Here is a 72,089-nt window from a genome sequence, read left to right as displayed (position 1 = left end):
TATTTGTCCATGGTGTTTTTGTTGTAGGGTGACTTACAAGGTTTTCATTTTTGTTAGCAGTGATTATGTCCACATCACAATTCCTCTATTGGTCCAGGGTATATGTAGTGGGCTAAATCATAGATTTTATGGCCAAATTTAGGTGTATCCCAACTTTAATCCTAACCCAAATCCTAATCCTACCCTAACCCTAACTCTAATCCTATTAGCATGATAAGTGTTTCGTGTTCTCTTACACTAAGTAAGGATAAACCCAAATTTATACATGTTATAGGATGAGTTCAATTTTACCACATGTAGACACTACCCACTATTATTCTCAAAGGGTTGTTGATGGTGAGGTTCACCCTGCATCACCCTTCACCCAATCTGTTTCTGCTGGGCTGTTACCAGGTATTCCTTGCATCCCATTACCTCACCATTTGCTCACTAGAAACACACTGATAGAGCTTCGCTCACTAAAAACGCCTCAAATGCTGCACTTCTTTCAGAATACTAGTACCTACATTTTAATAGGGTTATGATTTTTGGGTAATTTTGTGCCCAGGTACCCGGCACATTTTTCGGGTGGGTAACCGGGTACCCGAAATGGCAAAAAAATAAAAATAAAATAAATTAAATAAGTTATTAATTAATTTTTTCCGGTTTTGTAGTGTCCCTGGACCTAAATGCTAGAATCATTCATGGTTGACTTATAAAAATATATTTTTGTATTCATGTCATACTCTATTAATGATTTCAAAATGGATTAAAATCATGCAATTTTAGGTCAACCATGAATGATCCTAGCATTTAGGTCTAGGTCCAGGGACACTACAAAATAAAAAAAAAAAACCAAACTTTACAGGCGGGACTCAAATTCCTGGGACTCACTCACACCCTTACCTCACGTTATTCCTGGGCATTATTCAACCCAGTGTGTTTCTATTGAACCCATCACCCCTTGTTATCCTGTGCATCCAGCGCTACTGGGTATGGTAGAAACTAAAAATGCACTGACAAAAACCTGTACTGGATGGAATCACATTGCTTTCTGGAATCACATTGCTTTCTGGTTGTAGGATTCAAGTGGAAAGGGCTTGTCTCTCAACAGTGCCACTAAAAGAATGGCAATAATTGATTTGTACTGTTTAATTTCTCTGCATAATGTTTGTTTTCATAGTTGTCAACTGATGTGTCTCTGTAATATATTGCATTGTGTAACTTACATTAGGCATGTTCAGACTGTCATAGATCCCCGGTGTCCTCAAGAATTGTAATTCCTATCATATCAATCCCCCACTGCATGTCCACATGACTCTATTGAAAGCATGCCTGATTATGTCAGCTATGGTATTATATCAGTGGCATGTGATAATGAACCATTTATTTTAAATAGGCCTATAATTAAGGCTGTACTATACCCCTGATAAATTTTGTGAGTAATTTTGCATTTTTCTCAAAAAATAACTACACATTGCCAACTTGAAAAAAAAATTGTGTAGGCTATACTTATAGGGCACGGAATCCAGTTACTTCACTGAAATATCAGTGATTCAAGACAAGTGGTTCATTAGAAATGCCCCATCACGGCCAGTGTGTTGCGTCCTTGAGCAAGATAGCTTAATTCCCAATTGCTCTTCACTCCACCCAGGTGTAAAATGGGGAGCTGCTGAGGGTAATCACAATTGAAAACAAACTACAAACTTAGAATTCAGCTCAAGTTGTTGTAAAATTGATCCAGTCCTGGTATGTTTTTAACATTATGCTCATAATTGAGAAAATGTTGTGTGGGGGTGTGGGGGGGGGTGTATAGGGAGGTTACACCAAAATTGTATTGAAATTCAAAAACAGTTCAAAAACGTTCCCATTTTCTCAGTATATGTTCACCTTTTCTTCAGAGTTATTTGATTGCACTTGTGACATGAACTTTCTGAACAATAACTCTTACCTCAAAAATAAAAATAAAAATCAACTGGCACCACATAGTTGCACTTTTTGTGATAGCAGGGTTGCCAAGTCACCTTACCTGCCTGCGCAATTGGGCTATTGTCAATGATCTGCCATGCCATGACTTTTATGAAAAGTGTTTGTGGTCACTTTACCGATTGATAATCAGGACAGGTAGAAGAATATATTCAATCAAGTGATTGTTTCTCCACAGGTGAAATTGTACAAATCTAAGGACTCTTGTTTGTTTTTTGTTTGTGCGACTGTTTATTCATCCATTGGTTTGGTACTCGCTGGCCTAAAATATTTTGGCAACTGAAATTGTAGAGTGGTGAAAGAATTGTTCATCTTAGTTTGGCAAACTACATGATAATCATCCAGGAAACATTAACAAACACTCAACCTCTTTCATGGGCTTTTGTCATAGAAATGCATTCACATAGATGCTGAATGTGTCACAGGTTTGTAGTGATATCAGGTTTCTAGACCTGCCTGAGAAGAAATATTTGAAGTGAAACTGGTTTAATGTAGGGGCATACAGTATTTGGATACTAGGTAGGCCAATGTTGAAAATATTTGGAGTAAATGCACTCTTCATTAAAAAAGAAGCAAGTCCTATGGTTTTAACTTTTCAAAGGTCTCACTTCTTAATGTCAGGGAATTATTGAATTTTTCTTGATTTTCGTTAATATCATGATTGTGATTGATGTACAAGTTCAAAATAATGTGGTCCCAAATTAAGTGATTCAATATCTAAGCTTAGGACCTTGTTTATTAATTGTTTGGTTGCAGATTTGCTAGACAGGGCCTTGTTATTTGGTTGCAGACTTGCTAGGCAGGGCCTTGTTAAATTGTTTGGTTGCAGACTTGCTAGGCAGGGCCTTGTTAAATTGTTTGGTTGCAGACTTGCTAGGCAGGGCCTTGTTAAATTGTTTGGTTGCAGACTTGCTAGACAGGGCCTTGTTATTAATTGTTTGGTTGCAGACTTGCTAGGCAGGGCCTTGTTATTAATTGTTTGGTTGCAGACTTGCTAGGCAGGACCTTGTTATTAATTGTTTGGTTGCAGACTTGCTAGGCAGTGCCTTGTTGTTAATTGTTTGGTTGCAGACTTGCTAGGCAGGGCCTTGTTATTAATTGTTTGGTTGCAGACTTGCTAGGCAGTGCCTTGTTGTTAATTGTTTGGTTGCAGACTTGCTAGGCAGGACCTTGTTATTAATTGTTTGGTTGCAGACTTGCTAGACAGGGCCTTGTTGTTAATTGTTTGGTTGCAGACTTGCTAGGCAGGGCCTTGTTGTTAATTGTTTGGTTGCAGACTTGCTAGGCAGGGCCTTGTTATTAATTGTTTGGTTGCAGACTTGCTAGGCAGGGAATTGTTATTAATTGTTTGGTTGCAGACTTGCTAGGCAGGGCCTTGTTATTAATTGTTTGGTTGCAGACTTGCTAGGCAGGGCCTTGTTATTAATTGTTTGGTTGTAGACTTGCTAGACAGGGCCTTGTTAAATTGTTTGGTTGCAGACTTGCTAGGCAGTGCCTTGTTGTTTGTTCGCAGACTTGCTAGGCAGGGCCTTGTTAAATTGTTGCAGACTTGCTAGAAATGTTGCAGACTTGCTAGGCAGGGTATTGTTTATTAATTGTTTTGTTGCAGACTTGCTAAGTAGGGCATTGTTATTAATTGTTTTGTTGCAGACTTGCTAGGCAGGGCCTTGTTATTGTTTGGTTGCAGATTTGCTAGACAGGGCCTTGTTATTTGGTTGCAGACTTGCTAGGCAGGGCCTTGTTAAATTATTTGGTTGCAGACTTGCTAGGCAGGGCCTTGTTAAATTGTTTGGTTGCAGACTTGCTAGGCAGGGCCTTGTTAAATTGTTTGGGTGCAGACTTGCTCGACAGGGCCTTGTTATTAATTGTTTGGTTGCAGACTTGCTAGGCAGGGCCTTGTTATTAATTGTTTGGTTGCAGACTTGCTAGGCAGGGCCTTGTTATTAATTGTTTGGTTGCAGACTTGCTAGTCAGGGCCTTGTTATTAATTGTTTGGTTGCAGACTTGCTAGGCAGGGCCTTGTTGTTAATTGTTTGGTTGCAGACTTGCTAGGCAGGGCCTTGTTATTAATTGTTTGGTTGCAGACTTGCTAGACAGGGCCTTGTTAAATTGTTTGGTTGCAGACTTGCTAGGCAGGGAATTGTTATTAATTGTTTGGTTGCAGACTTGCTAGGCAGGGCCTTGTTTATTAATTGTTTGGTTGTAGACTTGCTAGGCAGGGCCTTCTTATTAATTGTTTGGTTGCCGACTTGCTAGGCAGGGCCTTGTTAAATTGTTTGGTTGCAGACTTGCTAGGCAGTGCCTTCTTATTAATTGTTTGGTTGCAGGCTGAGGCAGGGTCTTGTTAATAATTGTTTGGTTGCAGACTGAGGCAGGGTCTTGTTAATAATTGTTTGGTTGCAGACTGAGGCAGGGTCTTGTTATTAATTGTTTGGTTGCAGACTTGCTAGGCAGGACCTTGTTATTAATTGTTTGGTTGCAGACTTGCTAGGCAGGGTCTTGTTATTAATTGTTTGGTTACAGACTTGCTAGGGAGTGCCTTGTTATTAATTGTTTGGTTGCAGACTTGCTAGGCAGGGTCTTGTTATTAATTGTTTGGTTGCAGACTTGCTAGGCAGTGCCTTGTTATTAATTGTTTGGTTGCAGACTTTGCTAGGCAGTGCCTTCTTATTAATTGTTTGGTGGTTACATACTTGTTAACAGGGTCTTTGATCAATCCAGTAAGCATAAAGCAGCAGTGCATTTCTTTGTAGGGTCTGTGATTCCAGAAGTAAACAGATACATCATTTAAATAGTCCCTGTGTATGGCAGAGACCAAAATGACATGGCACTAGTTGCCCTGTCCCCTAAAGGCTCAATCATATATGTAGCAGTGTCACCCCCTGTATATGCTCAGATCAGATGACACTGCAAATCATGATAATGAAATGATATTAAACGAGTGTTTCAGAATGATAGGAAACTTCAAAGGGGCTAAAATTTGGAGCTGACCAGATTGATATTTCTTTTTACAGAATCGTAATTAAGGTGTGTTAAAAAAAGACTATTTAAGTCCCTGTACATTTGACAATTTGATTTGATTTCAATGTTGATGGATTGAAAACCTAAGTTGTATTAAAAAACATAGAAAAGTGCTATTAATTCACTTTCCTGTCAAGAGCATTGACAATTTGTTGATTTCAATATGTCTCCAATGTTGATAATTGAAAACAGTGAAACTAACAAGTCAATGTTGGCAATACATGATATTTGTCAATAGATTGAAACATCACTGTAATAAGGCCAAAAAAAAAAAAAATTGTTGTGTTGCCCTCAACCGTCCTACCCTAAATCCTGAAAAATCAGGGTCGCAATTTTTTTTTTTGTTTTGAATGATTTTTACAGATTTGTTCAAAAACTCAATGTTTTTCACTTAAAATTAATATTTTATTGTAAGACTAGTCTTTAATTGTTATCTAACAGGTATCCAGAAGTCAAAATTGACAAATGTCCCCTAATTGAACAAGCATTATTTAATATTTGAGGGGATTTTTAAAAACTGAAGGTTTAAAAAAAAAAAAAAAAAAAAAAAATCCGACCGTCCTACCCAAATTTCCCATTTTCCCACTTGAGGGCAACACAACAATATTTTTTTTTTGGCCTAAGTTATGTAGAGATAGGCCTACTTGAGATTAAATTTTGTGGCTCAAGCTTTGAATGCATTTTGACCATGTTTACCAAAATGACTTCCAGCTCAGCAGAAAGCATCACTAGAGACAGATCTGGAGTAGTTGTCAAGATATAACCTAGAAGAATGCCCATTCCACTCAATGTAGAGTAACAGGCTTCTAGAAAAAATGTAATTTTCTGTCAAACTGGATGTTAACATAGCCTATGATGTAAATCACTAATACCAAGTTGGGAAGGATGGAAAAAGTTGGTTGGTGTTTTAGATATGAAAATAGTCAGGCCTGAAAAAAATGGGGAATTCAGGAATCTGATTCCTGTGGAGGGAAATTATGTTGGAAATGGTAGGAAATCCTGATATGTTGGAGGGAAATGTATCTACATTCCTGGGAAATGAACATTTTTCCAGGCCTGTTGCACCACTGTCTATGGTTGCACTGAAAACATACATCTTAAGATTCTTATCAACACTTCAGAATTTCAGATGTTGACAACAATGGTGATGTTGACAACACTGGTGAATGAAACCATAGATTTTGAAAAACATTGTACATTGTACATTTCATGTTGGTTACAATTGTTGCTCATGAGGCAACCTTGGGGATCTCCCTATGCAGCAGGCAGCTGCTATACCATCACCAAGCTTGACCTGCCTCTTATTAAACTCACTACACCTGGTTATGTTGTTAATTGCCTAATGGGGTCACCATTAGGTCATGTTAAGGTCAAACTAGGTAGGGGTATTCTGTATTGCATTTTGATTTTGTGGTAATTTTCTTTTGAGACAATCATCCTGCAAATGGAAGGTAGGCCTAATTGTCATGATTGTTATTTTCATGTAAAATGAACAAGAGCTGAAAAAATTCTTAGTGATTTTGATTCATCTGGTATTTTATAAAATACTTTTGTGAATAACTTTTGTGATTAATCTGACTCTTGCATGTGAAATTTTAAAATTGTGAACTATTGTATGGGATGGGGTATTGACATTTCAGAGAGAAAATATTTTTGTATGATTGATTGACATGGGAATGACATTGGGAGAAATGGTGTGTGTGTTACAGTGTTGATTTGACTAATTGATTGTATTTTTATATTTTGCCATTTTGGCAAACTGGCTCAGTTTTAAAATGAATCTTCATTTTGTTGCCTTGTTGACTTGCATGCACATTTACAGCCCTCAAGTTGCAATTTAGCTGTGGATCCTACATGTAGTCTGTAAAAATGACAATGAATTATTTATTGCATACAAGTAAGCCAATGTAAGTCTGCTCAGATATGATTGGCTGAGTGGGGTAGCCTACCTGGTACAAATTACCATACAATGCCGCAAATCATTTTCGGCCTTTTGGTATATCAATGACTCCCTTTTTTAGGCCAATTTTGGTATATGGATGGGTCCTTTTTTAATTTTCTCAATTTTTTCTTCAAAAAATAGCCCAATTTTGCCTCAATCTAGCCAAAATTTGTAAAATTTCACTTAAATACTTGGGGAAAATTTGTAACAACTAAGACTTGGATAAAATTCTGCTGCAAATTTGATTTTTGGTATACATATCAATGGGTCCAAATTTCTTGAAAAATTGTTGTATTGATGGGTCCAATTTCAATCCACAGCAGCACACCCCTACAACCTTGATGAATGATGATACTTCAAATCGTCATTAGGCCTCCATCGCTAGGCATATACTATTACTATCATTTTTACCATGTCCGAATTCTGATTTCTGTATCTCGTGAATGGATAGGCGGATTGACTTCAGATTTTCAGGATTGGTTTAATAGTCAGGGTCAAAAACTCTGGTGTTTTTTAATTGGTGTTCAAGGTCAAATACTTAAGGTCAAAAGTCATTTGAGGTCAACTTGTTAATTAAAATTTGGAGGCTCGTATTACAACCAATCTTGGGTTATAGATACACTATGAGAACCCTCATCTATTGGTAGTGTTCAAGGTCATATATTGAGGTCAAAGGTCATTTGAGGTCAATTTGTAAAATACCATTATTTAAGAATTTTGGTTACATTTTTGTCTCATATGAACAGTTACTTAAAATTCTAAATGCAACCAAACTTGTCAGATCTGCATTTAGGCCTACTTGAATCATCTTAACTATGATGCTGAACAAACAGAGAACACCCCTGTGTTATAAACTATGTATAAAAATCAACCATAATTGCAAAATGATTAAAATCGCAGTGCCAAAATGTACCGCATTTCCTCGAATAGTTGCCCCCTTCAATTAAATGGCCCATCACTTTCTTCAACCAAGATGTTTCAAAAATGCTGATAGTTCCATGCTATCTTGTGTAGTAAGCTCACCAAAGAACACACGTTGTCGCTAATGGCGTCAGTAATTGATGAAAATCTGGATGTAAACCCGGAAGTGATCTGGAAGTCATCATTTCTAAATTCATAGGTCGTCATTTCAGCATTTAATAGTTCAGCTTACCTAATGATTTTAACAGGAATTATCGTTCTAAAAATTGGGTTTTTTTTAATGTATTAAAAGTTAAGAAATATCAAAATAATTAAGTATTTGTAATAATCAGCTTATTAGATGAAGTTCCAGTAGACCAGAAAATCTTGTCAAAAATTGTGCATGTTTTCTCTTTTTTGTACATTGATTCCATTATGAATTGGTTATGGGTGATGGGGCTTTTGACATATTATCAATCATTTATCATGTGAGTTTTATGTGTTTTGACCTCAAATATGGCTTATTAAATAGCTAAAATAATATTATTTTCTTATTGAACATTTGTGATCACAGATGAAGCTATAAGTATATTAGCTGGTTTGCATGACCTCGTAATGGGTAAAGTCCAGTTCTTACTCCACATCGCAGCACGCATGCTATAAAACTGAAATCTGAGCAGGTTTTTACAAGCTCGGCGGTGAAAATTCTCATCACGCGGTGGAAATTTCGGTCTGCGATGGAGTTGGACTTTGTTCAACTTTATAGTATCGCGCTGCGATATCGCGGCCATGCACGCTTCTGATTGGCTGCTGGAAAATCAAGGTCGGCAGAATGACCTTAAAAGGAGATGCGGACCCCACATGCTTATAAAACATTACAACATCACACGATGAAATTAAAATGTACATTTTAATTTCATCGCGCAATACTGCAATGTTTTAAAAGCATTGTAGCATCTGATGTGGAGTAAAGGACGTACCATTAGACATCAAGGGGGGGTTAGGAAGTTGGGGTCGGGGGTATTTTTTTTGCCGCCAAGTTGTGTTTTTTTAATTTCATGCATTTATACAGTTACGTGGGGGAAGGTTTTTTTTTTTTAGTGTTGGTGGGGAAAGTTGTTTTTTCAAAACTTTCTAGCCCCCCCCTTGAAGTCTAATGGTGCGTCCCTAAGAATCAGAGGTTTTAACGCGGCTGTGTACTCTAGCCATTGTTTCTTTCTCAAAATTGAGTTTTTTATGATATGTTTGTACCTTGTTATGTTTTTTATAAATACAAGGAATGAAAATCCAGATTTGTAAACTCCAACTGCAATATTTTAAGGATTTTATTTCACTATTCCACTCGTGTTTGAAATTGAAAAGGAAAGAAAATCTTTGTTGTACCAGCAAGGTACACGCGGCGCAACAACTCATCGCGTATGCGTGTCGCGCAATTTGTTAACGCACAAATACGCTGGCGATACGCGACGCTTATCTACATGCACGGCGCATCGTATGGAAACATCACGGAAGCACTGATTTCACAAAAACCTAGTGGTCAAATGGCTCCGTTTTAGCTGATAAAATGTGGGTTTTTTCAAGTTCTTTCCCCGATTTAAATATCAAGTTATGAATGGATTTCGCTCAAACTTCTCAAGGGGCTGTGGATTTACCCGATGTTCACGTAATATAAGTTACAAAAACGAAAACTGTCGCATTCTCCTGTGAGATTCGATGAAAGTGCAAAATGTGACCACTTTAAACTTCAACGGCCATTATTTCAATGTTCATTTTCTCGGTAAAATGACGATTTAGGTACACGATAACTCAATAAATACAGCATCTATAGGTAAGCAAATATGATCATCGTAAAAGCATGATCGACTCAAGAAACGGTTTTCTCATTTTTTATATTTTGGTCTATTTCCGATTTTGGGCATCATTTTGTGCAAATAGGCGTTTTTGAATTTTAAAAGTTCATTTTGATGCCTTATATGGTCAATATCTCAAAAAATAAGGCCAATATCAAAAAATAAAAAACCGTTTTTGGAATGGAGCCTCAAGATTGAGCTAAAAACAAAATAAAATATTTTGGAAAGAGTGTTTTTTGTTATGATGTACCTAACAAATATTGCCAAAAACTCACTTTTTGTGATTTTCTTCAAAATTGTTGTTTTTACCCCAAATCTGTATTTATATTAAGATTTATTGATGTCTTGCCTTCATAAAATGTATACTTTTATATGTTTTGGCTTGCGAATAATTACAAAGTTATTGCACTTTTACTACATGCATGTCTGAGAGTACACAGCCACCTTAACGGCCCAAGTGGACACAGATCCGGTTCTGTTGAAGGTTGATGTAGTGCGGTGCGAGTTACCCCCGGGGAGTAAGTTTTTGCATTTTGGTCACTTTTCATTGAAACAATTATGAGAGACCTTTATTAGAGGGGGAGGGGGGGGGCATCTATTACAGGTCATACAGTAACATCATTAAATAATAGTATTGATGCATTTGACTAACCCATCTTAAACATACATGTATCCAGTGTAAATTATTTTTGCTGTTAAACTTTTCTGGTCTAGTCTAGCTGATTGAATTAGACAAACAATTAACCTGCATATTGTAGCAGAAAAAGAAGACTATTATTGTTATTATTATGATAAAAAGTGATGCAATTGTTACAATATTTTTACCAGGTCAACCTAAAGTAAATCAGGGTTGCAAACAAGATGTAGCCTATAAAATGGTGAAGCAATAATGTCAATTTGTTTTGTGATAGGGCATTTCAAGGTTAGAGAGAGAGAGAGTTAAGTCTTTTGCTTCTTAAAGACATTTTGTTGAGTTAAATCTTCTTTTTTAATCTCATTTATCATTGGATCCTGTGCTTAAAATGTTACTGATGTAAAGGAGGTCATGTATTAGTGATGCTTACTTGCTTGCTGAATGAATGAATGCCCTAAAATTGTGTTGGTTCAGTAGCTTTTAGTGAAGGTTGCAACATGAACAATTACTTCCAAATTGATCTGCATTATAGCAGGCATGAAAAAAATACAGAAACTCCTTTGCTGCTTCAGATAAAATGGCCCTATCAGATACTGAGCACAAGCATAGACCCCTCTCTATAGTCTATGGCACAAGTCCCCTGGCCAATTTTGTGCCTATTTTTGTGTTTTTCTCAAAAATTATAGCACATTGGTGACAAGTATAAAGATATGTATATTATAGGGGCAAGGACTACAACTACTGTACTGAAAATTCAGCAACTCAAAGCAAGTAGTTATTGATTTATTGATCAAATATTGGTTTTTCCTCATTTTTGACTGTAACTCCACAACTGTTGTCTGTGCTGAAATAAAATTTCCAGTGCAGTAGTTGTAGTCCTTGCCCCTATAATATACATATCTTACTTGTCCCCAATGCGCTATAATTTTGAGAAAAAAGCAAAATAGGCGCAAAAATTAGGCAGGTGTAATACCCTTAAAAAACCCAATTAGTATGAAGGCAAATACATGCCATGTAATAGCTGAAAACCAGATATAATTCTGATGGACTTAGTTCCAGTGGCTTGCTTGTAACAGATGCTCCTACCCACATTGATCTTCTTATCTTATTGGTAGGTACTACACCCAAAAATATTCAAATAAAAGCAAAAAGCATCCCTAACTCTCAAATACCAACATAGATTACACAAAACTAGCTTTGTGATTAGACACGCTTGATAACAATTTTTTCTCTAAAAAGAATGCCGCTAAAATTCCTGATGCCATTATCTTTTCTGTTAATTTCTGTGCAAGAAGAAACAATGTTGAATTTGTTATTAATTTATTGACATCTGCTTTTGCAAATACTTGTATCAATTGATTTTGACTTGTTGTGACTTCTGGGTGGTGGCTGCACTGACAATTGATTTTCCTTGTTCATCCCCTCTTCATTTTTACTCCCGGCCTTGAGCACCTCCCCCTTCCCAAAGTAATTTTACTGCATCAATACAAGTATAATGATTGGATTTTATGAAGTCTTTTAATATGTCTTTTTAACTGTAATCAATTCAATTTGAGTGCCACAGTATCAGTCGTTATTTCTTGGTATGTTTGCAAGATTGATTGGAATGAAATTGATTGTGGTTGGTTGGATGTTGTTGACTCAAATCATCAAATATATGCAACTTTTCAGGTTTAAGCCTGAATTCATGGGGGTTGTGAGTCCACATTCCCATGTTTTTATTTATTTTCAGCCCATTTTGGGTTTTTTGGCCTGGTTTTCAGGTTTCACTCACCAGCCCCCCCCCTCATAACCTGAGCTATGCCTTTGACAATGAGTAAATGACTAGATCATTCATATAAATACAAATTTCAATATAAAAATTGGTGATAACAAAATACATACTCACCAACAAGATTGCAACAAACAAATCCATTTGCCTGGGGTTAGAGATCATTCCAGGGTTACATAGCGCTCCAGCCTTGGGTTGAGTCCATCACTTCCCAGATTGCTATGCAATAATAGTGAGGAATATAAGGAGTTGAATTCAGCACCCATTTCCATTCAATGTGAATGTCTGTTGAGGTTTGTGACATTTTGCATATTTGCATAAAAAACCTGTTCTATAGCTTGACCAACTTCTAAAGATTTTGTATTTTGGTGAGCACGACTATTGTGTTTCAAATGTCAATATAATGATGTTACATGTAAATGCGCAGTAAAACAATAATTAACAATTATAGTAGTAGATCCATTTTCTATCTATTGATTGGGCCTACATGGAATCCTTTGTGGAGCTGTTTTCAACATTATTATTTTCACACTCGCATGAAAATCCAGTGGTGGCTAGAATGTTGACATCGACCCTGAAAGTCAAAAATTGGACTGACAATAACAACCGCTGGTGTGATGGCGCATCGTATTGTGAATCACCAGAATAGACTGTATCGAATAAACTCAAGCGGAATGGTATAACAATTGAAATGGCAGCCACGTTGGTTCTAAGTTTTAAGTGACAGAGGGACAGGTGTCTAGTTCAATTCCAAATCCATTCATACCTATCACATGTTTTATTGTATTATCATGCGAATTGCCCTGTGTGGTAACTTATGGTAGACAGAATTTTATTTAAACGAGGACCAGTGATGTAGTATTCGATAGGGCCTATTGGTTTTCAAATTGCATTGCATCTTGGGATATGAGCAATTCTGTTTGCTGGGTTGTAGAGCTCAATAGCCACAAGCAGCTATGAAGTGCCTACTTATTGTGGACCATTGTTACTTATTACAATAGGGCTATTGGATGGGGTTTGGTTAGAAAATGATGAGTTTTTGAGTTGAATAGAGATGGAGAATTGTAAACAGTGTCAGTGTTGATCAGCAGATGGACAAGATTAGTTGTGTGTTTTGGCTGCATGTGTGCGTGGTATTTAGTGTAGGAGTATTACGTGTATTGCAGCACAAAGTTTGGTTTTACCAACCATTGCAGTTTGACTTTCCCAACATAGTGGAATTTTATCACAGCCGAGACCTCACAGTATCATATGCATTTTCCATGAACAACATTTTGTCAATATTATTGTTATGTTTGTAAAATTGATGAGTACATAAACCAGTGGATAATACTTGTTGCCATGTACGTGTGGTAAGTAGATGATCTTCATGTTTTTGAAGAAGAGTGCAAATCTAAAAAACAAGCATTCTGAGCTAGATAAGGTGTAGGTAACAAAAATATAGGGCCTACAATGTACTGGAAATCTCCATGTTTTTAATTCATCCGACAACTCAGGATTTTTGCATTGTCTGTCCATTCCCGTCTGGCTGACCAGGTGACCGATGGTGTTCCCCAGTAGAAGGTGATGTTCTTATGATAGCATAATGTTTAGGCCTATAGTGTAAAAAATTAGTTGCCATACTGAAATTTGTATAGCAGATTGTCCAAAATATAGATCATATTTATTGAAACGCTAGATACATTGTATATCAGTCAGTCTATCTTTAACCTTTCTGTTTACATGTATTTTCATGTAAGAACACAAACAACATTATGTATGTATTTCTGAATGTACCAAGTGAGCAAACCAATAATTGTCCAGTTTTCATGTGTCTTGTTTCTTTCAGATTCTATGCAATAAACTTTGGATACAATGATTACCTGTGTGCCTATACAACAAGCTAGCCTACCAGTTATTTATTCTATGGATTGCCTTGCATAATATTCTTAATAAAAGGAGTGGATTTAAGCAAAATACCAGCTACAAGAAGGACACTATACTTAAGCAAACAGGGACAAGAGTACCCTGAAGCAGGTATGTTGTTAGTGTGTTTTCTTGTATTATGTGATATTGCAGCCCTGAATTGAGTTTTAAGGCATGCAAGTGCAATCACACTTTGCACACAAGCACAGGCTCTCTACTGGACTCCGATACCTGTATGATGATCTAAGATTTTCCAACAAGGCTTGCTTCATTCGCCATTTGAGGGGCGTCACAGTTTTGCAAACGGGGCTAGGTGCTCGCTGCTTGTTCACTTATGATTTGAGGGACATTGCGGTTTGCGAACAGGGCAAGTTCTAATTGCACACCTCAAGTCTCATAATATGTGAAGCGATCAAGCAAAATCAGTCGGAACTCTGAAATATTGATTTTGAGATATAGCCAAACATAGGGAATATTTCCTTTTGTTTTCTCTTGTTTTGGAAACTCTTTAATTGCTTGCTCATAATCTTTGAAACTGGTTGTTCAATTGCAATGGGGTTTTCTGCAAAATGCAGCTTTGCAAATGTTTGTTACTATCCTATAAGAAACTGAAAATTTCGGAGTTCCAACTGATTTTGCTTGATCGCATCACATTATACTTATAGGCCTTTTTTCCAGCGATGTCATTATGTACATATTCATATACAGACCCCATTTATACAGAGAGAAGTCTACTTCAATTGTTACGTCAAATTCGGAGGATTAGCATAAATTATTTGTTGACGGGTGTTTACACGGCAGCTGTCCACTTCAAAACAAATTGTCAATTTGACTTTATGCCATCACTTGCTCATCATGCTTCAATTTACCATAATATGAACTGGACTTCTAATGGCATGTTCTCGTTTACACGGCAAAAGTCCAGTTTGAAGTCAAGTTTGAATTCAACAAAAGTTGCTCCAGGTTGTCATTAGAATTCCAGTTCAAAACGAAGTCGACTTCAGGTTCCATGTAAACAGAGTGTATTGCAGATGATTTGTTTGTGTTTTGGGAGCATGAGTACTGCACTTATTGTGCAGTGTTTGAGTAGTAGGTCAGTATATTTTTACCAGCCAAATTCAAAATATTGATTGATCTGTGATGTCTAGTTGCAGAATTTAAGGCTTTATGTCCAGCTATCAATGACGGTTGTACATGTATCAAGCGTCTTGCGGTGAAATAGAAATATCTCTTTATGTAATATCGTAATCACAGTGTAGCTAGGCATTAGGCAAAATAAAAAAATAAACATGTTTCACGTCCCCTCCCGCTTCCTTTTTTGAGGTTTCCTCAAATATATTTTTATTTTTTGAAATTCAGTTATAACTTTTCAAAAAATATGTCTAGGAAGTTGGAATGCTTTCTACAGCCTTGTTAAGATACAAGAAACATTTTAGGAAGGTTTTGTGATCATTGGAGGGGGTGTAACTCTCAGAACAACAAATAAAAAAGGGCCTCCTTCTTTTTCCAGGCATTATTGTATACGCTAAAACAGCTCTAAGTATGGGTATTTACACCAATTTTGCGATAAAAATTGAAAATAAAAAGCCCCTCCTCCTCCTTTTTTTTTCGAAAACCCGGACGTGAAACATGTTTTATTTTTTACTTGGCCTTATACATATGTAGGTAAATCGCTAAAACCTGGAAATCATAACTTGTTTTGAAGTTGCAGTGCTGCAATTTTATTACGACCAAGTTGAACTCATTTAGATTGAAAAATATGAATTGATGATGAACCAATAAGTAAGAAGACTCATTAAATCAGTTTGAGATAAATCATTTCAAGGATTTCAAATATTGAACAGTTGGCAACATGGTCTGTGGCAACACCTCCTTGTCCAGTAAATGCTGTGCTTTTATTTGCTTGCTAGTTTTACAATTATTGAGATAACATGGTGATGAGAGGCCAATACTTATGTTTCATTTATGCACTAGGAGTGTTGATTGTTTATTCAATTCAAGTCCAATCAAATAGAGCCCTGTGCTAAATTGTAGCTAGGATATGTATAGTGAAATGTGTTGTTAGGCTAGTGTTGAGACCAAAGTTCTCCATTCTGTAGGCATAAATGTTACGTTGTTTCTGTTTTCTAAAAATAGTCAAAAAATTCATCCACTCTAGGGAAATCCATTTTTTTCATGTATTGAAAAACACCAAAACAATTTCAACAGTACATGTATGTTTACAACTATCTGGAAACACTGAATCCAAAATGGCGATTCACATGCCGAAGAAAAAAGTCATGAAATTTTTGCAGTATTTTTGCTTAAAACTGGTGTAAACTAGGCTCTGATGGGTCTGCATTGCAGTTTACTAGTCAATTTTCAATTGGCCTGGCCTTTTAGTATAATTTTCTGTCTGCTATTTTCAAAGAAGGTTAATTTAGCAGGCAGATTGCATTCTGTATTTCAGTGCAGGGCATTGACCAGTTGTTTGAATCATGGGTGGCCATCTCAAGTGTTCACAGGTTTGCCATTTTGTACTCAATTAATTGAGCACCTTTTTTTGAATGGCAAAAGATTTGTGACAGTAAAACATTTTGGCACTGTTGCCATATCTAACACCAAACAGGCTATTTAAAAAAGTCTCCTAAATAGTCAAAGTTTTTTGCCATTTCGTAGATCTGAAATAAGTAGACTGAACATTTATAGGCCTAAAAAAATTAATGCACTTAGAGCTCTGTAGTCTGGGTCAGTCAGTCTGTTGGTTTACTTTTTTTTTGCCACATACAATATTAAACAAGAAATGCCAAGTTCACCACAAAATACCATGGTAAACAATGTTTTATAGGGTTCCTTAAGTTTGATGCAGACTCCACATTGCATGTGTTGAAACCAAAAATACTGCAATGATATACCGTGACATACGCGTGGAGTCTGTATCCTTTTATGGTCATTCTGCCAACCTTGATTTTCTAGCAGCCAATCACAAGTGTGCACGGCCGTGATATCGCAGCACGATGCGAAACAGTTGAAAAAATTCAACTCATCGCTGACAAATTTTGCACTTTTGCACTACGTGATGAGAATTTTGACCACCGAGGCTCAGATTTCATCGCGGCCGTGATGTGGAGTCTGAATCGGACTTTGGGCTTGTTTTTTAATATATATCAGGGTTGTACAGTACGAATTTCAAACAGGCAAAACATTTTTGTGTATTTTATACCAAATATGAAAAAAAAACCCACAAAAACGCAACCCTATTTTTTTTTCAGATCTTATGGTCGGTCGAAAAGGGGAATACAAATCTTTTTATGCCCTATTGTCATGTGTTTGAACATCTATGTCCATTGGCCAAGAGCTTCTGTTTCTTCAACCTCTCCCGTAAAAACTTGATAGTTAGCATATGTGCTTACTATCGAGTGCTTTTGAAAACATGAACTTGTACCAAAGTCGGACGTTTTACCAACTGAGCTATGGGGTTGAGATGCACATTTGCAGGCTTACTTGTTCATGAATGTATGTGAATTGATGATTTGCACAAAACCCTTTACACTTTTGTACTACGCACATAATTTTAACTACAAGTTTTTACCTGATTTTTCTTGTTTGCATAGATGTGTGTTTTACGATGTAAAACTTTTAGGTGTGAAATATGGCAACACTGCATTTTGTGATATATTTTGTTTGTGAAGCATGATGGGTACTGTACATATTCAATAAGAGCCTTGGAACTCAGCAAATCTAACACATGGTTTTTGGTTGCTTTGTTGTATTTGGCTAGACATATTGATGTTGGATGTTTGAAATCTTGTGTGAACATTTAAATGTTCTGTTCAAGATGAGCAAGGCTAAATGGTTAGCTTAGGTCAGTGGCTTTAATTGGAAACCAAGATCATACAATAGAGGCTTCTGGGGCATGCATATAAATAAATTCTACACACCTGATAAGTAGGTTACCTGTAATTTATTTGCTATTGTGATTATGAACCAATCCTGGTGTCATGAAAAGAGATGACAGGCTTCAAAAAATGTTGCTCAGACGTTCAACTGTTTGTTCAGTAGAAACATGCTGTATTATAGATTCAGTATTTTATCAGGATTTTGATATAAATGTGATTCATGCAAATAATAATAAAGTCAATTAACATGGTTTGATATAAGACCGGCCACTGGGCAGTGGATGGATATGTCATAAGAAAACCATTCCACCAAATTTGCAGCACCCTTCACAGGAATGGTCATTGTTAACAATTAACAAAGGTAAACTGAATGTAATTCATCAGTTGGCACCTCTTGTCTGCTGCTCTTTGTGCATGACTACAGATCAACCCCTTGCCTAGCTGTAGTCACCTCATGTTGTAGATGACCATGAAATTGACTTTAAATCAAATTTGTGGTTTCCAAACTTGGAATTCAAAATGAAGGATGGTGTTGACAACTATGTGACATTTGTAAATGGCTGAAAACACTGAATGTGGGAAACAATTATCAGAAAATATTTGAATGAGAAGCATTATTCTTTTTGAGAATATTCTTTTTTGAGCATGCATGTAATATTACTTGCAGTTCCCTAATATGGGTGGGGAATTTGAAATTGGTGATGGTGTTGACAGTACAAATGTAACCCAACTTTTGGAACAAGATATGGTAAATAATTGCAAGAGCATGTGAAATGTACTGAAGAGAATGCACATAAATTTTCAAGTGCACATTGATGAGTTTAGATCGTGTCAAGTGATTCTCTGATTCATTCAATGTTCAGATGGTCATACAAGGATTGGTTTAGGCTTACATCAGAATTACGATTGCCAAGTCATTCCCCGACTTGAGTTTTGCAATGCATGATGACGACAACAGCTTTGGAATACAACCGAAAGCTTTGTGACTTCAATTGGCACGCAGAATGATCAAGGTAATACTAATAGGTTTGCTCAGTACTTAAGAATTGGAAAACAGTTTGTTCATACAGCGATAGAACTCTTGGATGACTTTAGGATCACTAAAGTGATATCGTAAAAAAACCCAATTTGGGCTAAATTTGGGGACAAACTTAGGGATTACAATCCTGAAGACAGTTCACTCAGCCAATTTCTCCAAGTGTGGATTGCCTAACATTTTTCAAATGCAATTGAGATTCATCACAGCATGTTATGCCAAATTAGCTGCCAATTTGAAACATGTGCACAAGATTAATTAAAATTGTGTAGGCCTAAATATATATTTGTAGATTGCAGTGTAACATGATTCTAAACTAGGCAGAAGCACAGATCCTGGAAATGAATGTGAGGGGGGGGGGGGCAGTGTTTCTTCAAAATTTACCCTTGTTATATTCAGGCCTGGAAAAAATGTAGAAAGTGGGAAGCTCCTTCTCGGGAAAGTTTGAAGTTTGGAGGGAAATTAAGGTCCTTGAACAAAGAAATACATAAGAATTTGGAGGGAAATTTGTCTTTTTGAATGGAAATTTTGATCATCTTCCAGGGAAATTTTCATTTTTTCAAGCCCTGGTTATATTTTATTTTTAGGGAATGTCCATTGTTGTTCTTAAATCAAAATATCTTTCTTATTTTGTTGAAGCAGCTTTGCATTGTAATACCTTCCAGTTTGAAATGGTTGACTCCTAGTCTCATCTTCTGATGTAGGTTTTGTTTGGGGTCATAAGATTGACAGATACAGCAATCAAATCACAATTGCCCACTTGAAATGGCACCAGCTTGGAGTGAAATTAACAAGGAAACTTATGTTCTACATTATGTTGCTGCAGAAAACCATTCATGTTGACAATTGATGAAATAATGTAACCAAGTCACATTTACCATTTAAGGTAAATGTGAAAAGTGTCCAGGTGTCAGACATTCACTGTCTAATGATGTTCTTGTATGTGTAGCCTGAGCAGCAACTTATGAAATTTAAACATGAGCTCCTATTTAAACTGCAGTCATGGTAGTAGATATATTCAGAGAAGGTTCTCCTTTAGGTCATTTACAAGGGGTCATTTAGGGGTTAAATCTTAAAAAAAACAATTTTCTTATTTTTGCTGTATGCAGGCCTGGAAAAAATAGGGAGTATTCCAGGAGGGTCTCATTTTCTCAACATCTCAAAACTTGACCATGTTGAGTTCAGAAGGGTTTTTTGAATATAGATGTATTACTTCAATGGAGTAATGTACAGTGGTGTAAAGCATAATACACAATTTTATTGTCCAATTTATTGGACTTCAATCCTGACTGGATGATGTCAAGCATTTAATATGATGGACATCAAGTGTCAAGGTGCACAAGTTGGGAGTGTTGTGTGTTTTTGTTTTACCTTGCATTTTATGGCAAGCCTTGACATTGGGGAACATTAAAAACCATGTCTGGGCCAAATTTATTGTTAGAGGAGGGTAATTAAACTTGTGGAAGAAGGGTCAATGCTGCTGATGTTATGCCCAGAATCATGGATTGATAGATTTACAGTTACACAGTATTTACACCATGAAAGAAAGCAACAATGCAAAACATAAAACATGTTGTTTCTGAAGATGTAAGCCCTAATTTACAAAGTTGACCTTATTACAAAAATTGGATTTAATGAATGGGCATTTTAATAAGTTCCTAAATCTTTACCTTTAGAATTTCAACCAAAGATGTCACTAAAAATTGGTTAAAAACCAACAGTGAACTATTTCATGCAACTTGTACTACCAAACCGACTCAGGAATCAAAATGAAATGATACAGTGATTGAGTTTTTAACACTGTTGCACATTTAACTAATGCTTAGTGGTAAAATTCTCATGTATTTGATTGTTTTCAGAACTCTGTAATCATTCCAGGTGTTTGATCATTGTTTTCACATGATTACACTGGTATCATTTGACAAGAATTGCCATTATTTTATTGTATCCAAATGTTTCAAGTCATCTAATGATAACTGGCATGTCATGTCAAGTGAAACAAACCTAGAGATTAATACAAAATGTCAAGCTTCTCAAGTTATGAGACCCGCTCAATCCTATGAAATGAGAAGAAAGTTGCCAAATTTCATTTTTGAGTTACGGTCAAATTCTTGTTCTCCACCTCATCAGCTTTAATTAATGTTGATTTAAAAGATTTCTCACTTAGCTTTCGAAATTTAACATCAGTTCAACTTTTTAGGTTTTTGGCATTTATAATGGCCTGTATATTCAAATTGATTTTTAAACCGTTTTCCAGAATGATCTGTTTTTTTGTTTTGTTTTTGTTTTTCATTGCAATGGATTCTCATGCATGTATTATGCTAAATCAGACAGAATGGTTGTGAATAGTCCTAGTCAGCCATGTTTTATTTAGAGGTTGATTAGAAAAAGGAGGCCTTGGAAAAGCTTTCTGAAAGAAGATTACCAACATCGGCCAAAAATATTGCTCAACCAACCCTGAATAACCTTGTCAAAATCCTTAAGTTGACATGCCAGAAATAAATAGGCCTATTTCAAATATCTAAGGAGCTTATTTTATCTACAGTTGTATCCATCCTCAAAACCAATATATTGATTACACAGCATGGCCTTCTATCTTCCCCATTTATTTTTTCTCAGACATTATTAATTTGCACCCAGAATGCATTGCTTCAGTTCGCTGCATCTTGAAACAATGGTCTAGCATTATTTAAAATTACTGCCATAAGCAACAAGGAGAGACATTATAAAAACACCTTACAAGCAAGGAATTGCCTTAAGTAAAATTTGCCCCTAAACAGGGATAGCCATTTTGTGTAACGGTATCAGTGTAATTCAGTGATGATGATCGGTTATTCCGGGCGCTGTTGAAGTTTGCTCCAAATTTTTTTCAATCTAGCTTGGAAACCATTCTTTTGTGCCAAATAACTTGATAAATATGTCACCACTAAAATGGCTGTTAATTGGGTAAATTTTAAAAAACTGCCCTAAGCGAGGATCGTTCTTAAAAAACCACCCCTGAAATGAATGTTTTGAGACCCTAATCACGGATCCTCGTTTTGCTTTTCAAAACCACCCTAAATCCGTGTTTTCTCTCACAAGGATGCTTACAAGTAAAATTCTGGTGCCCCGGGCAAAAATTGTGAAGGTACCTTTTGGCAACATCAGCTTGATCATGCACTGTTGCAATGCCTTATGGGATACATGTTTTTCCCATGGATGTAACAATGTATTGAATATAGCAGAATTTGTTGCCAATAATCAGCTTACTTGGACTGATCTTAGCAGAGAGATGATGTGGTATGTAGATTGTTTTTCTGTTAGTCACAAAAAGGGTGGAAATAATTTGCTCTTTGTTGTTTGATTGGTGGATGACACTTGGCATAAAGGATGGGAATGTTTCTCATGATTAAATTGAGTATTTCTTGATCCTCTGGAGGAGGGAGATGCACAAGAAGATATCTTATCATATCAATGGCAAGTATATTGGCTACAAGGAGGAAATGGAGCTTTAAAGGCAAGTGTTTGAATTTCATGTTTTTAATTGGTTTGACAGTTTATGAAATTGTTATGAAGTCATTAGTGAAATTGTTATGAAGTCCTTTTATATTCATAGTGAAATTGCATCTCATTGGTTGATGTGAGGAAAAGATTCGTGAGGGTGTAACTGCAATAATATTATTAGTATATTGACAGTTAATCGTTAAAAATACAGGCCTTAAAGAATACTTTTTGGAATTTTTGTACAAAATGTATCAAATTTTCTGACAACACTTGTTTTGTGTGTATAAAACAAGATAAAGTGATTAATGACCCAGATCAGGGAAGCCAAAAAAGAGTCTAAAGAGAGGTTTTCATGAATTTCATGTCCCATGCGAACAAACAAGGGACGTGATTATGTAATTTTCGATTGGGTATTGAACGTGTTGAAGTGGAGCATGTAAAAGATAAGAATTAAATGGGAGTATTGGGGGCCACCTACCTACCCAACCTACCCTATGCATATTTAATGAATTTACACTGAGTCTGGTTCACAGTGCTGTTTAGGATCATTATTATATCAATAAATAGAATTCTGATGCTACTTTAACTCTACTTGAACATCAGGTATTTAAAAACAAAAACTAGATTTTATCAATCTCTGATTTTATCAGCTTAATATTTAAATTTAAAAAAAGTTTTTTTGTTGTCAATTTATTATGATATGAATATTGTGTGCCCGCTCAATTTCATCGGCATACTACAATTGTGTCATCATCTGTGAATACTAAACATTTCTATCATAGGGCCATTTTATTACTTTGCATTTTATGATTGTGTCGCTTGCGGACGAAAATACCCATATGTAGACCTATGCATTTCTTCATTGTATTTACTCAATGGTTATTGTCATGGCATGTTTATAACCAGAAGTGATGACATTAAAACACCCTTGCTACAACTACTATAGTACTACTAGTACTAGTGGCAACTTTTCAAAGTGCCGCTGCAGTAATCCCTATACTTATACAAATGGTACTGATCTTATTTATCATTTTAGTGAAATGAAATTTACGAAGTTGCAATGAATTTTGAGACTTAATAATACAAAGCCCAGAAATGGTCTGTGACTTGCATGATCAATGCATTGCCTCATTTATCTGGAGTCAGTGCCTACCAGGCACATATCTACCATTGTTGAGATCAATGAATTGATTTGCAGTTATCTGTTTTATTAGCAGATGGGAAACCAGCCAGTGATGAGCAACTTAGTCAATAGACATCATAAATTCAATATTAACCAGAAATAATACTTGAGAGCTTACATGTAGTATTTTCCATTTACCTTTTAATCCATGTAAATTTTTCATTTTATGAAATTGAAAGCAATAAAATTGAGGCAAAGTTTAAAAAATGCAATCAATAATAATATTAGCTGTGGTCATGCAGAAATTCTACTTATTGAGGGGACATGCGCCCCAGCAAATGTAGAAAAACGCAAAAAAGGAGAGAAGAGAAAGGAGAAAAGGGAGAAAAAGAGAAGAGGAAAGGTTAAAATGCATGTAATTGAGTAGGCGCATGAATAAAAACCAGTCAGGTCGATCGTAAGTATAATAGACATCCCCCCTCAAACACCCCCTGCGTGTGGATAAAAAAATTGTTATTTTCACTTCTGTATTGGACACCTGTACACTTTGTTTTTGCTTAAAAGCAATGGCTTAAATTCGGCCTTCATTTTCACAAATTTCAACTACAATTTTACACAATAAATAGTTTTAAAATGGCCACTAAATGGGTTTAATTGGGTCTTCAGTTTTCTAAACTTTCAAACTTGTCGGGGAGGCAGTGCGAGGCACATCCCCCCTCAGATGCCCACTTTTCGGTTGTATGACATGGCCCTCTGGAAATAGTCTACATCAGAAGTATCTATTTTGCGCCCCCCATGTTTTTCCTCTGTGGATCTGTGGCAAGATATTCCCTGAATGATTCTCTCTCTCTTCCTCCCTCCTCCTCATACCAAGTGTACCAAGTAAAGATGTTACAGCTGTCTCATCCAGTGATACCAACAAATACTTCTTAATTGTCTCCAACCATATTCACATCCCCAGAGGGCAGAGGCAGCCTATGGTTGCCATAGTGACCAAGGAAGAGGTCACAACCCTGTTAATGTTGATGAAAAGCAAAGATAAAGTTGGAATTATTGTCAGAATGGCGTTGATGACAAAACCATGGGTTCGCTGATCACCCTCTGGTTACCAACTAATAACGGCCTGGTCTATATAATGTTACCATCCTCTAGGCGGTTTAGTTCTTGTAACAGCTTGTTTATCTTTAAAACCCAAAAAATGGTGTCTTGTTTACTATCTTCTGAATGCCAAAAATAAATGTCACTTCTTTGGTGTTGGGTTTTCTGATGCCTATCATTTAAAAAATCAAAACCATACTATAGGACCATACTACCCCTCGCTAGCTCACCAGCTAATTGAGAAATATGACATTGCCAGGCTCAGATTCTACCAACCGATACCGTGGTCGTCAAAGTAGTGGAGGAAAGTCGTGGAGATATTAGAAATACCAATGCGCCCTCCAGGGTGCCGTGGGTTTCCTGTAACCGACTCACGATACTGTGATATTTTTCAATTACAAAGTGGATAGGACTTTGGTTGACAGTAGGAGCACCATTTTGCTGGTAGTCCGAGGCTGCCTCGCCACTCCTTCATAACTTGGGTTGTGTGTGCTCTGATCTAAGGGATCATACCATAGGATTTTGTATGGAAGTACCTGAGAGGTGACTACCATGACAGGCCTTGAGTTGACCAGCCAAGAGAGGCATGTGGTGAATACAAGTCATTTTCAAGCTGGTTTCCATGGTGGAAAGAAGTACCACATTATGTGAATGGCTGGTGCATTATGTTGATACATGTAGTGCAATTTGCTGGGATTTTTATACATTGTAGTCTCTGTGTGTCTACATGAAGTACACTGAGAACTTGGAATACATTAGTGTGATTCTGCAATTGGAATATTGGATGCTATATTTGTGTGGATATTACATGTAGGGCCATAATATTATGAGGTGAGTTGTTATGGTAAGCTGATGTGCGGTAGATGTCATACCACACTACATAGGCCTATACAAAAGGTAACATGTGTGTTTGATGATTGGGTCATGTGTCTGCTGGATTTCATGCCAGTATTTACTAGATATATTTACCTTGGAAATAGTGCTATACAGTTTGTAGATGTTGGAGAAATAATTATTTTAGATAGCTTTTCCTGTATGTAAGCCCATGTTGTTTGTTGTTTACATGTTCACCATTGTTTCACAAGATCTACATTACAACATTTTGGGAAGTCCTGAGTGCAGTGAACACAGTAATGATGTTGATTTTACAACAGGAATCATTCCCAAGCAGAAAACATGGACAAATATTGTTTCTGCTGCTCTACATACATAACGCGAGAGTTAGGAACATTCAGTAGCTATGTCCTATAGTACAATTGTGTTGATAACAACATGTAGGCCAAGCATGTTTCTATTGATTGAGCATCCAGAATTTTTCCAGTGATATTGTTCACCGGGTAATAGCAGGGAATGACGGATAAATAGGCAATTTCTATTGAGGACTGTTATCCACAAAATAAAAGCTGCCATAACCGATCGTCACACTTTGGCGAAAGGTCGTATCTCGGGTCACTGCAAATTATTTTGGGTTGATAATCTTAAAAGTAAATTTTAACATTTTACATATTCTACCTTCAAATGAATCTGGAAGATAAAAGGAGTACTATACAGCTCCAAACACAGCTGATGAAACGGTAAACAAAAGAGAACACATGTTACGATCACGTGACTGTTAATTTCGGGTTTCTCTCTTATAATTTATAAGCATAGTCTGCTGGAACTGTACCTATCAGTTTCTATTGGCGTTATCCAGATAATTATTCTGCCATTATCCTGCGAGAAGGATAAATTCCTGGGAAACTCTCGCCACTATTAGCCAGAGAATAGTGGAGAATGTCAGTTTCTACTGGGCAGAATTAATCTTGTAGCCCGTATATTCCGGAAAATAGATCACAATAGAGGCATGCTAAAAGACTATTCCAAGTTGGTTGATGGCATGTAAAATGTAGTCATTTTAAAGAAAAGGTGAACACTGATGGCACTATTTTTAGTGTGATAGCTGTTGGTATTGTCCAAGTCGTAGGCGCAGTTAGAGTAGTGGCAGTGTGAATGATGGTCAATGTAAGTTCCGTCTGGCGTAAATCCGACAATTTATTCCTCAGGAGTAGTGAGCTACATGTAGGTGTATTAATCTTCGTCAGGCACACTTTGAAATGTGAATACTCCACTATCCCTGACTCATAAAAAAGTTTGACCTAGTTGTTTGGTTGGAAGCAAAGAAATTACATTTTGCACAGTTCGAAATGGTCACAGAAACAGTGGTTTGTGGTAGCCAATGTTTACACTGACCAGAATGCTCAGCCTAACGCTAGGAGTAGGCTATTTTGTGGACGCGCGGTAGGACTCGGAGTAGTAGAGAAAATATTTGTGATTTTTTTGTACACCACTATTATGCTTAGCCTCATTTATGCAATGTTTATCATGGTATCCCTTCAATCTTGGTTTAAAAAATGATAGGCTTCAACTTACTACCAACAAACTTACTACATGTACCAACAAAATTTCCATGTTGATATGTTGATTTGCTTTCCAAATGAGTCTGTAAACTGTATGAAGGTGGGTTTTTTCATAGAAAATCCTATAGATATGGGTCTTGCCTAGATCCTTGTATTCAAGATGGTCCCTGTACTACTATCTCAGCCTTCACATCCCTTGCTTTGAGGTGACTTTAAGGACAACCCAGTTCTTTTGTGGAATGTTTTGCCTCCTGCTCCTCTTTGTTTATTTAACATCAGTGAACCTATCAGGTTAAAGGCCTTTCCATTAGATATTATCGAGGGCTAGGGAGTTTAGGTCAGGCCAGAAATTTTTTTTTGTGCTTGAAAGTAACAAAATTTTTTAGCTGGCTTTGGAGGCAAAAATTTTTTTTTACATACTTGATAATTTGTTGACAGTTTGCACACTCTATCAAGGTTAATCTAGGCTGGGAGATGATCAAAGTGCCAATATTTTGTGGCTACAAAATGTTCACATGGACATATCTAGAAATTGATGATGATCACTTGCATTGTATTTTTAAGCATAGAAGACTAAAAATAACAAACAAACATTCACTGTCTGTTATTTGCATTCAGTGCTTATGAGGTATATTATATTTAACAGAAGTATAAACAACAAAATAGGTGCAACCAAATATTTTTGATGAAGGAAGGCATTACTTTGCTATTCTGCTTCATTTGACAAGTGTATGTAAACATGAGCTACTAAACTGCTCAACTGTAAATCACTTGACATTCTACATTGACTCAACCTGTAAACTTTTCCCTTTGTTGATGTCATTCACTTGTGTACAACTCCTGTTCACAGTTCTCACTCTCACTCTCAGCTAGATTTGTTGGGGTGTGTTGCTGTCTGATCCCCCTTCACATCAACCACAGATCAACTGCTATCCTCATACCAGCCAGCCAGCTCAACTTATTTTTCATCATGAGAAGTTGACCCACTTTCCAATGCCTCAATTGTGAGAGAGTTAGCTACATTTCTGGTCATACAAAATGTACAGCAAACATGCTTTATACCAATTAATGAATCTGTTACCATATGTCAACAAGGCATTTCATTTGGCAAGTTGGTATTGCCTTATAGTTAAAAGATATTTAATGCTAAAAATTACATTTTGTGCACCATGAATAGTCATTTGACATTTACCCATCATATCTTACTATTGCAATAGCATCACTGGTATATTCGCCTATTGCACGGTTCCGCCATATGCGAGGAGAGCCTCGAACTGGCAATAGACATGAAAGGAAGTATTGTGTAACTTTACGCAAGGTTATATGACTGGTTCAATCAAGGGTTCAATTCCCATTCATGCATGCTGCCAGATCGAGGCTCTCCTCACATATGGCGGAACCGTGCAATGGGTGAATAGCATGCACAATCATTAGAAACATAAATATTTTAAATTTGTAACATATTATAGTCTTGTCATTCTGTAAATGCTTAAATTTTTCACTCAGTAATTGAATCACAAAAATGGAAATATAGGGACAGTACACAAAAGTTGTGGATAAACACTTGGTATGCCTAGATATTATGTTTCGGGTGCACCCTGTACACAGTATACATCACCTTACTTTATCTACCAATGGCAGTACAGTAGAAACATACAGGAGAAACATGTGGAGTTAATCCCATCTTCATTTCTCTGTCAAACTTTCCAAAACCTGAAGCCAATTTCATCACAATACAAAGCAACAAGATTGCAGCCTTTTGATGACTCAAGAGATTAGTAGGCACTGCAAGTAGGTTTTAATGTATGCAGAATTTCTTTCCTTCTATTTTTGTTGTGCTTTGGGGCTGTTGACGAAACTCTCTGGTATGTTTTATACTAAGGTCTACATTGTTACTTGTGTGTTCACTGTAAAATTGTGTGGTTTTTGCGATGATTTTTTGGGGTTAGGAAACTGGATGTTCAGTTGTATTGTTATGTTTGTATAATGTCTGTCAGGATATGAAAAGCTACTCAAGTGTGGTGATGTCGAGATGGAGGGTCAAAAGTTATGTCATCTGTGAGTCAAATGTGACCCATGGAATAGAAAGTAGTGTACTTGTTTCAGTATTGGACTGACAGCACCAAGCTTTTCCTGAGCATGGCACGAACAAGGTACAATGTACATTGTATATGTAGTGCTATCAATAATACAATCTTGCTGAAAATGCAGATGATAATTGATATAATAATGTGAAATGAGTCAATGAACTCAAATAAGGAATAGTTCTCACCTTCTAGGAAAAAACTGACCATCCCCCAATTTTGACCTATCTGCTATAATACACATGTCACTTGTATGACCCACCCTAGGACCCCGGGGGATGTGCGTCATGGTTGGGTCATTTACCAACCAATGAGTGACGCAGGGTACGGTCATTTACTCCATATGTGCGTCACAACATATCCCGAGGGGTGCGTCAGTGTCAGTCACTTTACCTAGGTGCGTCAATGGTTAGGTGCATCAGTGTCAGTCAAAATACCTAATAATGGTGAGTCAAATTTGCGTCATGAGGACAGTCATAATCCTTAACATGTGCGTCACAATTTTGACGAGGGGCTCAGTCATTGTCGGCAAATGTCCGTCATTGTTTGGACGCACATGTGGGTCATGGTATAGTTAAATCCGACGCACCTTTGTAAAGTGACTCACCACTCCCGGGGGTCATGGGGTGGGTCATACAAGTGACATGTGTATAACTCAAGAACGGTAAGTTGCAGATAGGTCAAATTGTACTTTTTCTGAATCGTTATGACCAGATAAATACTTTGGCGTGGTTTTGACAAAATTGAGCAATTTTGAAATTTCAGCCCTGTTGTATGAAATTTGACCCCTGCCCTGTTGACTTACTACCGGGACACTTGATGATTTTTTTATTTAACATGTAGCTTTATCTTTTTTCTACACATGTTTTCTGATCTAGAAACGTTGATTTAATAGAAGTATATTTTCTAGGGTGTACGCTGCATTTTTCTGCAGGCCCTCCTTTCAACTAAACTACTACATGGCTTGTTGGGGGGATGATGTGCAAGTGCACTTGTTAGATTGGCAAATTGTGGCATGTACCTTGATGATAAGTGTAGTTCAAAGTGTGTATAAAAACTGAAGACAAAACTAAGAATCTTTACTTCAGTGAGATCCCTGGTACAGAGTCTGTTATAAATCTTGTCTTGCTGGTTGATGGTGGCTAGCTATGGATGTACAATTGTACATAGATTATGTACATTGACTGTTAACTTTTAATTTTTGAGCCTTGACGTACTCCTCCATAAATCTGCTAAGCAAGTCTTGCAGGTGGGTTTTGGTTGTCTATGGCTTTACACCTGAGTTAGGTTAAGGCATGCCAGAAATGAAGTTTGGTTCCAGGTCATGGAATAGGTGGATACATACATAGTTTGTTTGGTATAATGAATTACTGCATATTGAAGACAGGTTAGTGTTTGACAGGATGAATTGAACTGCCCAGGGTTAGCATGGTTTCCAATGCCACCACTGGAAAATGAGATCATCAGAAATGTCATGAAACACAGTTCATTAATAACATCATCACAATGTTGTGGAGTTAACATATCGCGTGTTTCTACTGAGGGCCAAATTCCGTGCCGTGCCGTGCCGGGTCATGGCGGGTAACAAGCCCAGTAGAAACGATCTGGGTAATCGGTTGCCGTGTCATGCCTGGTCATGTGCTCGCCTTTCGTGATCCACCTTTTGAGATGGATCATGCCGGGTCAAAGCGTGTAATCTGCGCAGTAGAAACAAGCCGTGTGATCGGTTGCCGGGTCGAGGTCATGCGTGGTGCAAAAATAACGTGATTTATATTCTACTTGTTTTATAGTAGGGCCTAGTCCTTCTTTCTGATATTATATACTCTGGCCACATGTGTGACTCGCATGAACTTGATGAAGTAAAATGGATATAAATTTACTTAGTCCTTCTTTTTTATAGTTCATGGGTTGGTTATATTTTGGCTGTAAATTAATTATCATAATAGCCAATTACTAGATCCACTGGTAAATTAATGCAATGTGGATTAACGAAAACACTAAATTGTGATTGTATGTAGCTATGCCATGAGCTGCCATGTGTAGACATTTAAATTTAGGATACAACTGTCCTGCCTTGCGCTCGCTGAAATCTGTTTACCGTACTTCCGGTTTACAGGAAAAAAATGCCGTGCATTGTGCGAGACACGGCTTTATGGTCTCAGTAGAAACAAGCTGGGTAACGGTGGCCGGATTATGATCGGTATTTTGTGCCCGGAAAATAGTGGGTCAAAAAGTCGTACGCTCAGTATAAACACGCTGATATTCTCACTGTGTAATTGAATAGAACTACACCCATTGGAATGATGATAAGATGTCGACCACCAGTTTTTTCCCTGTGTGGCGTTGGAAGGTATTTTCAATCCAAACCATCCATCAAAAATGTAACATATAAGTTCTAAAAATCATATGTATGGAATTAAAAGAGGATACATCATGCCTACCATTAAATGTAATTTTGTTGGCCTGAAGCTCACATTTATGCAATGAAATACAAGCTTTTAATGTCTCTTATTTTGTGGTGAAATACGCACGAATAACCATTGAATTTGTAGTTTGGTAAGTAAATTTTCAAAGTTGTAAACTTGTGTTAATTTCTGTGTAATGCCCTCTAGATGTGCCAGAAACCAGGCGGGGCCCCTGGACCTCACCCGTAAGGCAAGTGCCTTCAACGCTCGCACCAACGCTGGGCTTGGAAAAGGCCTGTTAAGACAAACCTATGGTTAAGAGAACAACAAGATTTTTGTGCGTTAATACAGGACAAGATATGGATATATTGTAAATAAAAATCTTGATCCCTGGTCCTATGGTATGGTATGGCAATGTCTGACTACATTTAGGGTGATTGTACTTCAATACACTTTAGCTGGAATCAGCATCTAGCCAATTTAGTCACAAGATTGACTTTAGAGTTGACCCTTGACCTCTTGATGATCTGCAACAATGTCAGTGTTGGTCTTTAATAGTAAGGCTGAACCAGGAGGAGGCAAATACAGACAGCACACCGACCCAGCAGGATGCATGGTATGTTGTCAAAGGCTGTTTTCACTGGAAGCTATGATGTTGAATATAGGGATTCCTGTGGCTCTATAACATCCATGCAAGGGCCATCATGATGTTATCTAAGTATAATATCATTTCTTGTCAGTCACTCTGGGGTATAATCATGATATCGCATTTACACTGAAATCCATAGCTTGTGTCATCATGCTTGCTTGGACCATCAGAGCATGTGTACAACTAGATGACCTCATGTTCCGTTGTCAGAGATGTTTTCTATGATTCATCTGATTGGCTCACTCATTCACTCATGGTTACCCATATTCATTCTTTGGGTCATCATCATTATGGATCTGTATGTGAATGATGAATGGCTAATTAAGAACTGATGTTCATGCATCCCACTGCTAATTTAATGTGATATTGGTGAACCGCTAGGGGATGCTCTAAAAATTTGACTTAATTGTCTAGTAAATAAATATCTAGGAAGGAAAATAACAAACAACCACAATATTGATGCAATATTCCGTGTTTATTGTCTTCATATTTCAGCATAACAGACTGCCATAGTTTTGTTGTGATGCAATCTTGTCTCAATACAGGACATATTTAGAGGCATTCTTGAAATAAGTTGGTAAGCACTTAAAGCTGTGCAGCCTATTATTCTGATTTGTAAATAAATGCTCTTGGCCAGCCCCTACCAAAGCTGCTTCCGACACGGCAAGGTAAATGACGGCACCATCACATGTACAAAGCTGGGGAAAAAACGGAGCTCATGCTGTGTAAAGAGTCGCGAGTGGTTGGTGTTACAATTTACACAAAGGATAAGATATCTAGGGTGATCCTAAAGTATACAAGATGGCTAAGAAAGTTATGAAATAAAGTTTTCTTCAGCTTTTGTATTTCATTCTTGTGCGCAACATGACAGCATATATTTTGGAAACCATAAGATAATAAATTGTTCAGATTATTTTGTGAGGAACTATATAACTGCTAATGGGCAAAAATAAAGTTGCACAAGTAAGGGCCCAATTTACCTTGACGATCATTGCCATGTACACGGCCTATTGATTTCAGCTTGGTTTGTTGATATCTTACAAATTTCCTGTAATTTCAGGCACTTCAGCTTTCATATAAAAGCCTTAATTTAGCTCATCACATGCACATTTTGTTGGAAGGATTTGGATATTTTATCTGATGTAGTGATATGATCATGTAGAAAAGGGTACATGGGTGAAAAATGTGATTGCAAGTTGATTCCTGCAAGAGAGATGGTTGATACTCGGACCTTTGCTAAGCCTATAACGAGATCGAACAAATGGAAACCAGTTTACAAGTTGCAACAGCTTAGAATTTGTAATTTGCTACAGAGATGGCAGAAGGAATCACTTGCAATCAATGAGTCTTTCATTGAAGAGAGAGAAGGGCCATGTATTGAGTATTGACACCCTGTTATGAAAGAAGGCTTGTGCTTTTCAATGAAAAATAAGACATCACACTGTTCTGAAACATGGTGTAAAAACTCTGCAAATATTGTGTATGCAAGTGCTGACATCACACTTACCTGACACAATTCCTGAACCAACTGTGAACTGTTTTCTTGTAACACCAATATCTTCAAATTGTACAAATGCCATGTAACAACTTAACTAATCAAAACTTGCTCTATCCCCCTCTTGTCTTGTCTTCAGCCGGGAGAGATGCCTGATGGCCGTCGGGCTGGCGTGAAAAACAAACAAACCACCCCGCTGACGAACCAGCCGGCCTTACCCAATCTAATTAGGGAGTTTTTCATTTAATTTGTTGAGAACGACTGCTGGGGAGAGGCACCGAAAAGAGAAATTGTTACTGTATATGTGTCGGAGGTCATAATATTTGGTATGTGTCATAACGTGCCGACTTAGCAGGTAAAGACATGGGCACGTTTTGAAACTTGTTAGTCCGAATTCTCCCTGGTTGCCGGTTTGAAATGATATGTGCCTTGCATGTACAGGAGTCTGTACCTGTATTTGGCATAAAGAGTGGTGGTACAGGATCCTTGTGTTAAAAATTAATAATATTTCGGCAATCATGTTTTCATTTTTTGACTGAGACAAGAATTAATAATAGTGGTTTTTATTTCGTGAGCAGGTCGGCCTGATGAAGATGGCGGTAGGTTGCCAGCAGGGCGGCAGGTTTGCGTGAAAGTGGACAATATAGTCCTCATCGGGGATGCCATGTATTAATGGTAGTTGAAATGGAAAAGGAAGCGGTGAACGATTAGAACGGTTTAAGTTTGTAGACCACACAGTTGGCAATTGGCACTCAAATGTTTGAATCAAGTTACTTTTTAGTTTTTTTTGTTTTTTTAATAATTAAAATGAAAATGAAAACAATAGGTAAAGGTTAGAAAGCAAGAATACGCTTAGACTGCATATTTAGGTGTGAAGAGGCGACTCTTTCATTATTCGTTGTTCATTATTTGACTGCATGGCATTGATGATGTATGTCAAAACAAGGATTAATGCTTAGTTAGATCATCTTTGACCCTGTTCACATTAGAAAATTTCTTTATTTGACGAAGATAAGTTAAGGGGGTACTACACCCTCGATAAATTTGTGTCTGTTTTTGCATTTTTCTCAAAAACTAATAACACACTGGTAACAAAATTTATGTATATTATACGGGCAAGGAATTCAATTACTACACTGGAATTTCAGTGACCCAAAACAATCGGTTCGTTATTTATGATAAGAAATAAGGTACCGCTACGATGTACCTCATTTTCTATCATATATACTGAACCGCTTGTCTTGAGTCACTGAAATTTCAGTGTAGTAATTGGATTTCTTGCCCCAATAATATACATAACTTTTGTTACCAGTGTCTTATTATTTTTGGAGAAAAATGCAAAAATAGTCACAAATTTACCACAGGGGTGTAGTACCCCCTTAATCTTAACTAATTGAGCATACATACACATAATACGCTGAACGAAGATCGAACAAAAACATTGCACCATACATATTTCATGACAATTAATGAAGCTATTAACGCCCAGCTATTAATAAAGCCAATGAGGGTCACTTGTCACATGATCACTTTCCTTCATCGAAACGAAGTATTAGAATACTTCGTCGAATCAACCTTTTTTAGCTTTGTTGAACGAAGCAATTGAAGGAAGAAAAGTGCGTAAAATATGATTTTTAATCTTTGTTCGTCGAAAGAAGAACATTTTCTAATGTGAACAGGGTCTTATAGATACCATGTCATACCACCATACCACAATTGCCACAATTATGGATATTATCAAACATGTGTTCATTGCTTTTCAAAGGTGAGGGTGACTGAGGTCAAGGCACTAATTGGTCTTATAATTTTGTAAATCAATCCAACAAGCACATCATAAAAACATGTGGCTTGAATCTGGTCCTTCCAAGAAAACTAAGTACATATAAATCCATGTTTGTGGCTGCATCCTGAGTAGAGCCATGGAATTGGAAGTACTGGTAGAGCTAATACTATAGTACTACTCTTTTCCATTGGCACAGTTCAGTAAGCTTTATAAGTCCAATGTTGACCCCACGTTGTGGAGTACAATTTTGTATCAAACACATTCAAAGGTAATTTTATGAAGTGTATTAAAGCATTTTACTTTTTAGGTCAAAGAACAGGGTCTTGATGTGATATGTATGCATATTTCTTTACAGTCTGTGATCAGGCTTGGAGTGGATTGTGGTTCCAGATGGACAGGATTTATTGATAAGGTACTTCAAACACATGTTTGTAGTTGTTGAAATGAAGGGCTTTTGCATTTCTTTTTCTTCAATATAAATCTTCAGGAAATTGCATAGGGTTGAAATGGGTGAATAGTGCATGTTGTCAAGGTGACCAGTAATTCTAGAATCACGCTTGCTTCATCAACATCATCAGCATTGTCCTCTTCTTCATCATCATCAATCTCATTGTCATCATCATCTTTTTTATAATGTCATTATCATTGGCAGCAACAGCAAGAAAAAATATGTAGCCTGTTCTTTATAGGAGTTAGAAATCCAACATTTGTATAATGTTTTCAAGATAGGCAAATTTATAATATAATCAAGGTAAAATTTCAAAATATCTGTCAATTTGTCACGCCTGTGCTAAAGCTTCAAGTACATGTATTGGACTTTTGTCTCCATTTCCTTTGTTGGTGCCTGCCACAGTGTGGGTTGAAAGCTCATCAAATTGGTGCCTACTGAAGGGATATCCCCTTGACCTTGCTGCCCTCCTACACTATTCCATCTCCCTCATTAGTGGATGATTAAGTCAGCTTAATGGTTGGAACCATGCAGACTCCTACCTTGATCCCATGACCTATAAGAACAGGACATTTCATTATAGGATTCTGCGGTATTATTACCATTATTACCGACATGAAGTGGAATATGATGTGGACATATAGCTTCTAAACATACTCTCTGTTTACAGGTTATCTTTAAAGCAAGAGTATTGCAAGGAACCATATGATGCTGCTGTAAAAAAAAGTAGCAGTAGTCGTGGAAAGAGAAGAGGAGGAGTAAGGGCTTTCAAGGTTTTGTCAGAATTTGTCATCTACCCAAATTTACAAAATGAATATGATGACTCATTGCCCAGAAACCACAGTGTCAGTTTGAGGCGGACTGAGCACTGACAGTAACATTTCCATTGGTTTTTTTTGCATTCATAATTCTTTGACTTCAAACTTGGGAACATATAGGCCCTACATGTAGGAACAGAAACAATGGCCCAAGTATATTGCATGGTCTCTCTACATACATCATGACATAGGCCTATAATACCTCCTGCTGGTGCTGATGCTAATACTGTCAGATTGTGTTCAAAAGAAGAGCAAATTGTGAAATTTTAAATGCTTGTGATGTAAAGGCATACAGGGATGTGCCACTTGATGATTTTCATGAGATATCCTTAGACATGGGACTGTGGGTCTTCATGGGTTTAGGATTAATCTTCACTCAGAAGCTGAGCTAGTTCCCAAATGTATCACAGATTTTCTTGCAACAATTTATTGTTTGGTTTTTTCCTGGTCGACTTTTTAATTTAATTTTGAATGGAACATTTTGTGTTGAAAGTTGTTGACGTTTTGTATATACTTTGTGAATTCAGTAGGTGATGATGATGTTGAAACTGTTTGGTACATGTTGGGAAGTTTTTCTGTTGCTTGATATGTCACTCACACTTACTGGTTTGCCCTCTTTGTCATGTAAACAAATAGAGTCCAACCCCTACTTGGTGACAGGGTTTAGGAAGGCTTAGTGGGACAAGGGCCATCAGGAGTTTATACACACACATTGGAAAAGTCTGCTATTTTTGGTGTGATTAATTTTTCACACAGAAACATTTCAGTTTCATTTCTGCACATATGTGGACTTACAGTGTTTTTAATGTCACAGGAGCTATGAGTGAATACATGTAAATAAACACATCACATCCAAAGAACAGAAGTGGGAGGAAGTGAATGCATTAAAAAGTGGTGTCTATCAATGCAAGGTGTCTTTTGAAGATGGAATGGGCACTAGAAGTGGAAAGTTCTATACTGTCTGTCCTACTGGATATATGAAATCTAGAGTGGTTACCGCACCATAGCTGAACCATGGGGCTAACTGTCACATGTTTCAGAATTTTTCTCTTTTATGTGTCACCACCTGGGTTCACACTTTAGTTTTGTTTTGGAGAACAATAATTGTAAATATGTAGGCCTATTAAGCCTAAATATTTCATTTGTGACTTAGTAAACATAGTTTATGGAGTATTGGTAGCCATGTAATAAAAGTACAGATTGGTGTCAAGTTGTGTTTGGAAGCTAGATTGGGCAGATCCATTGTGGGTTTATGTAACATACAATAATACACACTTGAGACTGGTATGGAGAGTTTGTAGGCATACCATACTCATGATATTAAAAGTACAGGGTGATGTCAAGTTGGCCTGAAACAACTGAGGTAGGAATAGGCTGCAGTTAAAGTGTACATAGTATTACTGGGTAGGGGTCATCAGAGGAAAGTGTAGGGTCCCCATTTATTTGATCACAGCTTGGGTTAATAGGATATTGGGAAGGTACCCATGATACAGGGTGCCAAAAGTTTAGAATTAGATTCTGATGTATCCTATCCATGAATCCACTAAGTGACTGTTCAATATTTATACCAGGAGGGGTGGAAGTTTCAGATCCGCCACTCAAGATCCCCATAAAAAATGGATTCCTCCCTAAAACACACACTCCCCCGGTGTAATTATCGAATGGTCCCTAATTCCATATTATCTTCCCAAAGTTGAATTTAAATGATAGCAATGCGAATAATCTTTGTACAATTTATGCAACTTGTGTTTTTAGATATTTTTGTCATTTGATTTGATCCAATGTTGAGTTTGATTTGTGAATATCCTATATATAGTACCCTTGTTCTGCTTCATTATCCCCTTTCAAATGGGGTTCTTCTCCAATTGCTCTTCTTCCTCTGCTCTGTTTAAAAAGCCATCACACAGTAAACTTAGCAGCCATGTTACAATTCAAAACAACCCAACATTTAATAGCTCAGAAACTGACATGTACATGTCTCATGTACAGCCCTGTGTAGCATATGGTGCACATGTCATCTTTTCCCCCTCTCCGTGACCTCACAACCCCCACATGGAATACAATGTTAAAAGTTCATTGTTAGTTACACGCTCATCTATTCCGCATGTCAGTGAACTTGAGTTCCAGGATTGCATGCCAGCATTTTTCCACCCAAAGGCAGGATGAGCATTGGTTTAGTCCCAGTACTGGCAGATACTCTCAAGTAGCATATTGTAAGGAAATAATGTGCAACTTAATGCTGAAATCTGCAATTCAACATTTGCAACTGAAAGTTTATAAGTTGCACCAAGGATGCCAACAACCAAAGAAGAAACCAAACAAATTTATAGACTGACAGAAATTCTGTAACTCCCATGTTTTTCTGTTGATATCAGCAATAGAACTACAGAATAAATGTTTAGCCGCTTCCTCAAAAATAATGAAAACAACATGTAGCGCACACAAGTTCCAGGCATGGTAAATTCTACACGCTAACGCGTAACACATCTATGTTCTTCCGTCTACATGCTTCCATCAACTTGTGTTCACATATACAAGACTGGCAAAGTGTGGATTCATCATGGATTAACAATGGTTGGCTCCTTTACAAGGTATAGGAAGAATTGTTGAAAAAGGATTTAATTAAACTGGATAGCTCTAAACAATTAGCACCCTGTCTTACACACCGTGCCTTACACAGAGATCACAAACTAGCATAACAGCTAAACAATCCAATGGTTAAATTATTTGATGAGAACAACACACCAATAGAATCTGGACTCTCCTGTTCTATCAGGAACCCAATTGTATGTAAAAGTCACCATGTGGCAACTGTTCCCTGTTATTTGCAGTTTCCTCCCAGGCATATGTCTCTAGTAGTTTGTGATTCTTGCTATAAAAGATTGCCAAGTTTGCAAACATTTTGAGATGACACAGAGACTCTCTCTCCAGGGGTTTGATGCAGGAGAGATGATGATCATGATGAAGCTGCTAGTTGTCATTTAATGATTTAATTGGGGGCTTGACACATGTACACATCTAAATAGCGTATTTGTAATTTTGTGAAGACACATGATGTAGCAGGTTTACATATATTTGTGATGATACAGAGAATGTTTTATGAGGTATTAAAATTATGAAAAGGAGATGGGGATGGATGAGTTAGATGATCATTAATGATGATGGAGATGATTATAATGATGATGGTGATTTCCATGGTGAGGGTGATGATGATGATACTGTATAGTGATGGTGATTATGATGACAAGGAGGAGGAAGGAAGATATTTGATCATTTTGATCAAGGAGGTGGAAGGTATTTGATCATTTTGAAATTTAAATAGAGGGTGTTCAAGGCATGGCTCTGTACATTGGCCTCTATTGGCTCTATATAAGTTACATGAATACATGTAGCCCTACATTCAAAAGTACATTTACCATAAACATTATGTATGAATCATGCCTGGGAGATTTAAGTAAGTAATTTTTTTATTTAAATGCTGTGTTCTTATAAATGGTATACTTAATTTTCTAGGCGCAAATTTTGCACTTGTCATGTTGCATTGACCATTAGACCCATCATAACCAAAGCAGGGTATAGAATTTGATTGTGAGGTAGGCTGTACTCCAGGTGGAAGCACTCCCTTGATGTGCCGCAGTGAGCAGTGAGTCGCTTCTTTGATGTGATACCAGTAGGTGAAATAGGTGACTGGCTATCCCAATGTGGATACTGTATGTGGCATGTTTACTGCTACAATCCAATGGTTTCATGGATGTCAATTCCCATTCAGGAAGTATATATCTCGCATCACTTTTTGTTATGGTCACACATGTCACTCTCTGATGAGGCTGAAATAAGCAGGTTTCATATTAAAGTCATGGATTAAAAGTATCCCCAAATGTTACTTACATCTTGTCAAAGAATATTGCACTTATAAAGTTAAATCACTTTAGTACATAGCCTGGCTTACTACTTTTTTTACACACATACACATCCTTACCCACTGCTCCCTCCCACAAGTAACATGACAAAAAAATGCACCAAATTAACACATCCAAATGTTCCATTCAGCAAAATGGCACCATACATCAGAAGGATTTTAGATTTTTCTCTCAATTGTTGGTAATTGTGAGGGAAGTGTTTACCATATCGGTATAATGATATTGCCTGAGAAAATGAAAATCCAGAAGGTTAACTCATCACAACACCAATCTGGGCAGTGCCCCCAGTGACACCTACAATTTAAAACTTTGTGATAGATTTGATATTTCATTTGTAATCTAGTGAAATAGATCATAGATACAAAGCACTGTTGAAAACAACATTGTTTTTAATTCATCACTTGAGGTGATGGAATTAAGCCATGTCATTGATTGTTTTGGTATTAATTGATGCTTGCATGGATAAAAGTGGCCTGTAGATCACCGGTATATGGCCGGCCCCTTGTATTAAACTTGAGCAGTGTGTCCAGATTCCTACAACAACAGATGTTTATCTTGACTGAGATATTGCCTTTTATTTAGGATGCATGTAACTGTCAGTGATGCATTGATGTGTGTCTTCAGTAGATAGCAAAACAGCTTGAGGTTGGTGTTAACCTACAAGTAACACTGATATTTGAGATGATTTTATGTAAGAATGAAAGTTCATCTGAGTAGTCATGATATCTTGAATGTTCTTATCCACAACATGTTGTTTAAATGTACACATTTTCAGTGCAATGGCTCCAGATGATGGGATTTTCTTTAATAGTCTGCCACATAAAGTTCAGATTGCATTGAAAATGATACTAATAGGATAACATATGGATGAAAAGTCATTTACGACAGCATTCAAGCTTTGACTTACATTTGGCGGACACACGTGTGAAAAAAATATTTAGGGGTGAAAACAGTCAAAATTCTTGATTGCTTAAATGTTTCTAGGGGTAAAATGTCACATATTTTCAGATTTTGGCACTTAAAACCCCTTATTTTTCACTGATTTTGAGAAAAATTCATTTTTGGTCCAATTTTGGCGAAAATGGCCGTTTTGAGGGGTGACACAAATTTTGACTTGCTAATTTCCTGTGAGTGTATGAACATGAAAACTACTGAGTAGTGCCTATTTTTTTATGCTAATTATATGACAAAGGTACATTTGTGATATTCAAATCATTAAATGGGATAAATCTGTTTCTTTATTTTTGTAACAGGGTTAGAAAGTTGAGGGTCAGAGTGACAATTGATTTGGGAAAAAATGCAATTTTCGCCTAATTTTGAGCTTGAAAAAGCCATAACTCCTCAATGGTATGAGCTATTGAGATGCTTTTTGTGTCTTTTTGTTCAGTATTTCACTAGCTAAACAGTGGTATAAAACTTGACTCAGTTAAATGTACTGACAAAAATTAAAGTAGTAATATGTTACCCCTACCCCTAACATTTCGGCGAGTGTGAAAAAAATAAAGGCAAACAAAAAAAATAAGTCCTTCAAAACTGTGAGGTTTAAGGCTAAACAAATATAAACTTGCTATAGCCAAGACATCCCTCTAGAGCAAGTTTATATTTGTTTAGCCCTGAGAGTCCCAGTTTTGAAGGACTTATTTTTTTTGCGCCAATTTTTGCTCAAATTTGAGGACTTCGGGCAGAAATATGCCTGTACAGTGCTATGGGGAAAATTTTCAAGTTGACAATTATGCATTTTTTATGTCAGATTCAGTTTCTACACAAAATTTCACCCCAGAAAATGTTCCTTTAAGTAGGATATCTTTCACTTTAAGTTCCCACCATTCTGTCTGCCAAACGTAAGTCAAAGCTTGAACGCTGTCTTACTCTCTTTGGTAGATGGGCTGTGTCTATGGTGTGAAGAACATAATAGCCAAAGTTGCCAAGTGTAATTGTACAGAAGCCTGAAAAAAGGAGGGAGGGGCTGTAGCTCCCTTGAAACTGCATGGTTGCAGATATAGTGGGTACTGATCAGTCAAGATATGTAAATTACATCATTTACTGTCTTTGGTAGATGGCACTATAGCCTATAGATGTTGACGTGTGATGTAAAATGCAAAACCAAAGAAGAGACATTATTCATTTGAATCATGGACCTTATTGTTTTATTTATGTTGTGCAAGTAACAATGCAGTTAAAGGTTGATAGCTAAGGATATAATGTCATTGTCAGTTCTTGATGTAGCAGTTTTTAAAGAATTACCAGCATGAGATATTGTGATCACCTGTCATTGACATCAGAGGTATCCCTCCATAACCATCTCAAACATGCCAATCCATCAAGACACAGTTCCTTAATCCCGATATGCTTCTACATGCAATGAATGACCTTTGCGTTTGTTGGGTACAAACCTCATACTCCACAACTTATAGGGCAACATTTTCAGCTATGCTTATTAGATGAGGTCATTGAACTTTGGATTTGAAATGAGATGGCCATGGCTCATAGGAGTTTGAAAAATCTGAAACTTTTGTTCAAGTACTCTGTAATTGAAAAAGATGGGATATTTTGATTGATAGCTGCCAGACAGAATATATCAGCACTATGACAGAGGATGCATTGCTTAGAAACAGCAGGTGATGTTGTTATCACCTGACAAAGGTATCCACCATTGTAGCTTTAAATCAGTTTTCATTCTCTGTATAAAATGAATGGGACCAGTCACCAGGATCTGTGATGGCACTGGGCTTTTCAAAGGCTGTCAACAGATACTGCCAACATGTATCTGTTTTGCAGAACATATAACTTAAACCTTGACCTGATGATTGTGATATCAGTTCCATGTTTCTGGTAACTCTCCTCAAAATAACTCTTTAGCATTAGGGGGAAACATTCTGAGTATAAATGGTGAACACCTTTACTCGAAGGCTTGGCAGAAAATCCCAGCAAAATCGTATTACTTCTATTTGGGTTCAAAGCACACATTCACTCAGTGTAACAGTGATCTTCAATGTGCATTGAAAGTCTTTGGTGTATTGCACAACAAATTAAAACAATCACAACCATCTGAGATCACCCCATGGCATATTATACATTTACTGTTAGGCCTATGCCTACCATTGTTGTTCAGTTGAAAGAATTGAAAGAAGGGTGAAGGGTGAGTCCATCAAGATTTCAACCTTTCCAGCCTGGTGAAAATGGACTGTATTTAAAACCAAATTGTTTCAGGACTTCACAGCACAGTTTTCAATCAGCAGCATGACTATGGCCAAGTTGGAGTCAAGGTTATATTAATTAGTCAACCTAATATTTTGCCTTGGAATGTTTTTGTATTTCTCTTGCTAATTTTTGCCCTATCGGCATGGGGTTTATTGAACCAGGTGCTCCTGCAGCGCTGTGGAAATGTATCATTCACTTGTCATCTCCCCTTCTTCTTTCCCTCCTACCATCAACTGAATGTCATTACTGGGGAAGGTTTCCTAAAGTAGTGTACAACTTGTCAATGCTGTGCAAAGCGTCAGTGTTGGCACAGTTAGCCTTGTTTTCTGTGAAATGAAACAATCCTACCCAAACCCAAGCACGTTTCTGTATGGGATGGAATTCTGAGTGGATTCACCATTCAAATAGCTAACAAACAAGTGACACAATGTTGTAGCCTTTTCAGTGTTCATGTTGCTATTCATGTTGCTATTTCAATTAGTGATATCCACATGAGTTTTATTAGACAGGTGCTCATGCTGAAGTACAAAAATGCATCACTTGTCAATTGATATCAACTCCCCCTTGCTTGCTTTCACCCTTCCCACTAACTACATGCAGGGACTGAGAGTAACCAAAGCTGGCATTTTGGAGCCCAATTGGACAACATCATATACTCTCACTTAGAAGCAAGGATTGTGCAGTTTCTGTTCCTAGCTAGCTACCCCAATGTTGGGTGCTTTATGGAAGAGACTTGAGGTGTTTGGATTTGGCAACACTGGCTTCATGGATGGGTTGCTGGTATTCCATTATATAAACCCAAAGAATGAGACTTTTTTGCTGAATGTTTTATGTGATTGTATTGAATTTAGTGATTCATTGATGCAGGTGCTCAGCCTGAGGTTTGACTGTCAACCCTGGTGATGGTTGGTTGGTTGGTTGGCAGCCTGGACCACTTCCCTGCTTATATAGGACACATTCAGCGTGTTTATACTGAGCGTACGTCTTTTTGTCCCGCTATTTTCCGGGCACAAAATACCGATCACAATCCGCCACCGTTACCCAGCTTGTTTCTACTGAGACCAGAAAGCCGTGTCTCGCATACGATGCACGGCATTTTTTTTTCCTGTAAACAGGAAGTACGGAAAACAGATTTCAACGAGCGCAAGGCATGACAGTTGTATCCTAAATTTAAATGTCTCACGTATGGCAGCTCATGGCATAGAACCTAATCACAATTTAGTGTTTTCGTTAATCCAAATTGCATTAATTTACCAGTGGATCTAGTAATTGGCCATTATGATAATTAATTTACAGCCAAAATATAACCAACTCATTAACTATAAAGAAGTAGGCATAGACTAAATTCATATCCACTTTACTTCATCAAGTTCATGCGAGTCACACATGTGGCCAGTGTAGGCCTATATAATATCAGAAAGAATGAACCTACTACATTATAGGCCTATGCCCTACTATAATACAAATAGAATATAAATCGCGTTATTTTTCAATACACATGACCTCGACCCGCAACCGATCACACGGCTCGCTTTCTACTGAGCGGGTTACACGCTTTGACCCGGCATGATCCACCTCAAGAGGTGGATCACGAAAGGCGAGCATATGACCCGGCATGACACGGCAACCGATTACCCAGATCGTTTCTTCTGGGCTTGTTACCCGCCATGACCCGGCACGGCACGGCATGGCACGGAATTTGGCCCTCAGTAGAAACACACAGATTGTGTCTGCAACTTGTGCAACCGTACAATCAGGGAAGTGGGACTGGACCACTTCCCTGGTACAATGAAGTGAATCACCTCGTATAGTGGCACTATACTTCTTCAACCTAGAAGTACAAACCAAATCATTTACACACGCATTGCTCTGAAATGATTATTTTCATACATCAAGTTTCCAAGGTCTAGACCTATTTATTTTGTACTTCCGAGTTCTATATTCATGTGTGTAAATTTTATGAATTATTACGAAAAAGTATCCTTCTGTGGGCTAGGAATTCTTAACATTGATTAATTGATTTTGAGTTTTTATTTGATTGCTTGCTGGTTCAACTCTCAGCAGAATGTTATGATTTTTTGGTTTATATTCTATTCAATATTGCAAATCAGTTGGTGTGCTCTTTAATATTTAGGGGCAAATGACATACTTTGTTTCATACCCAAAATATCAAGAGAGCATACACTTGTTTGATGCAGAGGCAGGTAGGAGAAGGAACAGTTCTACACTGTATGGGAAAGCTGACCATCTCCCTCTCTCTCTCTCTAAAATGAGATCTCCAAGGCATGTTTATCAAAATAATGTACTCATTCATTATTTTGTTCCCAAGATAAATTGGGACAATTTCTGTTCCTTTGGGAGCCACCATAAGGCGTCAGGACTCTTACTCCACAACCCACATGAGCTCAGAAAACCCGCCAACAATTGCCACATTTAGACACGTCCAAGTGTCCACAATAAATTTCCACTTGGCCTATTTTTACACAATCCAGAAATCTTCAAAGTGTATTTTGCCTGAAATGATTCCCAAATGTGTCATAATTTGGTGAAAAAAGGAGCACTTTTTGAGCATAAATCACAGGGGTTTTGTACGCTGGTATAAATCATTGGCTTCCATGTAAAAATGCCATTATATTACAGCAATTATGGTAAGCATCATTCAGGGAAAAGCAAACACCAAAAATGTGTTCTTTGTCAAAACATGTTTCAAGTTGAACATGTTGACCTCATGAAGGGTGACAGGGGTCAAGTGTAGTGCAAAATGTGATTTCATTATAACATGTAGATGGGTAGAAAACAGATTTGAGTATGGTTGTGGAATATCATCTAAATTGCACGGAACCTCAAAGACGTGTACATGTTGTAGATAAGAACAGAAGATACAGTAGACTGAATCATTCATGTAATGATCACTTGCAGAAAAGTAAATCACACACATGCTCTTGTGTTTACTTCCGCTTTCAGAGCATTGAGCCGATGAATCCATACTCATTGCTTGCGAGTTGAACACATTTAAACTCCTGAGTGATGTTGCTTGTCACTGACCAATCATTAATTTGCCTACCAACAGATTTTCCTAATTAATTTATTTTCCTAGTCATCATCATTCAGAAGTGAATTCATTCAAAACAAAAAGTAGGCCAATCCATTCTGATCCTCAATGGTTCATTCTGCTGAGGTTGATTAATGTGTTGGTAAAGTGAGACTGTTCTTTCAGGACTGTTCTGAATCACCATTAGGGCCCTATATGCCTAAATAGCATACCTCACTGTAAGGTCTGATAGATAGAAATGTATTTTGTATTATTTTGAGCTCTGCAATCGTAATAATCACAAGTGTGGCATCAAGTGATGCATGGCAATCACTCATATTGAGTAATTATTTGTTCTGTCTTTGTTGTCACTTTACAGGTTGCATGTTGATGTCCCAATATCAGAGAAGACCCATTGAACCAATCTACCTCTCATGTCACCATGGAGATACAACCAAACTTATTTATCTATGTGGCCTTGTCGGCCATTTTGAGTCTGCTACAACATACATTAGCAGGTAGGTATATACAAATAATGCGAAATGAAAGTGTATATTACATTATGCAGGGTCAGAATTTTGGTGAGAATCCGAGGAACAATTCTCGTAAAAATTCATGTAAACAGATAACAGATTTGCTCGCACCCTTTTGTACATTCCTGCAAATTTATTCTGCAAGATTCAAGATTGATTCTCGCATTCTCAAACTGCTAAACAAGATTCTGACCCTGTAATGAAAAGTAGGGTCCATAACAGAAGTGCTAGAGAGGAAGAAATTTTACTAGCATAATATGAGGGTCATTCAAAAAGTTCTACCTCCTTCATCATATCTCTGTTATCTTACGGGTCAGGATTTGAAATTACCCATACTTATTATCCTAAATCTAGGCTACAAAATGAAAGTTATTTGATGAAAATTTGTTTTGTTGGTTGTTTAGATATGCTGGTTAAAGCAATTACAGATTTGGTATGTCGGAAACTGTTAATCTAAAACCAAAGTTTAGTAAGTATCTGCATAAAAATGTTGTCCAACTGCTTACTCAGGATAAATATTTTGTTTCTATTTGAGCTCCCTGACATGCTTTGGGACTTCAAAACAAAATAAAATGTGTTTCATATGAGAAGAAAACATCGAAGGGTTTAACAGACACACAAATGTTAGTGACGTTTGCTAGATTTGGACTGAATCACGTATATGGGTAATTCGTAATTACGTCCTTATTTTGAGCAATGGATGCATCTTGACGTGGAAATAAGATGAACAGCTTGTTAATAATCTTGTATATAATACAACAACTGTGCTCACAGGAGCTCGAAAGGTGCTTGATCGAAAGTCGACAACCTATGGAAAAGAGTCAATATGAAGGCTATTCTGAACATGTATCGGTTTTGTTGTGCAAAATGACACTATACATGTACTCAGTAAAACTGAATTATCTGGAAGCATTAGATATTGATTAAATTATTGGAGCATTTGAATCATTTTAAAGAAATAATTCTGCAATTATTTCAATATAGATATGGGCAACCTCTTCAAATCAAAATTTGCCTTTTTTCAGACCGTTTCCGTCATGCCAAATCTGTATTCCTTTTAACCAACACTTCTTGAATTTGATAATAACTTGTACATGAGGCAGTTTAAACTAAACATTACATAAAGGCTGTTGCATACTCCATTTTACACAATGTATCACTATGGCAAGAAGGTGTTCCAATAGGCCATACAGCATGATAGGTCATGCATTTGGAAGGTTACTGATAACCTGACTTTGATTTCTCTACAGCCAATCAGAAGTGTACAGCACTGTGATATCGCAAAGCTACCCAGCAAACACAAATGTTTTACAGAAAATATTTATATGTCGAGTAATGGTATAAAACATTTTAAATAACATTCAGAAAAGAACACTCTATACAAAACAACATAGCATAATGTTATTAAAGGGTGACAAAAGTTTATGCAAACTTCTTTGCCAAATTATATTTTGCATTAACATTTTGATAACATTCTTATGAAATTGTTGTAGTGTTTTTACATTATAAAACAATTTCGAAATATTTTCATGACTTATATATAACCCGACATTATTAAAATGTTTTGACCAGGGGGCACACCACTAAATCAATGCGCCATTTGTATAACCCTAATGAGTTCCGGTAAAAAACAGAAACTTTTTGAGGTATTTTGGGCTGGTCTTTAGACTTATTAATCAGAAAGAGTGGCGAATTATAGCTTAAATAAAAGTGTAAAGCCTATACATAAATTTGAGTTGCCAAAAAAGTCGCATTTTTATAATTATTGAGAAAATAGGTCAGCGAATTAAAAAATGGCAGAATCAGGTTTGCAGTCTTGAGAGCATGTCAAAACAGTGAGGGCGCTGTTCAGCGGCCTCGTAGCAGGAAAACGAGGTGGGAGGACCCCCATACATTGAAACATATGTTAAACTTTCATCGATTTGCAATCGACTGGTCATCATAATTTGTTTTTAAACGAGCCCAAAAGGCCTCAAAATGAGCAAAGAAAACCTGTATTTTTACACATGTTTCAATGGGAAGGTTATTTAGTGGTGTGCGCCCACCATAATCAAAACGTGTTCATTAAGTTTTACATACATTTTTGTGTTTGGGTAAGCAAAGAATTGGAACAAAATTCAAAAGAAAATTTTCTTTGCATCTAGTTTTTTAAATCTGTCTCTAATTTGATACAGCCTCAGTGGAGATAGTATACATCATACTTAACACTGCATTGATGCTACATTGAATATTTACTGTGAAAAAGATTTTTTCAGTGTATTTTCAGATGATTGAATTTAGATCATTTCAGGTCGTAATTTTAACATAAAAATTCTAATCTTTTGCTGCCATTTCAGACTCGCCTCCGATATTCCGCAAGGAACCATCAACGGAGGCCGTCAAACGTAACAGCCGGGTAAAAATAAAGTGCAAAGCAGACCCCAAGGATGCCGACATTAGGTGGGTGTTCAACGGGCAAGAAATAGTGGAAAGTGAGGAGTTGGGCATGTCAGTGCGGAGAGGAACCTTGTTATTGATGGCTTTGAAGATGATCTGCATCAAGGAGATTACCAGTGTATAGCAAGCAATAGTGCAGGGGCTATTGTAAGCAGGGAAGCACATTTACAAGTAGCATGTGAGTATCACATATTGTGTAGGCTACTGGTCTCAACAGGGTAATTAGGCTAACAAACCTTAGAATTTACAATTAAACACAAGAAGCTGACTAGGCTGCCATTGAAGGTTAACACCAGATTTAGGCCTGCCAGTACTAGATGCCTGATTGGAGTTCAAATTATATAATGATGGCAAATGGTTTCAGGTGTGTCCGTAATCACTGATATTTTTGCGAAGCACAATGAATGTGATTGGGCAATATGAATGTTCTTCAACTCTTAACGCTTACCGCAAAAAGATGTGGCGAGTTTGATTCAAAGATGTGTTTGACACAGACTACATATAAAACAGCTGTAAATTTCAATTACCAATATTGTAAATAGTTAGCTGTCACTTTGAGTTCAAATGCATCTAATCCAGTAAGATGCCACTCGATATGGATATAAAGAGCACAGTCACAAATGTAGATGAAAAAGCAAACATGATTTGTATCAAAAGAAACGTGCTAAGTGGCCCCCTGACATGTTATCATATATGATAACCACAGGCGTGATGGTTAACTCATTAATGTTCCACGTTCCTTTCTGATCTCAGCTGTTGGCACATCAGTTTCGATGACATTAAAATACTAATAATATGATGTGCCAAATGTTAATAGGTGTACACACACACACAAGAAATGAAACCTGTGGAAAGTACACCACTAGGATCCACAACATGCTCATCTAGCAGGGCACAGTTATTTAACCCATGTACATTTGTACATTTATTGAATGACCTATGAAAATTTGGGTACAAAAACTCATAATCTGCAACTTGAGGTCAAATTTTGCACTATGATTGTTTGATTGAGGTTATTAAACTTTGCCATTGGGATGAGGCCATTGTGGTTCATAGCGACTGGGATATCACACAAACTCATCTATCAGGGCATGTGTCTATAACCCCTTGATACACTTGTCTAATCAAAGAATGACTTGTGAAAGTACTGGGTACAAAAACTCATACTCCACAACTTAGAGGTCAAATTTTTAGCAATGATTGTTGAATGTAGCATATGAACTATGCTATTGGGAATGAGATCAGGAACAATAACCAGACCAATGGGCAATATTGTGTATGGCAATATTAGATATCTTTTCTAATTGCAACATGTTTACATTGAATTTAGTTAATGTTTGGATGTGATAAATGAGACCATCCTCTTAATGTCTTATGTATTTAATCATTTTCCTACTTGCTGACGTTGCTCAAATTTGTGCAATACATAATCTTTGAAACCTGGACTTGAGATTTGGGGGATATAATCAAACCATCCTCCCAAATCTTACAGCCTCAACTACAAATTATTAGATCTGTAATAAGTAGAAAACATTCTGTAGTCAAATTGGAACTTCCACTTAGTAATCTGTGAAGCCTCTATGTTGAATAATGCATTACAAAAATGTTAAACTGAAACTGAAAGTTAAAAAAAAAGGCTGAATATGTTTAAAAGTAAGGCTGTTGAATTGGGAAAATTAAGATAAATTTGCCTAGATTTATGCAAATGAAAAACAATGGCATTGTGGAAAGTGACGTTTAAAAATGCAGAGTTATAAGTGTCACAATTGTGAACGATTGCCCGCGTTATCAATGAGTTGGAACTGTCTGTGAGAAGAATGTTTACTCCGTCCATCCTCTAAATGCACAAACACTTCCAACCCATAAGCTTTCCAAAACACTGAATATTATACAATATTTAATACTAAAGCGTTACCCATGCCCATATGTGTGCAACAAATCCTCTCATCTTTGTCACAAGTGATTTGAGTGTTTTTTGTGATTTGAAAGTGTGCATGGGAGTTGCAACAACTTGAAGACATCATTATTGTCCCCATTTAACTTGATCAGGTCACCATATAAACATGTTGATACTTTTAACAGTACAAATGAAATTTAGAAAGGGCATAACATTATCAAAGTGCAATATATAGATAAGATATTAACACCGTAAACCCGGGCTCAAGACTGGATCATGGTCGACCTCCTCGCAATCAAAACTATCTCCTTTGATGTGGTCCACAAAACGGCCGTTTGATACAGTCTTCAAAAAGTATCCAGTGGATGCCGACAGAATCCAGCCTGACATTTGGGTAGAGAAAGCAGTGTGATTCCCATCTCTGGTTCAACCCAGATAATTACCACCACCAAATTGAATTATCTCTATTTGTATAGGCCTGGGTATAGGCTGGAAAGTACACTGAACTAGCAGTGGCTAGCTAGCTAGTGATGAGGCTAAAATGATACTGTAATCTTTTGGTGTCTATAGTCTGTTGCACATCTTAAGGTAGGCAACAAAGCTGAATGATAGTCTGTTCAATATGTCAGTGTCGAGAACTCTAGATAGCGTTGGTACGTTTGGTGCATGACTTGGCAGTTGGGCAAAAAAGTACCAGGTTGGCCCATAATGCTTTACTGTCCAGGTTTGGTATTTGTTGTTGAGGAAACTTCAATCTCGGTTCTAGCAGAGTATGTGTACTCTCTCCATAAAAATGGAATCATTATGACATATATTAATTTGTGTGACATAACTCGTTTCCAAACTGTATTTTGTAGTTACTACTCTCTAATTTTATGTCTTTTGTTCTCCAACAGATATTAAACATTTTCCAAAAACATTGCCAGATAGGACCTATAGTATATCAGGAGAAATTACTGCCATAGATTGCCAAAGACCCCACAGTTTACCTCCAGCTCAGATGGAATATTATTTCAATGGAAATTTAATTGTAGAAAATGGTAAGTATTTGCAATGTAATGCATCACTTCTCAGTTTATGCCTTTTTGGTGACAGCCAAACTTAGTTTATTTCAAAGTTTATTTTACGCAACTTGTAAAAGTTGGAATAGTAACAGGCACAAATATCAACTCTTCCTATATACCTTTGTACAGGAGCACCTTTGTACCGTTGTTAATCGGTGATTAATTCACAGTCCAGTAGCGTATACTTGAACGCAAGGTTACGCATGAACGTGTAAAATTTGTCATGCCTGGGAAGTAAACACTCTCACTATTTTGATCTGGAAGCATAGCAACTAATCCAATATGGTGTAACCTTACTGATAGGTTATAATATTATGTCTTCAGTCACTCCTTGACATTGTCTTTAATATCTTGCTACATGTTATGATGAGCATTCTTTACTTTAAATTTGTCTCCCAAAATGTTACACTGTCCTCCAACTAAAGGAAGTTGACTTGACTTCGTCCTCCACAGAACTATTTATGAAGCAGTCGTCATAATACATGATTGTCTAGGTTCTACTTTAAACTGTAAAATAAACCTTGTCAATGCATTTTGAAAACCCCAGCAGCCTGTACTATTGAGGGGAAAAAACTTAGGATGACCTTTGATCTCCATAAGCAGCAAAATGATATTTTTTAGGTGATGACAAAATGACTAATGTTACCTTATAACACCTGGGTCACCATTGGAATGTATGCAATCATGCTGACAATAGCATCTCAAACAGCCTCAACTCCTAAGGCATAGTTCTTAAACCCTAAAATGTTTTACATTCTGAGTGTAACCTTTGACTATTTGGGTGTACAAACTTATATAATACTTTACAGAGATTGTTGAACCATTAGGCACATAATGATGATTCAGAACAGTGTAGCTTTCCACGCATTTTTCAACTGGAGAAGATTAAACTATAGAGAGACTGAAAACAGTTTAGACTAAATACAAACCATGCATCAGGACATGACACAAAATAAAAATTAAGACTATTTATATCATAATGTTAAGGCAAAGTTGTCTTGTTAACTTAAGTCAATCTTTTTGATACTGGAATATTAATTGTCAGCCTTTAGAAATGTGGTAATGATCTGAAAAACAAGACGGCAAGCAGTGTGAATGACATTAACGCAGTCAATGTATTATTTTATTTTCTTGTTACAGATCGTTACAGAATAATGCCATCTGGAAGCCTACATATCTTGGACACAAATGCTGCTGATATAGGAATCTATGGTTGTAAAGCAATAAATCCAGTCACATCAAGAAGTAGAGAACAGCTTAATGCAACAACTTTACAACTTTTAGAGGCAGATGGTAAGTGGGTTTGTTAGAATTGTCAAAAATGACATCAAAGTTCAGGATACAGACTCGCTTATGGTCGCGTGTCTTGAGCTCGCCACCAAAAAAAGGTGGCGACGTTACATTTCGCCAAAGTCGACTCAAAACAAATGATGATATCTCTGTCAAGCAAGAAATTATTGTCATGCTTGTGGTCTCATTTTATTGCTAAATAAAATGCACTTTCAACCCTGTAAAAAGAAATACTTGAACTTTTTTAATACTGCCACTGTGCTTCATAGAATTCAGAATGGGCAGGGTGGCGGTGGTGGGGGATGTGGTGGTGGGGATGTGGTACACACAAACTCTATGGGAATGGTATTTTTAGTGCGTAATCTGCTTCTGTAAAGGCTGTAAATTGGATTTGGACTCTATTTAGCATCTAAACGACTCACAGCCATACAGCTAAACAATTCTACTAATTGTTTTTAATCATTTATGATTGGTTTAGTGTAGAAAATACAAACTTTTCCATACAAAACTACCGGTTGTCATATTAAACACTGTAGTAAGTAATGCAGATGTCTTCAAAATCTGAAAGTTACTGTAAAATTTTAATTACTTATCCTATCATAGTCGAAGTATAGATTTTCTGAAGGGGAATTTGATGAGGAATCTAAATATGGACATATTTTTTCTGTATGTGTTAAGGGAAAATGTTTAGGTTCAAAAGATGTTGAATTGTAAAAAAATCTAACATACTTTGGGACACTCTATATTCCGAGATTATCAAACAGCTGTGATTTTGGTTTCTTCCGAAGTCAGTTGGCTCTCCATTTCCTCTAACCAAATGAATGTTGTTTACTTCAGTTTATTACTGTAAGTTGGTAATAAGCAATGCATTGAGTGGCCCATTTTTTATCAAAATCTTTTTTATTCCACCCTGTATAACTTGCAGGTCACCCTGTATAATGAGTTCAAATGTATATATTGGAATTGCTGATGCCTTCAGCTTTCCAAAAATTAATACTTTTGCTAGTTTAGGGTTGATGATTGTCGAGATAATCTAATTACAAACCCGGTTGGTGTAAAAATTCATAATATTTGTCATGTAACGCTAAGGGTGGCGAGTTCAGGACACACGGCCTTATACTTTGTGTCACCTACCACACCACACTTAAACTCTGATATATATTGATGTAGATGTATATATGTTGCTGGCTGAAGAAGAAACAATCGCACTTTCCTAGTAACAAAGTAGTTAACTATTAGGAGAGAGTCCAAAGAGATTAAGCAAAACTAACCAACAATGGTTCACAGGTCTTTATCTTGGGACTGAGGAAATTTCACATCAACTAGTGGCTTAAAAGGCAAAATTAAACACAATGTGTCTTAAGATCTGAAGTTGATTGCAATGGAGCAGTACCACAAGTTGCTCGTGAGCATGAAGTCTCCATGTGCAATGAACCAGGGGCATTCCCAGGTTTACCAAGGTTGCAGCCACAATGTTTGGTCATAGGATGAACAGTTGTTTCCTCTGAATAGAAAGCTTTTAAACTAATAATTGTGTGAAGTATAGGTCAACCAGAGGGACACAACCATGAATGGAGAGGAGGGGAAATACTACAACTTAAGTCATGTGCACTGTTTATCCTAATTGCAAATACGCTACAAGGGAAGGTTGCATGTTTACACCCTACTAAAAAACATTTTTTGGTTGTGCTTTCAACATTAAATAGGGAGGGACTGTTTATTTTTAGAGTGGTACTAATAAAATATTTACAGTATAACATCTTTATCAATAATTAATGAAGAAAAAAAGTTATCATTTTTATCTATCCAGCGTTAACTTGAACCTCAAAACCAAACCAAATGTGTTGTGTTTTCTATTTTCTAATCAGCTCAAGATGAAGCAGCAAGCATAGCCATTGCATCAGGGGCATCTGTGACAGCTGGCACTCAAGCAATATTAGAATGTGTCCCACATGGTATCCCATACCCAGGCGTCAGGTGGCAGAAGCAAGGCAGTGAGGAGCTCCCAGAGTCTGCAACACAACGCAGTGGTATGCTGAAGATACTGCGATGTTACATTACAAGATGCGGTGTGTATGAATGCATAGCTGAGAATGCAGTAGGCAGTCCTGTTGTTAAAGAAGTTACATTGCAAGTTATAGGTGAGTCAAGCAAGTAAACATTCTCTAAAGTTGAAAATACTCTGGATGAAGAGGGGTATTACCAACATGAGAAATGCTATTTGAAACTTTTATAATCAAGGAAAATGCGGTTAGTAAAGATGGATAAATATCGGAATCATATTGATTTTCATCATATTTACCACCAACTTTTACAGTATAACTTGTTGAAGGTCACATTTCGAAAAGTTAAGTGGATGTAATTTCTATACTCACAGTGTCAAGTTTGAAAAAAAAAAAAGCAGTGGAAATTTGTCTACTTTTACTGCATAATGAGAATGGGAGTATTTGTGACACCCCTGGATAAGTACAGGAAAAAGGCTGTGTCCCAGTAATATGTTGTGTGCCATGGAGCAAAGCTGTTCTGGTGGTATTTCAAAATTTGGCACATCAAGTTTTTTTTTTTTTACAAAGTTTAAAAAACTCTTACACAAAGTATACATCTATGTTTTTTTTTCTTCAGAAATACCACTAATCACTAAGCCTCCAAAGACAGTCTCTGTAGGAACTGGTGGTGCTGCAGAGTTTAAGTGTGGTGTGATAGGTGCCACTGAATCAGACATTACCTGGCTACATAATGCCCAACCCATACCTCAGGACAACCCCAATTACATGGTGCAAATCGAACGCGGTGGTGTCCAGCTTCTTGTAACTGATATTACCAGAACTGAATTGGGCGTGTATCAATGTATCGTGAGAACTAACCGCGTCATGGATCATGCCCCCGCCATTTTAAAATTCCGTGAAGGATTTCCAAAAATCATTAAAGCGCCTATTAACACTACAGCTGTAGAAGGTGAAAAGGTAGTAATGTCATGTGTTGGGAGTGGAGACCCCGCTCCTACAGTGAGATGGACCGACCCAGGGGGTGGTACTGTGGTGGGAGGTCCAAGGACAGATATATCTGTGGATACTTTCAGCTTGACAATATCTGATGTGGGTCCTACAGATCAAGGCTGGTATAAGTGTACTGTGAATAACAGACTAGGAAGTGTCACAGCGGATGTCTACCTTGCTGTTTTTGGTAAGTATTTATACTCGAAACTTTTTGTCATAAAAGTTTGTTCCATATTTAGTGATGTTTTTCTTACTAGGTGACACTCAGGACAGCCTCCAATTGGAGCTGGGGAGCTATTACTAAATTTAAGAAATAAAGGGTAGTGCAGTATCCTTTGCACCCAAATAATGTGTCCGAGGCAGTAAAAGTGTGCGGCTCACCCATTACTTAAGGTTAAACAAAGTGTTGAAGGGCTTTACCTCCAGAAAAAATATATTATTACCTTATACGTAAGAAAATATGTCTACTTATCATGTGAAATAAAAAATCCGGAAAAAATGTGTGAAAATGTGTTTTTAGCCTATTTTTTAGCTCTTGTCAAGCACTATTATTCGATTTGTTTACAAGCGCCAAGCAACTGTCGTCTAGGAGAGTGATTGACATCTTTATTATTAGAGAAGAATGGAATCTGTATAGTCATGAATATTCATGTAGTATTTATACAACCTGTATCCCAGCCATTTTGCTTAGCTATCATAATCGTTCATATAAGACGCCCATATGATCCATGGTGTTAAACTGATATTCAACAACTTTATATCTCTCGATCTTTGCGATCCGAAATATTGAATTTCAACTTTAGGCACATCTCTAGCAAGATAATTAAATACCTGTCACAAATATAGGTCTTGAAATGTTACTTGCAACGTTAAAAATGTGAATAGAGAACAAATCGGGTTCAAACATGCTTCAAAAATATGAAAGTAATTGTCAACGCCTACTACCAGAATAGCCGGAAGAGGGCAGACTTCATAAGGGAGTGTTCATAATATATTTTAGTGGGGGACAAAGAATTTGAAACTTATTTCGGAAATTTCCTGGGTTTTTGGTTTTGTTTTTTATTTTATCTTCCTGTTCGGGTGTTTCGGTTGGCACATTTTCGGGCATTTTCATGCACTTCACAGGAGTTTTTTCGTGGCTTCTCTGTAGCTGTCGTGTGTCTTTTTCCCCACGTACAGGGTATAAATAATAAATGAATAATAATATATGAAAAAAAGAATCTGGAACTTCAACGTCAAAAAACAAAACAAAAACAAGACAAACTGTACCCTGCTAAAAATATCAACCCCTATCCTCTCTGAGAATAAAAATAATAAGACTCCAACCTCACCTGCAAAAAATTTTTTTTCGGGGGATAATTTGGGATAAGTTCGGGCCTATTTTATTGCGACAATTTTCCAAATCTATAAGGTGAAATACGGTGTCGTGGGGATGTGCGGCAGATTTGGGGTGCATTTTCAGCCATTTAGTTTAGACTCTGTTGCATTTTTAGCCATGATTTTATTGACCCTCAGTGTCTTGAAAATTAGGTTTAAGAATGGTATTTTTCAATGATTTTCTCGAAAAAGTAAAAATTTGCGAAAACTTTCAGTCCAAAAGTTGATACAATTTTGGGTCTGTTTTATTCAAATTTGGTTTAAAATCGTACCGTAGTTTTTTCGGAGTCACAGCCTCACATCCTTACCCAAACCAACTTGAGAAGGTTCCCCGGGTGTGTGCAAATTTGCAATTTATAGGCCTACACTCATCATTTAAGCCTAAAATCAAAGTGTTAATACCATTAACACTACCATGGCCCGCTTTTGTCGTGATGACTGGCTTCCAAAATGTAGGCCTATTTTAAATTATAAATCTGGTCCCGCTTAGAGGTGTGTTTTTACCCATGGAGGTCTCTCCCTCGGGTTCGTGGATGTGCCACAGTTTTGGAGTAGGCCTACACTTTTCAACGACTATGATGGGTGGGTTTACAGCGAAGACCAACTTTTAGGCGCATTTTGGCAAAAGTGCCCTTAAAAAAGCGTCAAATTAGGCCAAATGTGGGTGACTGCAGTCCCCATGGTACAAATGTTTTGAAGAGACCCGCCCGAGGTGTTATAAAAAAAAATGGTCGGGCCTGCTAAAAACCTCCCGAATCAAGCATGGGTAGGCATACCAAAATGCCTTGAGACCCCCCCAACCCAGCGCGGGACCTCCATGACATGATATTCTCCATGAGTCCACCAGAAAATATAAAAATATAACATTTTGATAGGCCTACTAGACCTAGGCCTATATTTGTCTGTAAACCTTGCTTGTAGTTGTAGACTACCGCGTATGGCTACCGTGATGACAGTAGCGTAGCTGCTGGGGGGGGCAATTGCAAAATTGCCTATTTGGGCCCCGCCCCTAGTGCAAGGAAAAAAAGAGGGAAAGAGCGGGGGGGAAGAGGCAAAAGAGAGAGGGTGAGAGGAGGGGCAGAGAGATGGGGAATCCAAACGATATGCAATAGGCCTACAGCTCAATAGGCCTATCATATACGATTATTATCAACAAGCCTGGCAAAAATTGTCTATTTGGGCCCCCGCCCCAGTGGGAAATTTGGTGGATTTGGGCCCTCAAAAATCCCAGCTACGCCGCTGCGTGATGATGTTGCAAAGTTGCGGAAGTTCATTCATAAATTTCCCATTTCCACTCGACAACAACCCGGGACAACAACAGGCCAGCACGCAGCGCGCAGTAGCTAATCCCGAGCTAATCAGAGACATGTGCGTTTCTCTTTCAATGTACGCTTCAAATAATTATGCTCTCGGCGTCGAAAGTATGATAATGGAAAATATTTATAATGAACACTCCCTTATTTAGCCACACCTCAGTTCCTTTCTCGGGTTGCCTGGTATATCAGCAAAATCCTACACCTATCGCCTTCCCTTGGTAAAATCCCTGATAAAAAAGCTTAAAAACTCGTGATATTGAAATTGAATTTCCATAGCGCCAGAACTTCCGTCATTCTAGCATCATGGATGGATATGCAGTGGCGCCCGCTTAGGGGGGGCAGTATTTCCACCAATATTTTTTCTTTCCCACCCAGTTTTTAGGCAAAATCCCCACAATTATGTAATTTTCCACTTTTTATGGCAATTTAGTGCAAAATGATGATTTCAAGTGCCCGTCTCAAATTCACTTCCCCCCATGCCCCGCGAAAAAATTCTGGTTCCGCCACTCACGGGTATGGCCATAGCTAGGGGCTTTCCCACCCACCCCAGTTGCCCTTGGTTATGCTGGACGATGAGAAATTTAGAGCTTGTTCAATTCCACCAATTTTAGAAATTTTAAAGGTATATACAGTGTATATAGGATCACAGTCAAATAAAATATCGTAGGCCTAATAATTTTACCAATGGCATTTATTGAGCTGCTCCTATGGTTTAATATTGATATTATATAATTGAGCTCCTTGTCAAGCTCCTGAGTACAGTGACTAACTGAGCTCCCGCTATTTTCAGAAATGAAGGCCTGGCCTTAAATGAATAGGCCCTAATTAGGATTGAGGCAGCCGTTTGTTTCATTTTACAGAACTTTTTTTTAATCCCCCAAAATTAGTGGGTTTTTTTTAATGGGGAGTAGGCTTTTAAAACGAAATTCAAATTTGGCAATATTTTCCATTGCTTAACGAATTGATCTGCGTGAAAATGCCTAAACATGTGGCCAGAGCGGGATGAGTGGTATAAAAATCTTAACTTGTGAGAAAGGACGAGGCCTATGGGGTTGTATGAGGTTGTGGATCACGAAATGCCCCTTTAATGTGTGCTAGGTAAAGTCATTCTTCCTCCCTTTCGACATGCCAAAATTTATTCCCTCCCGGCCCCGGCTTGCCAAAAATTGCTTTCTCGAAGGCTGTGCAATCAGTAGGCCTACCGGTATTAGCCTACTAATTATAAGCCAAAATTTCCAAGCGACGCGCTAAAAATCGCTTGCCTCCCGTCAAGAAAAGAAAAAAATCGCTTGTCCGCACCCCCCTGGACTGCCAAATTTTTGTGGCCCCTCCCCCTTGGCCTGCCAAAACTGTGCCCCATCCCCTTTGCATAGGCCTAGGCCTATATGCCAATTTTTTGGATCCCCAATTTCCATACCCATACCTTAAACCTGTTGCAAGCGCAAAGCATGAAAATGTGCACATTTTTTTTCGCTACCTAACTACCCCCCCCACATTTTCCCTCCCATGCACCAGGTTCATTGGCGCTAGATTTTAAGCTAGAAAATACCTAAATATTTTAAAATCCAAACTCGCAACACCACTTTATCGGGCAAATAGAGCCCGTCGTATACGTAAACAGCGTGTTTAAAAAAAAATGAGAGTGTCACTTTTGTCCAAAAAATTTCGAATTTTGGCCTTGAGCAGCGACAATCAGAGGTAAGAAAAACACAGTATGACGCAGCTTGAAATATAGAATCACTATATCAATTTTGAAGTTTGTACTTCAAGCACGAGCAAACGAGGTGAAATGGTTCTAAAAAAAAATTGATTTCGCTGTATCTTATTATCGCGAAACTAGACAATTTGACAGCAGCGAGTCGGAAAAATAGCAAATATCTCAATTTTCTGCTATCGAAATAAAAATTTAAATAGCACCTGCATATAGAAGAGGGTTTATAGAAATAATGTAGGTCAGAATTTTGTCTATGAAATCGTACGGAATTGTTATTACTGGTTACAAAACGACATACAAGTGGAGGCCATTTTACTTCAAATTCGCAAACATGTAAGCTTACTAAAACAAATCGAGACAAGCAATATCAAGAATGAATATGCACATTCTTTTATTGACTTGTTTGTAATTTGCGTCGTAGTTCCCAACAAAATCGCCACTTCCACTGAGAAATTATGGCCGTGTTCCCAAAAATCTTGATGCTCGGATATTGAAAAAAAATTGAAATGTTTGAAAAGTACATTTCTTTTTGAGCCAAGTGGAAAATTCAAGCATAATAATAACCAGTACACTTTCAGCTTTTAGACGAGTTTATGCTTTCTCTCTACGATATTTATTTCCAGAAATAGATAATTTTAAAGGGGGCTACATGCAGTCTCATTCTGGATCGATCATTACAAAGTTTAGTATAACCTTAAATGTTTTTACAGCCGAGGACACATTATTTGGGTGTAAAAGATAATGCTGCACCCTTTATTTCTATTCTAGTACCACAAAATTGTGCAATTATACAGAGAAATATCACTTTTTTTCCCAAATATTTTGAGTTGTTCACTACAATGTGGAGTGTGTACGCATACATAACAGCGTGTATCATGGAAATATTGCATGCTTAACCAAGCATAATGCTGTGCAAAGAATGTGTTACAGCGCTTGACTCATTATTGCAGAATTAAGGGCTCTCATGTGATGTTTTTTAGCTAAAAACATTTAATAATGGGTCGTGAGGGTAATAGAATTCAAGATTATAGAAATGCAGAATGTTCTTGTTGTACAATAAACATGTGCTTGCATTTCAGGAGTGTATTTTCTGTGATCTTGTCATAGTGATAGTGATAACCCGTCATAATCACTGTATTTTTGGGGATATAGGTATTATAGTGGAGTGAAGTTTTGATTCAATTGTTTGGTCCAGCAATAATATTTTCCAATTAGAAGACTTGTTGGATTATTATCTGAGCAAGATTTATGCCAACTTGTATCAAAAATATTATGACTGATTGCTTATCCACATTGTTTCATTTTTCCTTAAATTTTTGTAGAGAAATTTACAGTGACGCCAACAGCTTTACCTCCTGCTCGTAAGACTATTGGTAAACCGCTGTCCAGTGATGATGGTAACATGACTGTGGAGAACACTGAAGAACCACAGAAACCAGCAGGTAAAATGAAGTTACCCCTTTGTGATCTTCCACATGTATGTAAATGGACAATATTGATTACTGTATTGTTTATAATAAATACCTCAGGGTGTTGCATTTTTCCAAAAGGGGGGCGTTTATTGGAAGTGAATTGTCAGTGAGAAAAACTTCAAAATCAGGTTTAAATTCCCAAAGGTGCTCCTGTAGAAAGGAGGAATTTACGCCTATACTAATACTTCCGTTCGTTTAATCCAAGATGGCGCCTTGTATCAAATACAATATTATCACGGTGAATGCTACGAAATTATATAGATCTGTAAACGTGCATATTAAGCAAGAATATGATTTACTTCTACCATAATTAGGCAATGAACTGGATGGAAGTTTGAATCATAATAGGTTTTGTCCATGTATGTAATTTAGCGATCGACACTGACATGACTGATGCCTGTTTTAAGCTTACTCACACGATATTGCATAGAAATTTTTGCATTTTTGTCAATTTTTCATTGAAAAAATGGGGAGGGGCATTCATTAGAGGGGGCGTTTAATACAAACAATACTGTATGTCAGAAAGAAATGAAAAAGAAACTGACAGGATACAAATGTCAGTCTAAAAAGTAATATCTTACTTTTGGTACTGAACAATATCATACTCTAACATTTTCAAAGAATTTGTTTCTAATTCGGGCACTTAAATTGTTCTATGTAGACTTGCCTACTAAATAATTCCCAAAGCTAAGTACTTTATCATCAATTAACAAAACTGTTGGGACAGTTGATGTTTTGAGGATCAATTAACTGTAAATTATAAATGAGGATGAAAATACATGCTATGTTTCATAACTCATGTTATGTACTTGCTTAGTCTCCCTCCCTCCCTCCTCCTGGATACAATGTTGGAGCAGACACGCTTTGTACCACTGAGGTCCCGGGTTCAAGCCCCGGCGCGGCCCAAGGACTCCTGTGCACTTGGTTTATCCCGATTCCATGCTCGCTCTCGCAGGTTTTCTCCGGGATCTCCGGTTTCCTCCTGTATCGCAAAAATCGGTGATTAGTTGTTTGGTTATCAAAAACTTCCTTCACCCACTGGAACTTGGGGAGCTGCACAGATAATTGGTGGGTGTTACAATCTAAATGCGGATAGGTGTGCGCCGCTCGGCAGCAACTGGCTAGTTGATGCGACCTGATTGTGATGATTCACCATTGCAGCGAAATTACAGCGCTTTGAGTCCTCTAAGATCTGGAGAAAGACGCTTTATAAATCCAAAATTTATTTATTTATTTATTATTTTTATTTTATAAGTGCAACCACCTTGATTAGGGGTAGCAAAGATGTACAAAATAAACAAAGTGTCCCAGCATTTTTGTGCATGATTATTGAAAGGAAACGTTTGAATTTATACACATGAAAATGTAAGAATGAATATCAATGTTTTTTGTTGGCTTTCATTTACAGTCCCTGATGCACCTGGCAAGCCGGAGATCTTCAAAACCTCAGAAACTTCAGTTGAAGTTCGCTGGGTGTACTCCGGATCAATACCTGTTACCAGATTTACTGTGGAGTATCTTAACATCCGCGCTGACCTGGAGTGGCTCGTAGCTTCAGGCTCGGTAGATCCATCAAACAGATCATACGAAGTGCGGAATCTTACACCACGTGGAACATACAGGTTTCGTGTGATAGCTGGCAATAGCTTTGGCAATAGTGAACCTAGCGTTTCACATCGTTTCTTCTTGCAAGCATCGACCCCAACTGTTAGACCAATCAGAGCACCGGAGGGCGTGGTTAGAATTATTAGCAGTAAGGCAATCAGCTCGTCTACTATTGAAGTAATTTGGGAGGTAAGGATGCATGGAGTATGTCGTAGACAGACAGGCATGAGCAAGTTTTAAACCTCAATTCAGAGGTTTTTGTTACCAAATTGTATGGGTTTTAAGTATATTCTCATACAACCCGAAATAAAGCCATCCAATATTATTATTATTATATAATATGAAGCTTTTTCTATGCGTTTTGAGTACCAAAGTATCAAACTAAACATGCTGGTGCCATTTGGAATCCAGTCGTTTAGTGTAATCATTTTCATCATGTTTGCCGGCGGTACAAAACAACAAACTTTGTGACTCAGTCAATTACACCTGCTTTGGTCTCTCCGCGCGCGAGGTATGCCGCATAATGCGCTAAGAGTTGCGAGCGACAACACAAAATGTGCGCGCCCGTTCAGTACCAAAATATCTTGCACGGTGTAACCGTGCAGTATTAAAAATTTGTGGTATAGCTAAAAGCTTTGTATTATATAATAATTCTCGTTCCTGGGTAGAAATGTATCATATTTGACTAAATGAATTGAAGTAAAATGTGGCCTAGAATAGCAAATGGTTAACTAACTAGTGCCAAAGGGTAATGGCATGTGGGTTTTGTTTTTTAATATTCATCACTCTAAGGCAGTAACACAAATTAAATCCAATGATTATGCTATATGCATCCTGATAACTATGAATCATTGTAAATGAACCAGTATCTGTACTTCAACATATGCAATTTGACAAGTCACTAGCATGTTACAGTTGAGAGGCTTTATTAAATGTATGCAAGTTTTCAAAATCAATTGAGAAAAATAATCCAAAGTTAAAACTGCAAAAAATGTAGTGCATTTATTAATAGCATGTTATCATTTAGTTATTGGTAGGCCTCTCAAATTATGTAATTATGAGGCCAATGCACATAAATCTTTTATTTTGAGTAAATCCTAATAGCCCTTTGGCACAGGTAAACCACATCAAACTCTAAGCTAGGTATTTTACAATCTATTTCATCTTGTAGTATACGCCAGACAGAATCAACACACCCATAGATGGCTATTACATCTATCACCGTGACACTGACAGTGACGATGACCGTGACTACATCCGTACCCCAGTTGTTGGTAAAGAAGAAACAAGATACAGGATTGAAAAGCTGGAAGAGGAGGTGTCTTATGACATAAAGATGCAAAGTTTTAATGAAGGTGGCACCAGTAGCTTTAGCAATGTTGTTATTGTGCCTACACCAGGTAAGTTGATTCAAAATAAATATAGGGATATATAATCCACAAGTAAGCTCTCGAAGCACTACCGTGAAATGACACAACAACGAGAACCAGATTAAAAGACACACAACCAAATTATGGTTCAGTTTATTAGACTATTATAAGTAGATAGGCTTTCTCAATGGGAATTCATAATAAGTTAGTCCTTCTCAGTCCTGACACATCTGACAAAAGCTTAACCACTCACAAAGGGATCGACTGCACTGGTACTGTGATAACCATTGGTGTACTCATTGAAACACTTATGAGACTATCATGTCAGAAATTTGGGTTTTGGTATCACAGTAATATCCAGAGGAAAATGACACCTCATTCACACAAGTTAGGGTTTACAGAACATGTTTTAACTCGGGTCATGGACACTTACGTCAATGACACGTACAGCTATCACTGACTTCTGATATGTTTTCTGCTGTTTCTTCCACCAGCGCAAGAGCAACCAATCACCATTTTCCCCAACCCAGTGATCCCATCTTCAGGCTCTGGACCAGGCAAGGACACCCATGGCATGCCCGAACTCCCAGACTCCCCAGATGATGCTGACAGCGCCCAGAATACCCAGGGTCAGGACATCTTGTACATCACCCTAGGTGTAGTTCTAGGTGCTATGATGCTGGTGCTGATCATGTTTGGTGTGATGTGCATCTGGAGAGCCAAACAGGTCAATAATGAGCGCATCACACGAATGGAATGTGACTGGCGTCATGCACCATACTATGATGGTTCCTATCGCTATGTGAACACAAATGGTTCAACGCCGCACTACAAGTATCAGCATGTCAATGGTAATATGAATGGAGGTCCACATCATGCACCTAGTCATGTATATACTCAGGGTATTGGTCATCTACCATTTGGTGAGACTGCTACAGTCATTGACCCCCAGCCAATGTATCCATTGTCTCAGGTAAGTGTCTTAGCACATGTATCAGAGTTGTTACTGCACAGTTTGTTGATGATGACATCCAAACTTGCCTCCCTTGGCCTGGTTAGATCAGATTGTGTCACATGTACACCTAATTATAGGTAAATTAGGTAATTCTTGGCTAAGCTCAAAAATAGCTGTTGCGTCCATGTAGCATACTAAACAAGTAGGCTATGCATTATAAGTTGTGTGTTTATCGCGGAGCTACAAACATGCTGAGTATTCCTTGTTAGCCAAGAATTGTCTAATTATTGCATCTGTGGACTCCTGAAGATGCACATAGCATGGAATGGGATCATCAGAAAGTCAAATGTCCTCACTGTCTAGACTTACATCCACTACAAGTTACATTTGTGACCATAGTGAAGCTTATTTGTGATGCGATCAAGCAAAATCAGTTGGAACTCAGAAATAATGATTTTGAGATATAACCAAACAAAGAAAATATTTTCTTTTGTTTCCTGTTGTTTTGGAAACTCTTTAATTGCTAATATCTTTGGAACTGGTTGTTCAATTTCAATGGAGTTTTCTGCAAAATCCAGCTTTGTAAATGCTTTTTACTATCCTAAAAGAAACTGAAAATCTAATATTTCCAAGTTCGGTCTGATTTTGCTTGATCGCATCACATTTGTTATTTCCATACAATTTTATCCTGTCACAAATTGTTGTGACATGAATAGCACCATCATTTTTGTGGCATGTCATTTTGCCCGCCTCATGTGCTGTATACTTTTGTGTCATGTTATTTGCATATTTATGAATATTAATGAGCTCATTTGCCTATTTCGCCTACATTGTCCTTAATCCACTCTGCAGCTTAAACACAATCACCGATCAGCATCAAACTTGGTAGGTGAAAGGATGTATGAAATTTTCTTGCACATTCATTTCATGCTTTACAGTAAAACCAAAGCTGCAACAAAGATGCTTAAATTTGTCATGCCCAGAGCACGCAGACACAATGATATTTTGAGGGCTTTTATTTCATTGAAGATTTTTCATTATAATTTGCCATTTCCACCATTATTTTCTTTTCAGAATGGAATTGATGAACGAACACTTATGTCCAATCAGTCAATAGTTTCAAATGGTCATGGACCGTACCCGGTCAGTGGAGAGGTAAAGACTGTACCCATGCTACCCAGAACCAGTTCAGAGACCACTCAAAGTGGTGTTGAACCTGCCCGAAGCAGAGAAGGGCCGCTCCACAGCGGCTCCTCCTCAGAACATTTACAGGGCACTGGGAGTATACGTAGTTATCATAGCAGCCACTCTGGACATGAGGGCGCTTTTTCAGGGAGTGAGTCGGGGAGAACAAGAAGTAAAAGGCCTAAGTGTCCACATAGGCATCATAAAGCAGATATAAATAAAGCCATGAGGAGGCATCCCAATGAGCACCCAACAAGTAGGGAAGGTAAGCTTGTATAGATTCTTCTGGATCATTTTGGTGTGGGGGAGATAGATATGTACTTGTGGTGCAGATTCAATCCTTAGCAGAATTTGCTGTATGTGATGTGTACATTTGTGTATCACGCTTAATTAGGTGCCTATGCCTAAATGAATGCTTTTATTGACACAACACTATCAAAAGGGATTGCAAACTATTTACTGCTTGTTTGTTTCCTGCACAAGTGGTAGGCACATCACTTGTGATTTTGTATACCTGTGTACTCTCTTAGTGCACAGGACAGGTTGCAACCCTGGTTGATGCAAAATGTCATCTTTTAGAGCAGGCATTGCCAACCAGTGGGTCACAAACCCAAATGGGGCTGTGATCTCCAAACCTGGTGATGCGCAGATGTGTAACACTTAATTAGATAAGACTTAGTGGCGTGTTGCTTATTGGACTTGGAATTATGTTTTAAAGAAAGTTTGGCAAAACTAAAAATTAACATTTGCTTTGATTGGAACATTATAGTCATAAATTGTGACTTAACTCTTCACAATTGAAACAACTCAACTTCAAATATTCCCCTATAGTTCATATAATACAGTAACTCGGTAATTCTTCCCTCAACTCTAAATATAGTGACTTGACCCAACCATGAAATGACTTTATGAAATCTTATTTCTTATGAAATCTTATATTGGAGCACTTAATGCCTTCAGAGGAACTGACAATTTATAAGGTTTTGTTTTAATATTTAATCATTTTAATTTTAAACAGGAAGCATGGCCAGTTCCCTAGACTGCAATTCAGTGGAGGTTTCATCATCGCCACCACCAACACCCACCTCAGTGACACAGCTACCACTGACTACACTACCCCCACCTAGATCAGATGGCACAGAGTCACCCCATTCGAGATCTCGCTCATCCTCCAGCTTATCAAATGCATCGTCTTGTCGGAATGTGAAACACTCTGACATATTTTAATTTAAGAAATGACAAAACAAAAATGAACATCAATACATTTTGAAAAGAGGTTGATATTGAAGAAACAAACTTGTATTGGGTCAATCAATTATTTCTCTGAAATTAATGTGTTTTTTCTATAACTTGTTAAGTTCCGTCAAGTCAACAGGTACATTCAAAATGTGATGATGTTCTTTTTTTCATGTGTAAAATAAATAACACAGGGTTGATATTTTGTGTTTTCATCAAGGATATAATGTATTTTTGAGTTTATATGAACACGGCTATGCCGATTGGGTGCACTGCCACCTTGTGTATATAAAAGACATGTACAGTTAAAGATATTAAGAAACAGAATTTTATCGGGTATAATTATTAATATTATTATTGTTTTGTGTATTTGCTTTTTTTTTTTTGCTAATTGCTGTTCAGATTTTTATTTGAGTATAATTGATATTATGATATTATATAAGAATCATGACAATGTTTTTATAGAATTTAAGATAAGATGTATCTTTTGGGCTATTCCAGTTGAAATCCATACACCCTAACCTTATGGAAGACATGACCTTAATCTTCCACACAGGTGGTGTAGATTTTCAAATAGAGTCACACATTCAGGTAACCCCATTTGAATTCACAATGCCAGTGTGGGAGATGAAGGTCATATCTTCATAGGGGTTTATGGATTTCAACTGGAATATCCCATCATTGTGGTTTAGTACAAAGTGAAAGGAAATTATCCCCATGCAGCATGCAATGCCCATTGACAGGAATGGATGCTGTCATTTCTCTGAATACAGAAGCTAACTCTGAATTGCACTGAAGGTTTGTTCTTGACACAGGTTTGATTACTGTTGAAATCAAATTGATGTTTCTGCTTCTTATATGCTGCCAGGGTAGGGTGAACAGATAGCCAGGCATTACCCAGATCAGAACTGGCTTTGAGGTATTTGTCTTTTACTCTATATGCCCTACAATTCAAAGGCAGTAATGGAGAGAGTGGATATTTAATTTTTATACCTTTTTGTCTCCACCTGGAATTGAACTGCAGACCTCTTGCACTAGAGTCAAAGACCTTAAAACACTCGGCCATGCTGCTCTCTTTATAAGTAGCAACTTCAGACAAGGCATTGCACATTTGTGAAGGGGTTTGTTTTACAAGGTTACTTTGTACTTCAAATCAAAAACCAATTATTCTTTTTAGTGACAAAAATTATATAGTTTGTATTTATAATGTTGTGTTTTCTCAAACATTCACATCAGTTGACAAAGTGTTTGCAGGAATTTAGATACCATTATTTGTTGTTGTTCCCATTTTAATAATGTTACAGAATTATTGTGTGAAACAATGCAAACATGGTTTGTTTTTACCTGATTAAAGCATTGTTTTTGCCTGAAGTGCTTTGAAGCATTATTGAAATCTGTGACAAATTGTGAAAAAAATGCCGATTTCTGAGGCAGATAGGCAACTTGTCCCTCACAAAGATAGCAATATTTTCCATCATTTCTATCATTGTGTGGGAAATCAAAGTTTCCAGGATTCACCATCTTTTCCATGCACTGTGAAGTTATGTAATAATTGCATTAACTACCATAGCAATATGTGAAAACAATTTTTGAATATACTGCTCTGCACTGGTACGTTCACGCAATACCTCTACATTGAACCATATCATGCTGATCACTTGCACCTGTACACACTTAAAACTACGGGGTCAAAAAATGACCCAAACGGGGTTATTTTTGACCCCAGCATAGTTATCAACTAAACACCATACCACTAACGGGTCATTTTGACCCCATTGGTCGGGTCATTGCAATGACTACGTATTTGGGTCAAATAGTAACCCCATTGGGGTCAAAATATTACCACATTTCGGGGTCAAATGAAATGACCCTTCAAAAGGGTTGCCTTATTGGGTTACTTAATGACCTCATTTCGGGGTCAAATGAAATGACCCATTTGAAAGGGTTGTTTTATAGGGTTACTCAATAACCACATTTAGGGGTTGTTTGGATTTTTTAGTAGGCCTATGGTCATGCTGGTCCCACCAGGACATAAGTGTGTTTCTGCACAGAGAAAGCATTACATAAACAGCAAACTGCAAAATGCATCTGTGTATCACACTCACACACAGTCAGTCATCGCCTATGACAGTTCACGTATTATAAGCTTACATGATATAAGCTTATAACAACTGCAGCCAAGACACCAGCCACGACAGCATGAAATTGGAATGAATTTGCGTGCATCATGGACAAGGGTCTATATCCATCCTTGCAGTCTCACTTTTCAACTAACTTTTCATATTCCATCATGCAGACAAGCACACACGACAATCCGCTGAGCTGCACAATCAGAACAAATATGGCGCTGATGTGACCACGTGAGCCGACAAATAGTTCCGAAATGCAAGTCATTATAAAGTTGACAAATTGGGTAACTTCGGTCAAAAAAATTAGTTTTATTTATTAATCAACAAACATTAATTGCAGCTCATGTTTAAACTCATTTATGAATTGAGATTTTCAAAGCGGAAGATTGAAACTGATATCAATGCGCCGACGGTATCGGCAAAATGACCACTAAGTTTTTGACCACGTTAGTCATGGCTAAAATGACCTCGTGAAAGTGGTCAAATTAAAACAGTACAACCCCCTTGAAGGGTCAAAACAACCCCAAACGTGGTCAATTCAAAATGACCACGGAAAATATAACCCGTTGTTTTTAGTGTGTAAGAGTAGTATCTTTGAGAAGACCAGTATTGTATTCAATCTATGATTGCAGACATACACAGGTGATGAGTTCAACCTGCTTATAGTGCAGCGCAGTA

General features: G+C 37.4%; 1 protein-coding gene across 1 annotated transcript; it reads left to right on the top strand.

Moving 5' to 3' along the window:
* The first annotated feature begins 49,856 nt into the window (after nt 1-49,856).
* LOC140170025 (cell adhesion molecule-related/down-regulated by oncogenes-like) lies at nt 49,857-70,945 on the top strand. The gene is made up of 11 exons (XM_072193339.1): nt 49,857-49,983; nt 52,599-52,742; nt 53,907-54,059; nt 55,925-56,197; nt 56,679-57,239; nt 62,782-62,901; nt 64,340-64,725; nt 65,708-65,936; nt 66,401-66,879; nt 67,936-68,311; nt 69,065-70,945. Exons 2-11 carry the CDS (start codon nt 52,703-52,705, stop codon nt 69,271-69,273), a joined length of 2,826 nt encoding a protein of 941 aa, XP_072049440.1. The 5' UTR covers nt 49,857-49,983; nt 52,599-52,702; the 3' UTR covers nt 69,274-70,945.
* The last annotated feature ends 1,144 nt before the right edge of the window (nt 70,946-72,089 follow it).

Source organism: Amphiura filiformis, chromosome 14 (genome assembly GCF_039555335.1).
Source record: "Amphiura filiformis chromosome 14, Afil_fr2py, whole genome shotgun sequence".
In the NCBI taxonomy this organism is placed as follows: domain Eukaryota; kingdom Metazoa; phylum Echinodermata; class Ophiuroidea; order Amphilepidida; family Amphiuridae; genus Amphiura; species Amphiura filiformis.
This window is presented reverse-complemented; position numbering and strand designations above follow the sequence as displayed.

Coding starts and splice junctions, on each gene's coding strand:
- LOC140170025 (XM_072193339.1), top strand. CDS start 52,703: ATGGAATATTATTTCAATGGAAATTTAATTGTAGAAAATG. Junction 57,240..62,781: donor TGTCTACCTTGCTGTTTTTG/GTAAGTATTTAT, acceptor AAATTTTTGTAG/AGAAATTTACAGTGACGCCA. Junction 66,880..67,935: donor CAATGTATCCATTGTCTCAG/GTAAGTGTCTTA, acceptor TTTTCTTTTCAG/AATGGAATTGATGAACGAAC.